Genomic DNA, 72,089 nt, shown 5'->3' with positions numbered 1-72,089 from the left:
AATATTAAACTAGTATGAAAATTTATTCTAGAAACAACCCCTACGCTGTGGCTAAGCCATGTCTCCGCAATATCCTTTCTTCCGGTAGTGCTCGTTCTGCAAGGTTCGCAGGAGGGCTTCTGTGAAGTTTGGAAGGTAGGAGACGAGGTACTGGCGAAATTAAAGCTGTGAGGACGGGGCGTGAGTCGTGCTTGGGTAACTCAGTCGGTAAAGCACTTTTCCGCGAAAGAGTTAGAGTTCGAGAGTCCTGAGTTCGAGTCTTAATCTGCCAGGAAGTTTCTTATTAAACTAGTGTTTTAATCATTTTGTAATATTACAAGGTACTATAATCAGAAAGATTTTTATCAGATTGGCACGGGTCACGAAAGCCTACGTATTTATATTTGAAGAATGTCGTTATTAACTGCCTTCTATTCCAAGAGAGTCTTCTTTATTTTCAACATTATTTTGTACCAAAAATCTTCTAACGTATGATAAATACATAGACGCAGCCGTTATTTGTGTTGCGAGTCACGTGAGCGTGTGTACGCGTTCAACAATATTTTACGGTGGTGGTGTTCGCAATTTGTGATGCTATGACGTGAACACGTGACACGACAAGTTTCCAGGTCGACAACACTGTTTTTTTATGATTTTTTCGGCTTCGAACAGCTTCCTCACAAACGTTTCCTGTAACGATAGCCTTCAAACTTTGTACAGTGAGTATTTATTTGTAGAATCTTTCGAACAACATGTAAATTTTTTAATTGAAGTTAAAATAGAGAGAATCCTTGCAGCAAGGTTTTGCTGATTAATGACGGCGTTCTTCAAACATTTTGAAGCTGTGAAACACTGCTCGAGGAAATATTTTAATTTTAAATCTACATTGTGAACGAAAAAGGTAACGTGCTTACTCGCATATGAGGGGCACAGCGGAAAATGTGTAACAGTAAAAAGTTACATATTTTCAATAAACGATGTGTTTGAAATTCGTCTAAGCAGGCATTTTACCTTTATTTCACAACAGATCACAGAATGCGGCACTATCTAATGCTCAGGAAGTTAACATCCTCAAATATGTCCCGCCAACGGCGCGGTAAAACTTTTTCTACGGCCGCTTGATTCACTTCCACAGACGCTGTCGGCGTAAAACCAATACGGCCTTATAAAACGGAACTCGCAAGCAGTTAGGAATGGCAATGAAATTCCTTTTACTAGTACTGCTGCTACCCGACGTGTCATTTAAAAATATTTATATAGTGGCGTATTTTTGATTACGTGTACCTTGGCAAATGTGATTAACAAATTGGAAATATTTTGGGTTCTTAAAAAGCGCATTGCGCAAGTGTACGTGAAATACTGCTCGTATTGAAGGCCAGTTTTATACCGTAGACATTTATTTCTCTCTTGCTATGTAGATGTAAATACTATGCAAATTATATTATACAAATATTACTGACGGACGCATCTCATTAATCGAAACATTCTACTTTGCCTCGCACATATGCCATTATGTCGAAGGCCTTTCTTAGCAAACCAGAAAATGACGTATGTACAAATGCAGTATTATTCACCTATGCACTGTAAACTAAATAGTTATATGTATAATCTCTGCTGGGCTGTTGGCTTAGGTTTATCATAATCTGACCACGTGCGAAGGTAATCCTCAGGACAGAAAAAAAAAACACTAACCAACTGGTATTGAAGGGGAAGGTCGACATTTCCGACCGTCTTCTAATGGTGAACAATGTACATCAGCTCTTTTAATTTACAATCCACTATCAAATCTGTGAAGGTACGATCTGTGGGCAATTCCCATTTTCAATTGCAGACAGTGATATAATATCAATATACACTGCACCATGCAGCTTACTACACGAATAATAATAAACCTGTAGAACTGTCGTGTCTCTCAGTTTGCCTGTTTCAACATGCTTCTCCAAAACTACTATACCAGTTTTCAGGGGGATTTCCCGGGTAAGTATGTATAGTTTAGGAGCACCGCATAGTCATTATTTCATCAAAATAGGATCACGAAAAGAAAATAGATATCATGATTTACAGCCGTATCTAAAATCAACGTAGCTGTCTTTCTGTGTTTGAAAACGTTAATCTCGAAAACTACTCGTGGAATTTTCATGTCGCTTTTATAGGTAACTTGAACGTAGCTTGGGATACCGTATAGGCGTCATTTCAGAAATGTCGGATCGCGAGGTAAAAAAGGTTTTGTTTCATCCATATTAATATTATGAATGCGAAAATAACTCTGTCTGTTGCTAATTTTTTTCATAATGCGGGGCCACAATCATAATATATTTCTTTAAAGTCAGTACCGCCATTAGACTGTTGTTTATTTACAGTGTTACATTTACACTTACGTAAGCCGAAATAATGATTGTGTTAGTGTAAATGTAACACAGTAAATAAACAAGTCTAATGGCGGTACTGACTTTAAAGTCAGTCTGTTACGTTTTCATAATTAATCCCCTGAACCGATTTGGATGAAATACGGTATCGAGAGGACTTAAAACCTGAGGACGAACATGAATTGCTTTTGATGATCGTAGAAGAAGACAATAATTTGAAGAATGTTACACGAATTAGAAAAAAATATTTAAAATTTTTATTGGCTGAGATCCAGTAACCGTACGTTATTTAATTACAGAATGTATATACAGCCACATCGGCTGGACAAATATTTTTTGTCAGTTGACCATGGTTTCGATTGCATACATGTAATCAATGTAATTTTTTATTCTGATGAAGATCGCCCTAGTGCAATGGAAACCATTGTCAATTGACAAAAAATTCTGTGCATCGACGTCGCTGTATATATATTCAGTAGTTAAAAAAATATTTAGTTTCAAAAAGCTATATTTTACATAACAGTCTGATTCGAATTGGAGAATATGGGAGAATCCTTCTAAACACTTTTTCATTTGTACGCAACTCTATCAGTCTGACGACAATTTCTCGCATTTAATCCCAAATGAAATCTTCTTCCTATTAAGACTGTACACAGATTAGCAGTTTTCAAAAAATTAAAACATTCAGCATTCGCTACTCAATAAACGTAAACACAGTATTCAAACATCCTTACCACAGTAGTAATCTAACTGGAACAGCTCTATCCCAGGACTTGTCCAACCGCCAAAGGTGACATACTTTGCTCAAAACAAGACAAACTTTTTTTGAGTCAGCAGTCTTCTGACTGGTCTGCTGCAACCCACCACGAATTCTTCTCCTGTGTCAAAATTTCAATTTAAGTTGCAATTGCAACCTACGTCCTCAATTATTTGCTGCATGTATTCCGATCTCTGTCTTTCTCAGCAGTTTTTACCCTCTAAAGGACCCTCTAGTACATTGGAAATTATCCCGTGATATCTTAACAGATGTCTGCAATCTTGTTCCTTCTTCTTGTCAGCCTTTTCCACAAATTCCTCTCCCGCTGATTCTCCAGGAAACCTCCTCATTCCTCACCTTATCAGTGCACCTGTTTCTCAACACTCTTCTGAACCACCATATCTCCAATGCGTATCGGTTTCCGACAGTCCATGTTTCACTCCCGTACTATTCTGTGCTCCAAACATACATCCTCAGAAATTTCTTCCTCAAATTAAGGTCTATGTTTGGTACTAGCAGTCTTCTCTTGGGCAGGAATGCCCATCTTGCAAGATCTGCAAGTGCTAGTCTGCTTTTTGATGTCCTCCTTGCTCCGTCTGTCATGGGTTATTTTGCTGCCTATTCTGTACTCATTAGACTGCCCATTTCATTCAGTAGATCCTGTAACCTTTCCTCACTTTCACTCAGGACGGCAACGTCATTAGCCAAAGAAACTTGTATAGGCATGCCTATTCAAATACAGAGATACTGCTGTAAACAAGCAGAATACGGTGCTGCGGTCGGCAACGCCTATATAAGACGACAAGTGTCTGGCGCAGTTGTTAGATAGGTTATTGCTGGCAGGTTAACAAGATTTAAGTGAGTTTGAACGTCGTGTTACAGTCGGCGCATGAACAATGGGACACAGCATCTCCGAGGCAGTGATGAAGTGGGGATTTTCCCGTACTTCCATTTGACGAGTGTACCGTGAATATCAGGAATCCGGTAAAACATCAAATCTCCGACATTCATGCGGCCGGAAAAAGATAAGATGCTGCAAGAACGGGACCAACGAGGGTTGAAGAGAATCGTTCAGCATGACAGAAGTGCAACCCTTCCGCAAACTGCTGCACATTTCAGTGCTGGGCCATCGACAAGTATCACCGTGCGAACCATTCAACGAAACACCATCGATATGGGCTTTCGGAGCCGAAGGCCCACTCGTGTACCCTTGATGACTATACGACACGAAGCTTTACGCATCGCCTACGCCCGTCAACACCTACCTTGGACTGTTGATGACTGGAAACATGTTACCTGGTCGGATGAGTCTCGTTTCAAATTGTATCGAGCGGATGGAGGTGTACGGATATGGAGACAGCATCCTTGAACACTGCATGGCAGTAGGGGCCCGTTCATGCTGCTGGAGGCTCTGTGTTGGTGTAAGACGTGAGCAGTTGGAGTGATATGGGACCCATGATACGTCTAGATACGACTCTGAGAGGCGACATGCACGGTAAGCATACTGTCTGATCACTTGTATCCATTCATGTCGATTTTGCATCCCGACAGACTGGGGCAGTTCCAACAGAACAATGCGACACACCACGCGTCCAGAATTGCTACAGAGTGTCTGCAGGAACACTCTCCTGAGTTTAAATACTTCCGCTCACTACCAAACTTCCCAGACATGAACATTGTGGGGCATACCTGGGACGCCTTCAGAAGAGTTCTCCATCCCCTCGTACTCCTACCGATGTATGGACAGTCCTGCAGGGTTCTTCGTGTCAGTTTCGTGCAACACTACTTCAGACGTTAGTCGGTCTGCGTGCTCGCGGGGGCCCTACTCGGTATTAGGCAGTTGCACCGGTTTCTTTGGCTCTTCAGTGTACCTTTACCTTGGATTTTAGTTCCAAGCTGAACGTTTCTTCATTTCTATCATTGCTTCTTCGATGTATAGCTTAAACAGTAGGGGCAAAAACTACATCATTGTCTTACATCCTTTTTAACCCGAGCACTTCGTTCTTGGTCTTCCACGCCTATTGTTTCCTCTTGGTTCTTGTATATATTGTATATTACGCCTCATTCTCTGCAGCTTATCCCCATTTTTCTCAGAATTTCGAATATCCTCCACTATTTTCCCAGGTCGACGTATCCAGTGAGCGCGTCTTGACGTCTTAATTTTTATTTAGTCTTGTTTCCATTATCAAACGTAACGTCAGAACTGCCAGTGTGGCGTTTCTACCTTTCCTAAAGCCAAACTGATAGTCATTTAACACATCCCATTTTTCTTTTTCGTTATTTATATATTATTCCTGTTAGCAATTTGGATGTAGGAGCCGGACTGCGCGATAATTCGCGCTGTTGTCGGCTTCTCCAATTTTCGGAATTCTGTGAACTATGTTTTTACGAAAGTCACATAGTATATCGTCAGTGTCATATATTCTACACACCAACGTGAATAGTCGTTTTGTAGCCACTTTCCAAAATTATTTTCGAAATTCTGATGAAATGTTATTTATTCCTTCTTCCTTAATCAATCTTATCTCTTCCAAAGCTCTTTTAATTTATAATTCTAGATCCTCCATCTCCTCTTTACCAACTCCTGTTACTTCCTTTATCCTGTTATCAGTCTAGTCTTCTCCCTCATGGAGACCTTCTCTTTCCAGCCGCGCGGGGTAGCCGTTCGTGTCCTCCCTCGGGCATAGGTGTCTGTGTCGGCCTTAGCGTAAGTTAGATTAAGTTAGATGAAATAGTGTGTAAGCTTAGGGACCGATGATCTCAGCAGTTTGGTCCCGTAACACCTTACCACAATTTTCCAAATTTTCTCTTTTCCCATTGCACTCTTCGATTTACACTCTTGCTTTAAATGTCACAGAAACTTGTTTTGACTTTTCTAAATGCTGAGTCAGCCCTTCCGCTATTCATTTCTTTTTAGATTTCTTCACATTTTTCAGGCAGCCGTTTCGCCTTAGCTTCCTACTCATTTACCCCTAAGTGACTTGTACTACTCTATTCCAGAGTTCCCCTGAAAATTTTTGTACTTCCTTCTTTCAATGATCAGTTGAGTATTTCTTCTGTTACCCATGGTTTCGTCGTAGTTACCTTCTTTGAAACTAGGTTTTCCTTTCCAGCATCTGTGATAAATGTAACAAATGATTTGAACAAAGTACTTGAAATGAGCAGGACACAAGCAGCATCGTAGTTCTATGACCAAATACATGTAAGGTAAAGAAGCACACTTTTTTAAAACAAACTGTTCTCACAAGCTACCCACTACAACTTAGATCAAGGTCCATTCTGGAGAACAAATTTAATCGATGTGGTTATCCTAACAGATATGTGTAAGCTTAGCTTTAATCAGATATAGTGTAAGGCTCGGTCAGTTACACACTTTTGTTACACGTGCAGTATGATTTCACCACTGCAAGAGGCCCCTGCCACACATCAAAAACTGCAGTCCAAATATATAGTCCCTAAAGAATGGTAGACGTGGAAAGCAATACACGGCTGTCGTCAAATAGTCCAGGGACACGAGCAGTCAATAAGATCCCCGTAATGATAGGCGCTGTCGCTGTGAATATGCTGACAATTACATCACGCTTTTCGTCCTGGCATAGTCTCCATATGGCTACTTCTTCATCTATGGCCGCTCCATAGGCCATCTACCCCAATGCCTACCACCTCAAGTAGTGTGTAGAAACCTCAGATAACAGCTAGCTACGAGGGCAGTTCAATAAGTAATGCAACACATTTTTTTTCTCGGCCAGTTTTGGTTGAAAAAACCGGAAATTTCTTGTGGAATATTTTCAAACATTCCCGCATCGTCTCGTATAGTTTCATTGACTTCCGACAGGTGGCAGCGCTGTACGGAGCTGTTAAAATGGCGTCTGTAACGGATGTGCGTTGCAAACAATGGGCAGTGATCGAGATTCTTTTGGCGGTAAACCAGGGCATCTCAGATATTCATAGGCGCTTGCAGAATGTCTACGGTGATCTGGCAGTGGACAAAAGCACGGTGAGTTGTTGGGCAAAGCATGTGTCATCATCGCCGCAAGGCCAAGCAAGACTGTCTGATCTCCCGCGTGCGGGCCGGCAGTGAACAGCTGTGACTCCTGTAATGGCGGAGCGTGCGAACACACTCGTTCGAGATGATCGACGGATCACCATCAAACAACTCAGTGCTCAACTTGACATCTCTGTTGGTAGTGCTGTCACAATTGTTCACCAGTTGGGATATTCAAAGGTTTGTTCCCGCTGGGTCCCTCGTTGTCTAACCGAACACCATAAAGAGCAAAGGAGAACCATCTGTGCGGAATTGCTTGCTCGTCATGTGGCTGAGGGTGACAATTTCTTGTCAAAGATTGTTACAGGCGATGAAACATGGGTTCATCACTTCGAACCTGAAACAAAACGGCAATCAAAGGAGTGGCGCCACACCCACTCCCCTACCAAGAAAATGTTTAAAGCCATACCCTCAGCCGGTAAAGTCATGGTTACAGTCTTCTGGGACGCTGAAGGGGTTATTCTGTTCGATGTCCTTCCCCATCGTCAAACGATCAACTGTGAAGTGTATTGTGCTACTCTTCAGAAATTGAAGAAACGACTTCAGCGTGTTCGTAGGCACAAAAATCTGAACGAACTTCTCCTTCTTCATGACAACGCAAGACCTCACACAAGTCTTCGCACCCGAGAGGAGCTCACAAAACTTCAGTGGACTGTTCTTCCTCATGCACCCTACAGCCCCGATCTCGCACCGTCGGATTTCCATATGTTTGGCCCAATGAAGGACGCAATCCGTGGGAGGCACTACGCGGATGATGAAGAAGTTATTGATGCAGTACGACGTTGGCTCCGACATCGACCAGTGGAATGGTACCGTGCAGGCATACAGGCCCTCATTTCAAGGTGGCGTGAGGCCGTAGCATTGAATGGAGATTACGTTGAAAAATAGTGTTGTGTAGCTAAAAGATTGGGGAATAACCTGGTGTGTTTCAATGCTGAATAAAACAACCCCTGTTTCAGAAAAAAAATGTGTTGCATTACTTATTGAACTGCCCTCGTATAGTTGGAGTCATGAATGATGGCGTTCGCTTTTAGACTTGTTCTGCGCACCTACGGCACGTATTCTCCTACAGCCAGTGAGCGTTCAGTATTTTCTGAGCTCTCTGCTGTGAATGCCGTAGCTAATGCAAGCATTACACGTGGTCTTAGCGTGTTGTTTAATGAATTTCGATTCCATTTGTTGCGAGTTGTGGTGGTAAGTGATAAATTCTGCATAAGCAAGGGAGAGACATAATTTTCAGGATATACGCTTTCTTCAAGCGGGAAGCATGCGCATGCGCGTACCGCAACTTCCAACAATGCAACAATGCAATCCCCATGCGTGTCCCGACATGCGCGAACCGCCATCATTCATTTATCGGACTATAGTGCGCACTAGCGATTGCGATAAGTGGATAGTCACAGATCATATATATCGTTTATTTTTTCACTTGTTTTTAAAATTCTCCACGTGTCGTATTGCTCCAAATACCATCCCAGCTTTTCTTTAAAGCAAAAACATTTCGTCACCGTAAAATTCAGAATATTTACTGCAACATAAACGTTTCCATTTTATCCAGTTTAATGAGAACTAGTAAGTTTCAAGTCCTTCGCTACACATTTCACTGCAAGGAAAGCAGAGAGGGAAAACATGTTGCACAATCTACAAGAATATGCTAGCGATTCCGTTACGCACAAAATTACATCTCCGCGAGGGGCATAATTTTTTATGTGCCAACATAAAGTATTTTATTACCAACGTGGCTGTAGTGGCAGCTCCACAAACGGCGTAATACAATCATCTATACGACAATTTCATTCACTCCCTCGGTTGCTCACGCGTAAAATCCGAATAGCGGCATAAAATGAAACCAGCGCGCAGTTACGCCTTCGTATGAGAATTATTCTGCCCTTATCAACGAGCTCGTAACGCTTCGACATTTTGTAACACGCGAAATAAACTCGTTTGGAGCAAAGAACAGCTTTAGAGTATCGATTTTGCACACTATGGAATGTTTAGGTTTGTAAGTAAGTGGACAAATTCTACTCATGCACTCGTGGTATGACATTATAGCACTATGATCCAGGTTGATTAGTAACAAAAATAATCGGTGGAGCATTGGCTTGATTTAGTAAGACTGTGATACAAGGCGATCAGTGAAGGAGCCTCCGATTTCAAAATTAAATATCTTGAAATCTAAGATCGATAGACGAATGCAACAAATTGTATGTTTATAAAGAAATTATACAGAAGTTTCGAAGTACACTCATTCGAAATAAACTGAAGGAGAAAATCGCAACCCATGAAAATAATTACAGTAGAATAATGAAATTTCGGGAATACATTTCTCTAGGTAACATAATAAGTAAGCGAATAGCATTGCAATATCACAGGTTAAATTTAAGCGTAAGATAAGCCATTACAAATAAGAAATGCTGTTGAATGCAAGCATACAAGCGTGCATGCACTGTGTTTTACAGGTGCCAGATGTCAGTTTGTGGGATAGAGTCTCGTGTGTATTGCATTTGATCGGTCAATACAGGGATAGTAACGCTGGATGACATCGGAAGTTCACTGAGGCTTTTTGCGGATGATGCTGTGGTATATCGAGAGGTTGTAACAATGGAAAATTGTGCTGAAATGCAGAAGGATCTGCAGCGAATTGACGCATGGTGCAGGGAATGGCAATTGAATCTCAATCTAGACAAGTGTAATGTGCTGCGAATACATAGAAAGAAAGATCCCTTATCATTTAGCTACAGTATAGTAAGTCAGCAACTGGAAGCAGTTAAGGCCATAAATTACCTGGGAGTACGCATTAGGAGTGATTTAAAATGGAATGATCATATAAAGTTGATCTTCGGTAAAGCAGACGCCAGACTGAGATTCATTGGAAGAATCCTAAGGAATGCAATCCGAAAACAAAGGAAGTAGGTTACAGTACGCTTGTTCGCCCGCTGCTTGAATACTGCTCAGCAGTGTGGGATCCGTGCCAGATAGGGTTGATAGAAGAGATAGAGAAGATCCAACGGAGAGCAGCGCGCTTCGTTACAGGATCATTTAGTAATCGCGAAAGCGTTACGGAGATGACAGATAAACTCCAGTGAAAGACTCTGCAGGAGAGACGCTCAGTAGCTCGGTACGGGCTTTTGTTAAAGTTTCGAGAACATACCTTCACCGAGGAGTCAAGCAGTATATTGCTCCCTCCTACGTATACCTCGCGAAGAGACCATGGGGATAAAATCAGAGAGATTAGAGCCCACACAGAAGCATACCGACTATTCTTCTTTCCACGAACAATACGAGACTGGAATAGAAGGGAGAACCGATAGAGGTACTCAAGGTACCCTCCGCCACACACCGTCAGGTGACTTGCGGAGTATGGATGTAGATGTAGATTTTTGTGGATGATGTTGAAGTTGTCGTTCGATTATATTTTATATGTACTCGGATGGAGACGTGTCTGGTGGTTGAGCAAACCAGGGAAACATGTCAACAGTTTGTACAGCACGTTGGGCTACAACAGCGGTAAGTGTGTCAGCGTTATCCTAATGGAAAACATCCCTTGGAATGCTGTTCTTGAATGTAGCCCAACAAAGCGAATCACCAGATTGACGTACAAATTTGCAGTCAGGGTGCGTGGGATAACGACGAGAGTGCTCCTGCTGTCATACGAAATCGCACCCCAGAGCATGACACCAGGTGTAGGTCCAGTGGGTCTAATACATAGACAGGTTGGTTGCAGGTTCTCAACTCTCCTCTGTCTGACCAACAAACGGCCATCACTGTTACCACGGCAGATTCATCATGAAACACAATATGCCCCACCTTGCCCCTCCAATGAGTTCTCGCTCGACACCACTGAAGTGACAAATGGCGGTGGTTTGGGGTCTGTGGAACGCACACTAAAGCGCATCTGACGCGGAGCTGTCCTTGAAGTTGTAAAGTGGCTATAATTTCGCACCTTACAAGCACTCACCTACATGCTCTGCCGTGATTTACAACCGAATTAGGTATGATTTGATAAGCTGTACATCCTATATATTAATATTTAAAGAAGACTGACATTGTGACGCACACCTTGTAGATAGTTGATAACGCTTATTGCAAGAAAGGTGACGGAGTGTCTTTATTGTCAAAATGGTGTAATGAATGATTGCCTATACTAGTAGAGGATGGAACACCAGTGGAAATGAAACGGCATGCGTAATTCAAGCCCTGGGTGGAAAAGCCCGCACAGGTGTGTTAGTCCTGCTTAATACACGGAGTAGCCCTAGCCGGACGGTCGGGGCACCTGAGCGCTGAAGCACAATAGAGTGACAGCTGGCCGGTGTTGTAGCTAGGCTGGAATGATAACCGGATAATACTCCGGAAACTCTGAAAATCTTGGACGCAGCAGAGAGGTCCAAAATGGTTTCAATGGCTCTGAGCACTATGGGACTTAACTGCTGAGGTCGTCAGTCCCCTCTAACTTAGAACTACTTAAACCTAGCTAACCTAAGGACATCACACACATCCATTCCCGAGGCAGGATTCGAACCTGCGACTGTAGCCGTCGCGCGGTTTCAGACTGAAGCGCCTAGAACCGCTCGGTCATCCCGGCCGGCCGCAGCAGAGAGGAACGAGGAAGCAAACAGTGCCATCTGCTAGCAGCTTTTAGAACTATTTAGAACCTTCTGTATAACTTACCTACAAAATTCTTACAGCTTCCACAACAAACATACCTTTCGTTACACTCGTCTGTCGATTATAGTTTCCAAGATATTTCATTTTGAAACAGAGCATTCCTTCTCTGGATACTATGAATGATTTTATTTAGTTCCCCTATTTTTTGTAAATAGTTGACCGACTGCAAGTGCTCGAACTATACATGACTGCTTCAGCCGGTCGGAGTGGCCGAGCGGTTCTAGGTGCTACAGTCTGGAACCTCGCGACCAACACGGTCGGAGGTTCGAATCCTACCCCGGGCATGGATGAGTGTGATGTCCTTAGGTTAGTTAGGTTTAAGTAGTTCTAAGTTCTAGAGGACTGATGACCTCAGAAGTTAAGTCCCAAAGTGCTCGGAGCCATTTGAACCAATTTTTTTTTACTGCATCAGAAGGAAGGCTCTCTATTGGCATTAACCTAAATTTTCGCGTATCAGAATCTAGTTCTGATGTATCATAATAGACACTTTCGGCTACAATATAAAATTGTTTGAAATTATTCATGACTTTCCAAATGGTTCAAATGGCTCTGAGCACTATGGGACTCAACTGCTGAGGTCATTAGTCCCCTAGAACTTAGAACTAGTTAAACCTAACTAACCTAAGGACATCACAAACATCCATGCCCGAGGCAGGATTCGAACCTGCGACCGTAGCGGTCTTGCGGTTCCAGACTGCAGCGCCTTTAATCGCACGGCCACTGCGGCCGGCCGTGACTTTCCACATGAATCTTTTTACGTACATTGGCTTTATCATCTTTCTTCGTGTGAATCAAATTTTCGTACTTGGTTTCCATTCATACAGGGTGTTACAGAATTACATCGACAAACTTCGAGGCGATGTAGAAGGTGTCTTGAGAAACAAAATGAGGATAGGAAACCGTCTCCGGAAATGTCATCAAAAATGGTTCAAATGGCTCTGAGCACTATGGGACTTAACTGCTGAGGTCAACAGTCCCCTAGACCTTAGAACTACTTAAACCTAACCTAAGAACTTCACACACATCCATGCCCGAGGCAGGATTCGAACCTACGACTGTAGCCATCGCGCGGTTTCAGACTGAAGCGCGTAGAACCGCTCGGCCACCCAGGCCGGCGAAATGTCATCCAACGATGCTACAGAACACTGAATTTATAGTGCCAGCCCCCTTTACACGTAAGTATATACAGGGTGATTAAAACGTATAGTTTCAGATAAGGGATCTGGTCGGGAAACAAGAGAGTCCAAAGTTATAAGCGAAGATCGTCCCGGTATCTCTAACTGGAATACACGTCTCGATATTGTTGTTGCTAAGATTGTGGGGTAGGTAACTTTCAGAGTTGGTAGTATGGACCAAAACAAGAAAAAGATATCCAGTATAGATGGGCTCTAAAATACAAACCTGAGGAGCTACTGTCAAACACATCTCCTCTATTGAACAAGTGCTTAGAACTCTTATGGTACGCGTTTGAGAGCTCACGTACTACAGACACTTTTTTCTTGTTTTGGGCCATACTATCACTTCTGAAAGTTACCTACCCTACAATTTCAGAAAAAAGAATACCAGTACACGTATTCTAGTCAGAGGTATCAGAACGATTTTTGCTTATAACCTTAGACTCGTTCGTTCCCGGAACAGGGCCCCTGACCTCAAAGTAATATATTTATCCTTCTCCATCTTCAGTGAAAGTTTGAAGCACCATCACAGAATAAACATTTATATAATTACAAATACAGACGCTGGAGCCTATAACTTCGACGCACTGTAGCGTCATTGGATGACAGACGTGGGTTCCTTTCCCTCATTTTGTTCCTCGGGGCACCTCCTACATCCCGTCGAAGTCTATCGGTGTAATTTTGTAACACCCTTTAAATTATCCCCAGCGTTGCGAATATTTATTGAAAGTAGGAAGCATCGCGTATTCGCAACGACGTAATATGATTAGTGACAGACACAAAGGAATTAAAGATTATAGTTGCCAGTGGGCATCGATTTATGCTATCCTAATCCCGCAAAACCTGATACGAGAGCACTGCGTAACTAACGTCTCGACCCTTTCTTTGATGCTTATTCTGAAACAACACCAAAACCGCTATACCTTAATACGTGCCGGCTAGGGTGGCCGAGCGGTTCTAGGCGTTACAGTCTGGAACGGCGCGACCGCTACGGTCGCAGGTTCGAATCCTGCCTCGGGCATCGATGTGTGTGATGTGTTTAGGTTAGCTAGATTTAAGTAGTTCTAAGTTCTAGGGGACTGATGATCTCAGAAGTTAAGTCCCATTGTGCTCAGAGCCAATTTTTTTTAACCTTAATGCGTTCAACACTGCTTTCGCCCGCATTCGCAAAGTGTGCTATGCAGGTGGACGGTGAACAAAATGAATGTAGACTGTAGACTCAAGAGAGTCAGTGGCCACGGGCTGCACAGTCTGGAAGGCCTGCCGCGTTAGAGCACAGTGCAGCGGAGGTTCGCATGCGTTCCGCTGCACGCCGTAGTCTGGGACACGCCCAACGCCGTAACGGGAAGCGAGACCCGTGCCGTGCACGGCTTACAAGCTATGCTTAGCGGGCTCGCCCGCCATGTACACAGCAATGTATTACAAGCACGCGTCGACAAACTGCAGTAAATGCTGCCTACGGGATTTACCTGACCTGCCAGTGTAGGCGGTCATCAACAAGTCCTTTTTATGACGTAATGAATCTTTATCACCAGCACTTTCTAATATGAAATTTCGTGGCAGATTACAACCGGTACCGGACCGGGTCTCGAGCCCAGAATCATGCTTTTCGCGCGCGATTTCTTACTACACACGTATCCAGGCACGACTCTCTGCGCGCTCTCACAGCCAGTAGCTCTCTCCCAATTACCAAAATTAATACTGTAGTTCTGTTGCGTATTTTGAGAGATTAGCACTTCTAGAACACAGGATATTGCGTTGTAATCCCTTAATCATAGTCCAGTCAGGTGATAATGAGGAAGTTAAATTAGACACTAAAAGTAATAGATAGTTTTTGTTATTTGGGCAGAAAAATAGCTGACGATGGCCGGAGTAGAGAGAAGCCGCGCGGGTTTAGCCGAGCGGTCTACGGCGCTGCAGTCATGGACTGTGCGGCTGGTCCGGGCGGAGGTTCGAGTCCTCACTCGGGCATGGGTGTGTGTGTTTGTCCTTAGCATGATTTAGGTTACGTAGTGTGTAAGCTTAGGGACTGATGACCTTAGCAGTTAAGTCCCATAAGATTTCACACACATTTGAACATTTGAGTAGAGAGAATACGTATCAAATGCTAATTGGCAATAGGAAGGAAACTATTTCCGAGAAAGAGAAATTCGTTGACGTCGAATATAAATTTAAATCAAGACACAAAGGAATTAAAGATTATAGTTGCCAGTGGGCATCGATTTATGTCAGTGGCACAAGTTGAATATTTGTGCTCGACTGGGATTCGAACCTAGGCCTCCTGCTTACTAGGCAGATGCGCTGACCACTACGTCATTTGGACACAGGGGACACCACAACCGCATGGACTACTTCAGCACTCCTCCCATAAGACCCAGCTACTCAATAGTAAGCAGAAGATCCGGGTTCGAATCCCAGTCTCGTACAAATTTCCGACTTGCCGCATTGACATAAGTAAGTGCCCAATGGCAGCTGATGTCTTTAACTTCTTTGTGTCTTGTTTCAGGATCAAAATGGCGTCCTTTCGAACATGTCCGAAAGATCGGAATCAGTTATACATAATTAAGGCGATGTTGGCCAGTGATCCCTTCAGTACAGATGCACGCCAAACTCGAACTCCTACGAAAATCGACGAGATGCCACGAGTAATGAGGTTAATGAGCAAGGGCACCATCAGTAGTGTATGTTACAAGTTGAGACTTTGGATCTGACGGGAGGCGCGCTCGGATAGTCCGTGAAGTTGAAACTAGTACTGTATCTGGATGGGCGTGTGGTCACCGCATCTAGTTAGTAAACAGGACTCACGGGTCTGATTTCCCGTCCAAAAGAACAGACATCACATATATACAAATTTAAATGTTAGGAAGTCTTTATTTTTTTTGTTGCGGTAACTGTCTGAAGCGTAGCCTTGTTTTTTGGAGGTATTTATCTGGAGTGTAGCCTTGCATGAAAAAACGTGGCCGATAAAGAGCTCATAGCCTGCGTCATAAGCTTCACGATATTTCGACTGGACACCTGCCGGTCATCTTCAGATGAGCCATTGAAGAGTCTTCGAATATCAAATTCGCCGGGAAAGTTTTAAATTTCACAAAGAGGTCACAATTAGATCGACTGATCAGGTAAGGAATGAGGAGGTTCTCTGCAGAATCTGTGAGGAAAGGACTATACGGAAAACACGGACAAGAAGAATGGAGAGGAGAAAAGCACATCTGTTAAGACGTCAAAGAATAAGTTCCATAGTATCAGAGGGAGCTGTAGACGATAGAAACTAGAACTGTAGAAGAAGACAGAAACTGGAATACATCCAGCAGCAATGAAGGCGCAAGTTACAAATGGTGCCCTGAGATGAAGAGGTTGGCACAGAAGAGAAATTCGTGATGGGCCGCATCAAACCAGCCAGAAGACTGATGACTCAAAAATGTTCACACAAGAAGAGAATAGAAGCTTTTGAAATGTAGTGCTGCAAAAGAATGCCGATGATTAGATGGGAAGATCGAAACGTAATGAGGAGGTACTGAAACGGGAAAAAGGGAACTTACCGGTCAACCTGACTAAAAGATGTAAGCGGTTGATAGATCTTGAAGCATCAAGGAATAGCCAGTTTGGTACTGGACGGAAGTGTGTGTTTGCTTGTGTGTGGGAGGGGGGGGGGGGGGGGGTAAAATTTTCGATGGAGACCAAGGTTTGAATACAGGAAACTAGTTCAAATTAGTGCGTTTCAGTAGTACTGCGAAGATGAAAAACCTTACACAGGATAGTGCAGCGTGGAGAGCTGCGTGAAACACTACTGAACTGACCGAAGATCGTATCAAAAATACCAAGTACAACAAGTGCTAGTTCCAGAACCAATCTTTCACTCTGCAGCAATCCCAAGAGAAGATTACTGGCACACAGTTTTAACCAGTCAGGAACCTCCAGATCATCGCACACTACGCCGCAGAGTGAAAAATACGTGCCGGCCGGAGTGGCCGAGCTGTTCTAGGCGCTACAGTCTGGAACAGCGCGATCGCTACGGTCGCAGGTTCGGATCCTGCCTCGGGCATGTGATGTCCTTAGGTTAGTTAGGTTTAAGTAGTTCTAAGTTCTAGGGGACTGGTGATCACAGCAGTTAAGTCCCATAGTGCTCAGAGCCATTTGAACCATTTTTGAAAAATACGTTCTGGAGACAATCTTCTAAGATGTGGCCGAATATATGTAATATCATTTCTTCCAGCAGCGCTAGTTCCGCAGGGTACGCAGGAGATGGTGTGCGGAGTGTAACGCTGTTAGGTCAGGGCGTGGTTCGTGCTTGGAGGTTTGTTTGCCGTTTCATACACTTCAGCGTCCTAAGGAAACTAGCTATTGTTGATTTTTATGGCACAACATAAGCTCCCCATTCTAAAAAAACTGTTACAAATCAGTGTAAACAATACTACTCGCACGGATTCTATATCGTATTCGGAAGTGTAGCTTGCTGGCAGCTTGGAGCGCTGCTGTCGTACTGTATAACAAAGATGAGCAGGAGTGTCGCGACTTAATATGTTAGACTACATTGAGCATAAATACTCTCTGCTAAACCAGCGACTGATGTTTTGTCTCTTGCGCCAGCTAACTGACGTCGCCAAACTTTCTACATCTACATGGTTACTCTGCAATTCACACTTAAGTGCCTGGCAGAGGGTTCATCGAACCATTTTAATACTTCTTCTCTACCATTCCTTCTCGTATGGCACGTGGGAAAAAGGAACACCTAAATCTTTCCGTTCGTGCTCTGATTTCTCTTATTTTATTATGATGATCATTTCTCCCGACGTAGGTGGGTGGCATGAAAATATTTACGCATTCGGAAGAGAAAGTTGGTGATTGAAATTTCGTAAATAGAGCTCGCCGCAAAGAAAACCGCTTTTGTTTCAGTGACTGCCACCCCAACTCGCGTATCATATCAGTGACACTCTCACCCCTATTGCGCGATAACATGAAACGAGCTGCTCTTCTTTGCACTTTTTCGATGTCGTCCGTCACTCCTACCTGGTACGGAACCCATACCGCGCAGCAATATTCCAGCAGAGGACGGACAAGTGCAAAGCAGGCTGTCTCTTTAGTGGGTTTGTGGCAGCATCTAAGTGTTCTGCCAACAAACCGCAGTCTTTGTTTCGCCTTCCCCACAATATTATCTATGTGGTCTTTGCAATTTAAGTTGCTCGTAATTGTAATTTCTAGGCATTTAGTCGAATTGACAGCCCTTAGATTTGTGCGATTTATCGTATACCCAAAAGTTATCGGATTTCTTTTACTACCCATGTGGATGACCTGGCAATTTTCTTTGTTTAGTGCTAATTGCCACTTTTCGCACCATACAGAAATTCTCTCTAGATCATTTTGTAATTGTAACTGATCGTCCGATGATTGTACTAGACTGTAAATTACAGCGTCATCTGCAAACAATCTAAGGGAGCTGCTCAGATTATCACCGAGATAATTTATATAAATCAGCAACAGCAGAAGGCCTATGACACTGCCTTGTGGAACGCCAGATATCACTTCTGTTCTACTCTATGATTTACCGTCTATCACTACGAATTGTGACCTCTCTGGAAGGAAATCATACTCCAAATGCACGCAATTTGATTAATAGTCGCTTGTGAGGAACGGTATCGAAAGCCTTCTGGAAATTTAGGAATATGGAATCCATCTGAGAAGCCTTGTCAACAGAACTCATTACTTCGTGGGAATAAAGAGCACTAGAACGATATTTTCTGAATCCGTGTTGGTTATGTATCAGTAAGTCATTTTCTTCAAGGTGATTCATAATGTTCGAGTACAGTATATGCTCCAAAATCCTACTGCATATTGTGGTCAGTGATATGGGTCTGTGACTCAATGGGTTACTCCTATTTTCTTTCTTGGATATTGGTGTGACCTGTGCTACTTTCCAGTCATTAGGAACAGACCTTTCGTTCAGTGAGCGGTTGTATATGACTGCTAAGAAAGGCGCTATTGTGTCTGCATACTCTGAGAGGTATCTGATTGATATACCATCTGGATCGGCAGACTTGCCTTTCTTAAGTGATTTGTCTCGCAACACCTAAGATATCTGCACTGCAGTTAAGCAGTGTAGTGCTTATGTGTGTGTGTGTGTGTGCGTGTGTGTGCGTGCGCGTGTGTGTGCGTGTGCGTGTGCGTGTGCGTGTGTGTGTGTGTGTGTGTGTGTGTGAGCGCATTATTTTTTGATCCAGTAAGTGGTGTTAAGGAGAGTCATAAGCCTCGAAGCTCTAGCTTTCGCAACGCAATAACTTCTTCGTGTGGCGCCGAGTTTAATCGTTGTGCAGCTCGGCCTTGGGAGCCAGTGGCTCACATACGCGGCCGGCAAATGAGTGGCGAGTGTGGGCGCTCTTACATCTGCGCGCTGAGAGGCGACTGTGCGGGGCCGGGGAGCTGCTGGCCCGCGTTAGGCACGGCCCGCCGCACAGAGGGGCCGCTCCGGGACGCGGCTGAGAGCCGCAGCGTCCATCCGGGTAGCGCCGGGGCCAGGACCAGGCCGTGCAGCCGAGGGAATGGGCCGACGCGAGGCGCGGCGCCGAGCTGCAGTAAAGGCGCCAGCCCGCTGACCGCCTCCAGTGCCAGGCTCACCGTAGGTCTTGTAATAGATCCGAGAACACGAAGAACGCTTTTCAGAGACATTCTGGGATCTCCTAAATTGCCACAGAGTTTTCCGTAGCTCCAGTACCAGCTCTCTGCACATTATGCTGTCGTAGAAAGAAGTATAAGGCACCAGTCCGTTGTGGACCTGTTCATCAAGTATCGGTTACGTGGTCCCCGGTTCGATTCCCGGACGGGTTGGAGATTTTCTCCGCTCGGGAATTGGGTGTTTGTGTTGTCTCACCATTTCATCATCATTCATCAAAGTGGCGAGATTGGACAGAATGAAGATTGGGAATTTGTATGGGCACTGATAACCATGCAGTTCAGCGCCTCACAGATCAGTCATCATGATCATCATCATAAAGTATCGGGTATTGAATTTTTAACATTTCATTCCATTCGTAGGTGATGTCTATCACTGAAACACCCCCTTAGAAAATTTTATGAATGACAGTGCTGAAAAACCCCTTATATAATTTGATTTTCAAACAGCTGAGTAAAAGTGAACGTACTCAGACATTCATTAAACTGACACACAATATTTTTTTTTAGCGCTACGCAATCTGACTTTCAATAATCCCTACAAAAGAATGGCCCTGACTAACAATAACCTATACCTTTCATGAATCACTTACCTCACAAAAATCTTCGTTACTCGAACTACTGCAATACAGCGAGCGCCAATAATGCCAGCTAAATAAAAGATTCTATCTGCTGAAGGCACTAATTACTGATGGGCATAGTTAGCAAATGAAAGATTTTGATACAGAACAAGAAATGTATTTACCCTTAATAATGTTCAAAAGTCATAATGATATCCAATATTACAAATTTACTCTTTCTGATGGACTCACGTCCAGATCGTCCGCTCTCAGAAGTCTGCCATCTCTCTCCCCACATCCACCACTGCTGGCGGTTCGCCTCCAACTGCGCAACGCTACGCGCTGTTCACATCCAACTATCCAACACTACAATAGCAAATATTCCAACAATACCAATCAGCCACAGACTGCACACAGCACAGCCAGTAATTTTCATACAGGGCGCTACGTGACGCTACCAACATAAAAACCTAAACAGCCTATTTACATCATGAATTCGCCGCGCGGGAAAGCCGCGTGGTCTAAGCCGTCTTGTCGCCTTACGCGCGACTCGATTCCCCCCCCCCCCCCCCCCCCTACGTCGGAGGTTCGCGTCCTGCCCAGGCCATGTATGTGTGTGCTGTCTATAGCGTAAAATTAGTTTAAGTTAGATTAAATAGCGTGTAAGCTTAGGGACCGATGACCTCAACATGAGGTGTGTGTGTGTGTGTGTGTGTGTGTGTGTGTGTTCGTGACTTCACTCCTGTGTTCACTGGAGCCGCATACAGTGTGTCTCTAATCTTTTAGATCAACTGAAATAGGTGATACCGAGTGCACAACAGATTACATTGAAATATGGAATCGATGGTCGGAAATGTACATTTATTGTGTTGTGGATGTACACAGGTACACCGCGTTACAACAACGTAGCTCATAGCAATGTTTCAAAGTGACGACCGCCGGCCTCAGTGCATGTAAGGCAACGGCCCATGAAGGTCTGGCGCACACTCTCGAAGATCCCTGATTTCAGAATTTTTAACACTGTGGAGCCCTGTCAGCAACTGTTCCAATTGAAGATGTAACTCGGCAACCTCAGTTGCAAATAGAAATCAATCTTTACCGAGGTTACAGCCAAAATAATATGGTCTTCTTCAGAACTCAGTGACACTATTTAACTATTGCATGCCAAAGTTTGACCGCGTCAAGTATAAAACTGTAGCACCGTAGTACCCAGTCATAAATCTACATTACTTGGACTGAAGAGAAACAGCAGGCCCAACTACGCGGACGAGATTGGTAGGCCGCGAGAGTTCCGGTGCAACTATTCTAACTACTTATGGCCATCCACTGAGCGAGTGGCATCACAGTGCTGGAGCATAGCCATAGTACAAGGTTTATGCTTAAGTTCATACGGTTTTTGTTTTGTCTGTTGATATTCCGGTTTCTATGGGTTTATTTATCGACTGTCATTTTTATTTGTAGTTCACTGCTGCTATTTGAGTTTACATTGTAATGTTGTTGCATTAATTTGTTCTTAAAGCAGTGCTGATATGCAAGATAATAAAAGCGGGTTAAAAGCCGTGAGCTATCTGGGGAAGTTATCCTTGCATTACTGAGCAACTGTTTCACAAGGTATCCAGTCTAGCTTACCAAATTGCCAACCAGACTAATATTAATTATAAACTTTTAATAGTCATCTTAAGACACCCGGTGATATATATACATAAAAAGACAATTTAAATAAAAAGAAATAAATCAGTTTATATTTGGACATTTATTTTAACTTTGATCATTGTTCCGTTAAAATTTCAGCATATTAAACTTGTTTCATAACTAAACTGGTACCTTGTTTTGGATTGTGAAAATGTGAGTTGGTAAACTTACGGAACACATCAAATATAGAGCCAAGATTGGGAGACTGCATAAAACACTGCATTCATAAAATAACACACGAAGAACGTCGAAACATATGAAAGAGTAAATTAACCACAACCAACCGATTCAATTTTCACCCAAAGAAGTTACGTTCATAGCACAATCCTGTCTATCATGAAATTACCACACACTGGTATACTAAATTCATACTAACTCTCTGTGAAATCTTCCCGAAAAGAATAGCTGAGGGCTACTTTGATGCTAACACCACATGCTTCACGTGGTCAACTTGGTTTACACAAAGAGTGTAACTCCACAATAATTTTGATAATTAAAATAAATTACATCGAAACGCAATTTACAAAAGAAAAACCTCGAACTGGTTACTATCGTCTTACTATTAACCTGATGGGTCAAACAATTGTATATGCACGTGGTACTGGTCTCACAAAGTACACCCCTCGTGGGTTGAACATAAAGAAAGGTTGCTATATTGAAAAATATTGTAAAGACGAGACGTTATAATCTCACGCACATTCGCATTGAAGATTGATGATGCTAGTTAGAGTTACTGATCAACACGTGGTTCCACTTTACTCACAAAGTAGTGACAAAGCAACTACCGGAATATATTCTGAACTTCACACTCGAATTACACTGCGTTGCAATTTAAGATAACATTAGATATTTTAGAGCTAAACCTGAAATAAAGGTGATTAAATTTTCAGTTAGGCTGAACTTAAGAAATCTATTATCCTACGGACTTAGCAGAGACGCGCTTAGCCGGAGATCTTACCACTTTAGACACTCGCCGCGGACAGACTGCCCTGGGCCCCTACCGAGTGTGCTTAACAGACACAAACGGAAGTGACCAGAGAGGCAGCTTCCTATACCAACATGACAAGGGACAGACAGGACCACACTAAGAATAGAAACCTCTCTGCTTTTAGAAAGCGTAGCTACCTGTTCCTCGTGCGGTAGCGTTCTCGCTTCCCACGCCCGGGTTCCCGGGTTCGATTCCCGGCGGGGTTAGGGATTTTCTCTGCCTCGTGATGGCTGGGTGTTGTGTGCTGTCCTTAGGTTAGTTAGGTTTAAGTAGTTCTAAGTTCTGGGGGACTGATGGCCATAGATGTTAAGTCCCATAGTGCTCAGAGCCATTTGAACTACCTGTTCCGACGTTGGTCCTACTGTTCTCTAGCAGACATGCTTGTCTACTACCATCAAGCATGCAACTAGAAATACATTTGCTCAATCATCCTCTCACACAGAAGGGAAGGGGTATGACAGTATCTTATCATGTACAGTATATAAAAGAAAGCGGATGTAGGTTCCGTATGAGACTGTGTGACATGAATTACATATAAACTGTGTTTTAAAGTGTAGTAGTGTGACAGATCGTTCTCGTTTATGTGTAAAGGTAACACGTTTCACTGCTCAGACTCCTCCCAGATAGTCAGAAACACCACAGTAAATTTAGAAGAGGAATTTATGCCGTAAATGACAACAGATTTAAGAAATTAACATGAAATGAATCCAACAGAGACCTTCAAACATATTGTCGTTTTGTCATTTCGAGATATTGAGTGGAGTTGCGGAAGCTAGAATATGGAGTACCAAGCGGAGAAATCGGAACATTTACGATATATTCTTTCGTTTGAGTTCAGTAGAAGAATGACAGTAACAGAGGCAGCCAGAAACATTTTCACCATTTATGGGGATAGTGCCACTGGACAGAGTACGGCAAGAAAATGGTTTTCTCATTTTAAGGAGGATCGTTTTGACATTACTGACACTTCACGTTCAGGAAGATCTTCAGGTTTTGATGAAGACTGTATAAACATGTTAAAAGGTTCAAAAACGGAGTGTTTGGATACCGGATGCTCTAAGCGAAAAATCACCAAAATCAGGTGGTGTCTCTATGTGCTTCCCTGTTACCTCGTCATCAATTGGCTCGTGAACAATACCGACGACTCCTGTACTGCATCGTTACTGGTGACGAGGAATGTGTCTTTATGCTCGGAAAAGGAAAGGAATGGTCGAGCCAAAACAAAACAGCAACTTCCCATACAAAGACCTACGCGCATCCACAAAAGAAATGAATGTTATGCATCTTCAGGAGCAGCGACGGTGCTGGTGCCACGAATTTCTTCCACGAAGCGTAACCATTACTGCTGACATTTATTGTCAGCAACTAAGACGTCTTGCAGACACAATCCGAGAACAACGACCAGAAAGACTATGAAGTTTCATATCAGCGCACACTCCGCTGAAGAGTGAAAATCTCATTCTGGACCAGAAAGACTGCTTGAGGTGGAGCTCCTCCATGATAATGTCCGCCCACGCTCTGCTGGACTCACGAAAAACACTGCGTAGGAGTTGGGTTGGGAAGCCATTCAGCACCCACCTCATTCATACGATCGTATATTCACATTTTCCGCTCTCTATGCAACAACTTTCAAGGAACTTCCCTTCCCCATTGAGACGTGACGCCCTATATCGCTCCTGTCTAGAGCTTGTGTATCAGGAGAATGACTCTTGCGTGCTCAGTTACAGATGGTCTGAAGCGGGTTCAGTCGAGTACGTAGTCCTAATTTTCATCTGTTAGAGGACAGTATTGCACAGAGACATTCAAGAAACAGGTCAAGAGAATGTTTTTGTGAATTGTTCTGTTTATTTCTTGAAGGCCTTTTTGTTCATTTATGTTTGTACAGTTTTGTATATGCTTTTAGTAGTGTGAATGATGCGTGGATGTGGTCATAAAGTAAATATGTGCAAATGAGAATAGTTGATAACGTAAATTATAAACAAAATATCAGAATCTTAAATATTTATTACGGGAGAAAGTACAATACGAAAGTGTGTTATATGTTGATTGGTTAGCAATGAAAAGCGCGGACTAACGTGAGAGAATAATGTTTTTCTATTTGCCTTATAGAAAACTGACCAATCAGAACGGAGTATTCTTCACGCGTCTTTTCTCTTGGCGATATAGAATACTTAGAGCAGTCTAAAAGGGTCGGAGCCCAGCCTTTCCATGGCACGGTCATCTGTAGTATGAGCTCCGAAGGAAGTTGTAATTTGCCGGTTGTAATTGTGCTACATGTTTCAAAAGCATTTTAAAGTGAAGGAATATTTATTCCAATGTGTTTTTTAGAAAGTATGGACTTTTTAAGTAATTTTGTCTATGATAAAAGACAGTAATTCCGCGTGGCATATTGAGGAGATCGGTGACTAAAAACTTGAGTGCATTAGACACCGATAAGCTTAATAATATGGCGAGCATTTTCATTTAAGAAGAATCCGTGCTTAGTAGATGTTCAGATTTCGGGAAATAAGTTACCATAAACTTGCTAACGTGAATGAAAGGGTTTGTGCGTGACTGTGTTAAGATCAGCACGGACTTGGCAGTGAAAATGTACAATATCAAGGTTCAGAATATACTGAAGTTTTGCCAGTACTTCCACCTTTCATTCAAAATTAAGACCTTTTCCCGACTTTTAGAACAGTTACGTTGTATGCAGCCTGGTGCGAGTTGCAGTACGGTAGGTTTCTGCTCGGCTTTCCAACTGGCAATCTGCTGCAACACGTTCACAGGTATATGAAGGTAATGGACGAAAGAAACAGTGCAGCCCCACAATGACAATGAAAATGCGTACCGAACATGGTTCAACGAGATCTTCGAGTCGAAACCTAGTGATTTCTACGGTCGTGCAAATCCCCCACGTTGACACACTGTCGTAAATAGTGAAGGAGAATATACATCTACGTCTACATAATACTTCGCAAGAATCCTAACGGTGTATGACGGAGGGTACTTTCGGTACCACTATCTGATCCCTCCAACCCTGTTCCACTCGCGAATGCGAAGAATGATTGTCGGTAAGCCTCTGTATTGTCCCTAATTTCTCTAACTTTCTCTTCGTGGTCAACCAGCGAGATGTATGTGGGGGGAAATAACATGTTGTCCGACTCCTCCTGAAAAGTGCTGTCCCGAAATTTCAATAGTAACTCTCGCCGTGATGCACAACGCCTCTCTTGTAACGGCTGCCAGTGGAGTTTGTTTAGCATCTCCGTAACGCTCTCTCGCCTGCTAAATGATCCCGTGACGAAACGCACCGCTCTTCGCTTAATCTTCTCTATCTCCTCTATCAGCCCTAACTGATAGGGATCCCAGATACAGTACTGGCCATTAAAATGGCTACACCATGAAGGTGACGTGCTACAGACGCGAAATTTAACCGACAGGAAGAAGATGCTGTGATATGCAAATGATTAGTTTCTCAGAGCATTCATAAAAGATTGGCGCCGGTGGCGACACCTACAACGTGTTGACATGAGGAAAGTTTCCAGCCGATTTCTCATACACAAACAGCAGTTGACCGGCATTGCCTGGTGAAACGTTGTTGTGATGCCTCGTGTAAGGAGGAGAAATGCGTACCATCACGTTTCCGACTTTGATAAAGGTCGGATTGTAGCCTATCGCAATTGCGGTTTATCGTATCGCGACATTGCTGCTCGCGTTGGTTGAGATCAAATGTTAGCTGAATGTGGAATCGGTGGGTTCAGGAGGGTAAAACGGAACGCCGTGCTGGATCCCAACGGCCTCTTATCACTAGCAGTCGACATGATAGGCATCTTATCCGCATGGCTGTAACGGATCGTGCAGCCACGTCTCGATCCCTGAGTCAACAGTTGGTGACGTTTGCCAGACAACAACTATTTGCACGAACAGTTCGACGACGTTTGCAGCAGCATGGACTATCAGCTCGGAGACCATGGCTGCGGTTACCCTTGACGCTGCATCACAGACAGGAGCGCCTGCGATGGTGTACTCAACGACAATCTGGGTGCACGAATGGCAAAACGTCATTTTTTCGGATGAATCCAGGTTGTTTACAGCATCATGACGGTCGCATCCGTGTTTGGCGACATCGCGGTGAACGCACATTGGAAGCGTGTATTCGTCATCGCTATACTGGCGTATCACCGGGCGTGATGGTATGGGGTGCCATTGGTTACACGTCTCGGTCAACTCTTGTTCGCACTGACGGCACTTTGAACAGCGGACGTTACATTTCAGATGTGTTACGACCCGTGGCTCTACCCTTCATTCTATCCCTGCGAAACCCTACATTTCAGCAGGGTAATGCACGACCGCATGTTGCAGGTCATGTACGGGCCTTTCTGGATACAAAAAATGTTCGTCAGCTGCCCTGGCCAGCACATCCTCCAGATCACCAATTGAAAACGTCTGGTCAATGGTGGCCGAGCAGCTGGCTCGTCACAATACGCCAATCTCTACTCTTGATGAACTGTGTTATCGTGTTGAAGTTGCATGGGCAGCTGTACCTGTACAAGCCATCCAAGCTCTGTTTGACTCAGTGCCCAGGCGTATGAAGGCCGTTATTACGGCCAGAGGTGGTTGTTCTGGGTACTGACTTCTCTGGATCTCTGCTTCCAAGTTGCTTGAAAATGTAATCACATGTCAGTTCCAGTATAATATATTTGTCCAATGAATACCCGTTTATCATCTGCATTTCTTCTTGGTGTAGCAATTTTAATGGCCAGTAGTGTAGATGAACAATACCCAAAAATCAGGGAAACAAGCGTCTTCAAATGGTTCAAATGGCTCTGAGCACTATGGGACTTACCTACTGAGGTCATCAGTCCCCTAGAACTTAGAACTACTTAAACCTAACTAACCTAAGGACATCACACACATCCATGCCCGAGGCAGGATTCGAACCTGCGACCGTAGCGGTCACGCGGTTCCAAACTGACGCGCTTAGAACCGCACGGTCACACCGGCCGGCACAAGCGTCTTATCAGCCACTTCTTTCGTGGATGAGTTACATTTTCTTAGCCGGCCGAAGTGGCCGCGCGGTTCTGGCGCTGCAGTCTGGAACGGCGAGACCGCTACGGTCGCAGGTTCGAATCCTGCCTCGGGCATGGCTGTGTGTGATGTCCTTAGGTTAGTTAGGTTTAACTAGTTCTAAGTTCTAGGGGACTAATGACCTCAGCAGTTGAGTCCCATAGTGCTCAGAGCCATTTGAACCATTTTTTGAACATTTTCTTAAGATTCTCCCGATGAATCTGAGCCTGGTGTCTGCTTTTCACATGATTTCTTTTATATGGTCATTCCACTTAAGGTCGCTCTGGATAGTTACGCCTAGATATCTTACGTCAGACGGTGTCTCCAGCTGTTTGCCATCAATAGCGTTGCTGTACAGTAGTGGATTTCTTTTCCTATGTATGCGCAGTATGTTACATTTATTTACGTTCGGGGTCAACTGCCAGAGTCTCCACCATTCTATGCGTATCTGTTGTGATTATTAAATTTACGGAAAAAACGCTACGGGCTTGTGCACTAAGCCAATATTTGACTTGTGAGTACACGTCCTTTACAACCAGTGACAGTGACTGTGAAACCGCTATCGCGAATGTCCCCGTCTCGTACGGTGCGGCACGTTGCCCCACAGCCGCAGCACTGCGCTTCCCCTGCAACACCAGCGTGCTCCGCCGCCACCCCGACAACATTCTGCTTACAAGGTCTGCCTTTACGACCCGCGGCCCCTGTCCCGCCAACCTTTTAACTGCTCGCGACGCTCCCACTGTCGCCTGCACGCCTAGTTTTATTACCGCCTTTTATTGCCACCTCGTTTCGTTATAAGCGGCCACACGCTCCCGATTTCGTCCCCATCAAATTTTACTTTATACGACCGCATTTCAGAGCCGTAACTTTTTTTGCAGGAGCCGCGTCCGATAAGCGTGAAGAACTCATCTCGTAAGAAACGAGTTTTCTACACCAACAGCTAGTGATTACGGCAAACAGGAAACGGGGGGAGCTTTATAACAGTAAATGCTTCTCACGGGTCCACATAACCTATATTGTCTGATGAAAAGTATCGGACCTCCTGTTTGTGAACAGGCGGCGTGTCCACCCTTCGCCTTTACGACGGCTTGAACTGTGCTGGAGACAATTCCAGTGAGGTGTCTGAATTTGTGAAATAATGGTAGCCTATGCTTTCGCAAGGGCCGAGACTAGAGAAGGTAGTGGTTTTGGACTCTGGGGTCTGGAGAAAAGTCAACTTCCTAACTCATCTGCAAAGTGCTCCATTGGGTTTCAATTCGGGACTCTGGAATGGACATTCCATTTGAGGAATGTTACTGCCCGCCTATCTTTTATTCACTCCTCACAGCCACTTTGCTATGTTGTGTGCAATTTCTCCGTCATTAGTGTAATCAATCGTTGAGAGTTTTGTCCGTCTAACGTCGATGCGACCCTGTGTAAGAGCTTAAAAAGGTGTACAATAAGGCTGGCCTGTAATGAACGTGAAGAAGTGTGAATACTTGGCTTTTGGAACGGAAAAGTAAATAATTTGCAGTTAGGTGGAAAAGTAATTGTAGGTTTGGAAAAAGTCTAAATATCTTGGAGGTACAATTTATTGAAGAGGGCACAAATCATCAGTAGGATTAAGGACGAAGCTTATCGAGGGCAGTGAACTCTGTGAAAGAAAAATAGTGAGGTACATCACATAAGCTTCTTAGAAGGTGCACTTAAAGTACATTGGCGTAAGGGCGCTGCAGTCGTGGACTGTGCGGCTGGTCCCGGCGGAGGTTCGAGTCCTCCCTCGGGCATGGGCGTGTGTGTTTGTCTGTAGGATAATTTAGGTTAAGTAGTGTGTAAGCTTATGGACTGATGACCTTACCAGTTAAGTCCCATAAGATTTCACACACATTTAGAATTTGGACATTTAGCCGGCCGGAGTGGCCGAGCGGTTCTAGGCGCTACAGTTTTGTTTCCAAAGTTCAAGCAGGTATTATTATTATGTCACAATACTGATTTGATTCCGTAAAAGACTGTTCAACAGAAAAAGAGTACCTCATTTCCATTCTGAGCGAAACAGCAGGTAGTCGTGAGGCAGAAACAGGTGAGGTGAGTAATTAGCAGGGATTTTTCTTTTAATGGAAAATCCGATCACTGTAATCACAATACTGGCTAGATGCCTAGCAATAAGTGTGTGATTGTGGGACAGAAAGTGTATGGGACTCATACCAAACAGGATATGGAACATGCACAAAGAACGGCAGTACGAATGGTCACAGGTTTTTTCTCACACTCATGTGTGGAATATGACATGCTATAAGCATACAACTTCTCTATTGTGAGGTATGTAGACTAACTGAAATTTTATTTTTAATATTATTCTATATTTGTTATTTTTATTTCTTGTTTCTACTTGAACATGCCATAGCTGATGTTATTTCATTATCACTAGGCAGCTTTAACGTTTACTAAATAATTCAATAAAATCTTTATTTTAAAATGAAATAACAGCCTTCGCGGCTTTTTATGTATACATTTCATTGAGTTTTAGATCCGTCCTATTAACGAGTCGAAGTCATATCATACGTACTGGTATTCGAGTTTCATAATCAGGAATAAATGGGAGGTGTTAACAAGTTTTAGCATTTTCGGTACTACCAAGGGAAACCTCCGTCAAACCTTTACTGGAACTAGAGCATTGGAACAACTGTCGAAGTGCCAACGATCTTGCCGCAGTGGTAACACGGTTACCGTCAGATCACCGAAGTTAAGCGCTGTCGGGGTTGGCTGACACTAGGATGGGTGACCACCTGGTCTGCCGAGCGCTGTAGGTAAGCGGAGTGTACTTAACCCTTGTGAGGCAAATTGTGGAGCTACTTGACTGAGAAGTAGCGACTCCGGTCACGAAAACTGACAAAGACCGGGAGAGCAGTGTGCTGATCTCACGGCCCTCCATGTCCGCATCCAGGGACGCCTATAGGCTGAGGGCAGAAGCATGAAGAGAGGGGTCCACTGTCCCGTCAAAGCCAGATTACAAAATTTCGTGAAGAAGTACATGGAGCCCCTGTAAGGACCAGAAAAATAGGACTCTACTATTACAGTGCGCGCAGAGGCATTTGAGGGGTCGTTCTTTCCGTGCCCCAAACTCGAATGGAACGGGAAGAAACACGAACATTTTGTGCAGTGGGAAGCACCCTCTCCTCCGCACTTCATAGTAGTTCGCAGAGTTTGTAGAAGTATTTGTAGATGAATAAAATGAATATGTAACTGATAAAGTATGTCAAAATATTGAAAAAAAAGAATATCCGATTTTGTGAATGTGGTGTGGATCCGATAAAATGAGCACAAAATATTGAAAAACTAAGAATATCTGATTTTGTGAATATGTGCTGCAAAAGTGGTTTTGTACCAAAGAAATAACCAAGATATTCCTAAGTTGTGCTAAAAGAAGTATAGGTATTAGTCTTCTGAATGCGTGATACAAATTGCATGTTAGAATTTTAACAAAACGATTATTGCCAATCACAGAAGCTATATTACCAGATGCCCAGCACGGCTTTCGCAAGGGAAGATCTATCCGGGCTCTTTCACTATGAAACAATTCTTAGAAAAAAACCGAGAATTCAAGTTGCCAGCATTTATTGTCATCACTGACTACGAAAAGTTATTTGATAAAGTAAATCGAAACAAATTATGGAAAATCTTAAGATCCATCTTACATACGAACAGCAAAATGTAAATGGAAATAAAATGGCAGCGGACGTAATACGGCTGAAATCAAATCGGGAGTTAGATAAGGGTGTCCCGTTGCACCAACTCTTACAAAAAATTGAAGAGCAACCAAAACCAGAGAACAGACAATGAAACATTTTAAAATTAATAATTTAGATGTTTGTACACTGCTTTTTGCTGGCGACCATGTAGGCCTAATTGTTAATCAGACCCAAAATTACCTACAAAAAACTGCTTTTAATTTAAGTACAACAGCCAGAGAATATAGTCTGAACATCCCCATTACGAAGACATCAGTGGCATTTTAGGACACCAGCCGTTGCATATTTAACATTGAAACTGACAAGCAGATCATATAATAAGTAAGTATAATTTTATATTTAGGTTGCAATTATACGTATGGGGCAAATAATGAAATACAAAGTAGCTTGAACCTATTTAATGCGGGAAAAGCAAATCCACAGAGATACTGTAATGAAGTTCTGCAAGGCTGTGGCTAACCTGCATTAATCTATGGAAGCGATAACTGGATCCTTACGAAGAAAGATGAAGAGAAAATAGGAGCATGTGAAATGAACTTCCTTAGATACGTGGCAGGATACACTTAAAGGATATAAAGAGAAATGACATTTGAGGTGCACTGAGTATGCAGAACGTAACTGACAAAATAAAAAAAATACCACTTAAGATGGAAATTATACATAAACCATACGGGGGATGCAAGACTCACTAACATAACAATACAACGCAAACCAGAGGTAAACGGTCTTCAGGAAAACCAGTAAAGAGATGGCCTCATCAGTTTTGGAAGAGACGGAACGGACAAAAAGACCGAAACCCTGACGTAGATGATGACAGTGACAATAGAGATAGTCTTCGCTCTACCACTTCCCTCCACAAGCATTCTGTGTGTTACCACATTGTGAAGTCTGTTTCCGTCCCAGGTATGCACGGAAGCAGGGGACTCGCTTGGCGTCAGGGTCGGTAAAGCAGACTGGCAGCAGTCGATAGCGCCAAAAACCCGCGGAGTAGCACATCGACTCCCAACCCCTTCCCCTCTCGCTCTGGAATTAATTTCTCAGGCTGCAATCATGATCGCGTTCAGTATCGGGGAGCGCGCCGGTACTGCACGGAATGAAATTAATCCCCGCGAGAACAGTTTGTTTACCCTGACAGGAATGTGCTGCTGGTAGAGAGCGGCGTTGAGCCGTCGGCACACGGACCGTGCTGTCGAAAGTCAACGTTGAGCGTGCCGAGTTCAACGTGCTGCTGAACGCTCAGAAATGATGCGACTTGTGTATACGGGATGTGGGCCCCAACGTGGTATACACGATCGCAACGCACTCCAGCGGCAGTTGTGAGATGTTTTTTTCGTAAATCACACTGTTTACTCAACGGGCGTGAGAAAAATTCCCACGTTAGCTCTATTAAAACGCACGTTCCATCCACTGCCCATATCCTAGTCACGTTGTTCTATATGTAATATACACAAAAACTTCAATATCGATGTACGTGTTTTAAGACAAAAAGGAAAGTACCATGTACAATCAATAAGGACACAGGCTTATAAATGTTCCATTACAAACAGTGCGACACAAATGTGCAGTAGTTCCCACATAACATAACCGTTATTTTATTTTTCCCACATTTTGGTAAAACCCTAAGGTCATTCTTACTTGATCACTGTTCCTACCCAGTAGCAGAATCTTTAAAAGACGTGAATTTTTTTTTGGTCATCAGTCTACTGGCTGGTTTGATGCGGCCCGCCACGAATTCCTTTTCTGTGCTAACCTCTTCATCTCAGAGTAGCACTTGCAACCTACGTCCTCAATTATTTGCTTGACGTATTCCAATCTCTGTCTTCCTCTACAGTTTTTGCCCCCTACAGCTCCCTCTAGTACCATGGAAGTCATTCCCTCATGTCTTAGCAGATGTCCTATCATCCTGTCCCTTCTCCTTATCAGTGTTTTCCACATATTCCTTTCCTCTCCGATTCTGCGTAGAACCTCCTCATTCCTTACCTTATCAGTCCACCTAATTTTCAACATTCGTCTATAGCACCACATCTCAAATGCTTCGATTCTCTTCTGTTCCGGTTTTCCCACAGTCCATGTTTCACTACCATACAATGCTGTACTCCAGACGTACATCCTCAGAAATTTCTTCCTCAAATTAAGGCCGGTATTTGATATTAGTAGACTTCTCTTGGCCAGAAATGCCTTTTTTGCCATAGCGAGTCTGCTTTTGATGTCCTCCTTGCTCCGTCCGTCATTGGTTATTTTACTGGCTAGGTAGCAGAATTCCTTAACTTCATTGACTTCGTGACCATCAATCCTGATGTTAAGTTTCTCGCTGTTCTCATTTCACGTGAATTACGAAACTCAAAAGAAAAAGGAACAAATTTTATACAATTAGCGCAAGCTGTACTGTAGATTAAGCCAATCGAACAAAGTCACCCCTCAAAAAAAAAAAGGTGAACTTATATTTACATAACGTCAAATATTATAGTATGTATTTATATTAAATTACTAATAAAATAGCAGAACGTAATAAAAACGCGAATGTTTGAAAAAAAAATCTGCGCGAACCACCGCCCCAATTAGCAACACCCTATTGATTTTTTTTTATCTCATTTTGTTCGCTTCTGTTCGTTGTATCTGCTCGCGGCGGATGTCGTAAAACATCCGATTAAGTTCGTTGATGATCGATTAACTTTTTTCTTTTATTAACCCTCTGACCGAACACGCTGAGCTACTGCGCCGGCGAACCCTCTGACCGAACACGCTGAGCTACCGTGCCGGCACTGATTAGTGACGCTACTCCTTACGCTACACCAAATTTATGCTACCTATGTCCAATCACAGAATTTTACCCCTTGCTGAAAACCTTAGTCGTAGGTATGTTACTGATGGAAATTTAATTGTAACAAATTGTACCAAGAATAATGCGTTTTGGGTGGATCTTCAGTATGTTGCTGGCTTCAAATAGCATACTCTCATAATACGCAAGTTATAATAATTCTTTTGCCACGTATGTGATGTTTCTCATTATTTTACTGGAACGGATCACACAGTTAACAACGGGTTTCCGAGTGATTCTCAATTTGCTGGTGCTCAGAAACGGCATCTATACATATAGGCTTGAACTGAATGCCAATATGTCGCCTCACAGCTCTATGCTGGAGGGAGATGGCGTACATGTGACGTAGGTGGCGTTGTGCCATCTGATTGGTCAACGCTCAAACGCACGCTGAGAATACCTGACATGCTAGATAGTGCTCTGCACGTTCAGAAAGACTCCCGAACATGCGTTCCACGCTGTGACGTCAGAAACTCGGCAAGCTCAACGCTCAACGTTCGGATGCACGGTCCGTGTGCCGACGGCTTTACGTTCGCTCTGCAACCAAGCTCGTGGCGCGGTGCGCGCGGTGTTATAGCAGCTAGCGCTCCCTGGCGCCTGCGTTTTGAACCGCACCGGCGGGCAGTACGCAGTTTGTGACACACAGGCTCGTCGCATCCCGCCAACGAGGCTAATAGAACGGTGCCTGCCAGCACAACTTGCGATAACGGCGCTGTTATGAAGCTCTGTGCCGAGTTCTTGGAGTTTGGCGAGCTTGTAGCGCGTTTCTCTGCAGTATTTGGGCGAAGAACCACTCTCACACGATCCTTACCTACCCCCACTCCCCACTCCCCATACACACACACACACAGTCTTTATTTTATCACAAAAGCGATTAAGAATGCGGTCACTGGTTTCCACCAGTCAGTTATGATCATCAGTTATCGGAAGATAACAAACAGGAGGCAGCAATGTAAGTAACTAAGCGCCTAAAGTAGCGCACGGTGCAAGTTTTCAGTTGCTGGTTGCATACCTAACAGCGTCCAGGCGCAACAACGATGTTTTATATAATTATGGACGAAGTTTAACAATATAAGATGCTGTCGTTATAAGCTCCTTAACAGGGATAATATTACGTTAAAAGTTTAACACAGTAAATCAAGTACTGAAGTTAGGAACTGTGTCTTGAGGCATCGCAGCTGAGGGCGCGCAAATTACCCACACTACATTGAGGTGACAACAGTCTTGGTATGCCTCCTAATATCGCGTCGGACCTCATTTCGCCCGGCTTAGTGCAGCAACTTGACGTGGCATAAGCATAACAAGTCGTTGGAAGTCCCATACCGAAATACTGAGCCATGCTACCTCTATAGCGGTTCTAATTCCGAAGGTTATCACGGTATAACTGTATATGAATGTGTGTGTGCGTGTGCCCCTTATCACGGGATAATTATATATATTTATTTTTATAATTATATATTTTATGTTTTCCGTTGGGGTGACTTTAAATATTGTGGGCTAGCATGAGACTTTTAATTAACTTACACCGCGGTAACACTTGTACGGACATCGGCTGCCCCGCAGTACGTACCATATAATATTTTTTAAACACAACACGTGACTCACCGCCTTCTAATAAATAGTTTGCGTGAGCGCTGCTATTAAGAAAATAAAATATGCGTATTCTTATGCAAACTCTAATTATTAATATGTGTCTCAGAGCCTACTGGTTATTTATGTACCAAACTACACAAAAATTAACTGAGATATTGCGGAGCTTATACAGGGCTATTACAAATGATTGAAGCGATTTCATAGATTCACTGTAGCTCCATTCATTGACATATGGTCACAACACACTACAGATACGTAGAAAAACTCATAAAGTTTTGTTCGGCTGAAGCCGCACTTCACGTTTCTGCCGCCAGAGCGCTCGAGAGCGCAGTGAGACAAAATGGCGACAGGAGCCGAGAAAGCGTATGTCGTGCTTGAAATGCACTCACATCAGTCAGTCATAACAGTGCAACGACACTTCAGGACGAAGTTCAACAACGATCCACCAACTACTAACTCCATTCGGCGATTGTATGCGCAGTTTAAAGCTTCTGGATGCCTCTGTAAGGGGAAATCAACGGGTCGGCCTGCAGTGAGCGAAGAAACGGTTGAACACGTGTATCTGGACATGCTGGAAAATTGGCTCATGCCACAACTGGAGACCGACAGCGCCGACTTCATCTTTCAACAGGATGGTGCTCCACCGCACTTCCATCATGATGTTCCGCATTTCTTAAACAGGAGATTGGAAAACCGATGGATCGGTCGTGGTGAAGATCATGATCAGCAATTCATGTCATGGCCTCCACGCTCTCCCGACTTAACCCCATGCGATTTCTTTCTGTGGGGTTATGTGAAAGATTCAGTGTTTAAACCTCCTCTACCAAGAAACGTGCCAGAACTGCGAGCTCGCATCAACGATGCTTTCGAACTCATTGATGGGGACATGCTGTGCCGAGTGTGGGAGGAACTTGATTATCGGCTTGATGTCTGCCGAATCACTAAAGGGGCACATATCGAACATTTGTGAATGCCTAAAAAAACTTTTCGAGTTTTTGTATGTGTGTGCAAAGCATTGTGAAAATATCTCAAATAATAAAGTTATTGTAGAGCTGTGAAATCGCTTCAATCATTTGTAATAACCCTGTAGAATGTAATGCCTTTCTATATTTCTTGTACAAAGGCAAAACTGAAGAGAATCTCATCTGCCGTTAGGCGACCAAAATGAAACATACTGAACTCATTCAGTACGGTGTATTTTGATAAATGAAATCTATCACTACCGTCTTTTTAACTTTAAAATTAATGAAAGATCAAAATTGAAAAACTTCTCGCATTTACATTTAACATTATGATATGAAATCTTAATTAAATAATACAGTCAGCGTAATGGCCGACTAAATCCTGCTAGGGGAGATGAGCTCCCTGCACTACGAAGTTCTGTAAAAATTTTGTTAATTATAATTAATGGTTGCGATCATGAGAGGTGACAACTAAGTCAATAATGCACACTTTCTAATAACAATTACAAGTATATTTTACTAAATTGCAACCAAACTTACATTAAATATTGTCCACCGCTACAATGGCGGCTACAATATGAGAGCTGATTCAATATAAGCATTGTCTCCGATCTTCATGGCGTATGTTACACAGGAATTATACCAACAAACTGTGTTTTGTTAATTACATCGATACTTGTGTTTTGATAATAATAACTTACGTTCTTTACTATATGTTATACATCGCGCACACGTACACAGTCTTGAAATAATTTATGTTTCACACGTCTCACAGTAAAAACTTCTTTTCCCCATCTCCAAATGTCCATTTATGTGACGTACCGTCACAAGGTGTTGCCGGTGCAGGATTTCCTGCACGAACTGACCTCTCGATTATGTCCGATAAATGTTCGATGGCATTTACGTTGGACGATCTGAGTGGTCAAATCATTCGCTCGAATTGTCCAGAATGTTCTGTGAATAATTGTGGCACTGCGACATAGCGCACTGTCATCCATAAAAATTCCATAACTGTTTGCGAACATTAAATCCCTGAATGGCTGCAAATGCTCTCCAAGTAGTCGAACGTAACTATTTCCAGTCCATCAATCCATTCCATGTAAACACAGCCCACACCATTATGGAGCCACCACCAGTGCCTTGTTGACAACTTGGGTCTATGGTTTCGTGAGGTCTGCGCCACACTCGAATCTTATCAGTTCTTACCAGCTGAAATCGGGACTCTTTTTACTGATTTTACAGTCGACTAAGGCCCAACCTACATGGTCACGAGCCCAGGACAGGCACTACAGGCGATATCGTGTTGTTAGCAAAGGCACTCCTGTCGGCTGTTTGCTGCCAAAGCCCATTAACGCCAAATTTCGCCGCTCTGTCCTAAAGCATACGTTGGTCTTATGTCCCATATTGATTTCTGCGGCTACTTCACTCAGCGTTGCTTGTCTGTTAGCACCGACAGCTCTACGCAAACGCCGCTGCTCTCGATCGTTAAGTAAAGGCCGTCGGCCACTGCGTTGTCTGTAGTGAGAGGTATGCCAACAGTTTGGTATTCTCGGCACGCACTTGACACAGTGAATCTCTGAACATTAAATTCCCAAAAATCTTCCCAATTGTTACCGTTTATGCAATTAATATCGGGTGGAATTTTGTCAACATTCGTTGGTTTCTGTGTCCTCGGAATCTTTCGCGGCCGCAGCCTGAATAATATCGTCGAGCTTTCGGCACCATTCGCTGCCATCGTCATCAGGATGAACCCTGTTGGCAGTAGTCGAGTTGAGGTATCTTGAAAACATAGAATTTTATTCTGTTGTTTAGTTTCTGAAAACGTTGAAGAATACAAAAGCTGTGTCGTAGTTTATGATGAAGTTCCTTGCTAATTATATACTGAAATACTTCATGCCTTTCCTTCTCTGCTATTGCAAGTTCTATGCCAAACGAAGTGATAAGGTGGATTACCTTATACTACAACATAAAAGGTTGTTGTTACGCTAAAATGTGAAGATCTGCGTTAACTACAAGCGAACTTCGAGCCGAAAGTAGATGTATCGTGTGCTGGATAGGCACTCGAACCATGCGTAACAATGCCACCAGTTACTTTCATTTCGTTGTCCTCGGTTTATTTAGAGACCGTGTATTGCAGTATTAAGACTGAGCATACGTATCCAAAGAAAGAATACCCCTGAAAAATGTATAGGCTTGTCAGTCAGAGGAGCTTGTAAGAAAAAGTTCAGTTGTTATGTTCCTTCTAACTTACTGAAGAAGTGTTCTGCAGAAATTATATACACTACTGCCCATTAAAATTGCTACACCACGAAGATGACGTGCTACAGACGCGAAATTTAACCGACAGGAAGAAGATGCTGTGATATGTAAATGATTAGCTTTTCAGAGCATTCACCCAAGGTTGGCGCCGGTGGCGACATCTACAACGTGCTGACATGAGGAAAGTTTCCAACCGATTTCTCATACACAAACAGCAGTTGACCGGCGTTGCCTGGTACCATCACGTTTCCGACTTTGATAAAGGTCGGATTGTAGCCTATCGCGACATTGCTGCTCGCGTAGGTCGAGATCCGATGACTGTTAGCTGAATATGGAATCGGTGGGTTCAGGAGGGTAATACGGAAAGCCGTGCTGGATCCCAACGGCCTCGTATCACTAGTAGTCGAGATGACAGGCATCTTACCCGCATGGCTGTAGCGGATCGTGCAGCCACGTCTCGATCCCTGAGTCCACACACGGGGACGTTTGCAAGACAACTACCATCTGCACGAACAGTTCGACGACGTTTGCAGCAGCATGGACTATCAGTTCGGAGACCATGGCTGCGGTTACCACTGACGCTGCATCACAGACAGGAGCGCCTGTGATGATGTACTCAACGACGAACCTGGGTGCACGAATGGCAAAACGTCATTTATTCGGATGAATCCAGGTTCTGTTTACAGCATCATGATGGTCGCATCCGTGTTTGGTGACATCACGGTGAACGCACATTGGAAGCGTGTATTCGTCATCGCCATACTGGCATATCACCCGCCGTGTGGGAATGGGGTGCCATTGGTTACACGTCTCGGTCACCTCTTGTTCGCATTGACTGCACTTTGAACAGTGGACGTTACATTTCAGATGTGTTGCGACCTGTGGCTCTACTCTTCATTCGATCCCTGCGAAACCCTACATTTCAGCAGGATAATGGACGCCCGCATGTTGCAAGTCCTCCACGGGCCTTTCTTGATAAAGAAAATGTTCGACTGCTGCCCTGGCCAGCACATTATCCAGATCTCTCACCAACTGAAAACGTCTGGTCGATGGTGAGCGAGCAACTGGCTCGTCACAATACGCCAGTCACTACTCTTGATACCGAGCGAGTTGGCGCAGTGGTTAGACACTGGACTCGCATTCGGGAGGACGACGGTTCAATCCCGCGTCCGGCCATCCTGATTTCGGTTTTCCGTGATTTCCCTAAATCACTCCAGGCAAATGCCGGGATGGTTCCTCTGAAAGTGCACGGCCGACGTCCTTCCCCATCCTTCCCTAATCCGATGAGACCGATGACCACGCTGTCTGGTCTCCTTCCCCAAACCAACCAACCAACTACTCGTGATAAACTGTGGTATCGTGTTGAAGCTGCATTGGCAGCTGTACCTGTACACGCCATCCAAGCTCTGTTTGATTCAATGCCCAGGCGTATCAAGGCCGTTATTGCGGCCAGAGGTGGTTGTTCTGGGTACTGATTTCTCAGGATCTATGAATCCAAATTGCGTGAAAATGTAAACACGTGTCAGTTCTAGTTTAATATATTTCTCGAACGAATACCCGTTTATCATCTGCATTTTTTTCTTGGTGTAGCAATTTTAATGGCCAGTAGTGTATATTCATATTTTACAAACAGGCTGCGCAACAAAATTAAAGGGAAACTTTTTCGAAATCCCGTAATTGTCTCACATCCGACACGTCATCTTCGACGAAATCTTGACCTGTTCCTAAGCGGCATTGGGTCCATATGCTTCTTCACCCCTCCTTTCTCGCTCCGTACTATGGCAGTGATCTGGGGGAAGAGGTGAATAAAATGGCAGAGGATTCGCCTGAGACCTCCCCCCCCCCCCCCCCCACACACACACACACATACCACCAGTTTGGCAACAAGCTCAGTGCCACTCCCGCAGCGTAGTTGCGCACGTTACCTGTCAGAAACTGCAAGACACATTCAGCCTCTTGGCTGCTCTACACCTAAGGGTTGGGCAACCTCTTCGACACCCCTCAGGTGGTAGTACCTGTGCTGAGGCACTAGAGCAGCCGCAAGGTAGAATGTGTGTCTAAGTTTCTGACAGGTACAACTGGAACCTGCTCGACTAAGGTGTGTCGGCGGCAACAGGGTGTTGCCGAACCGGGGGTCTTTGCCGTTTCATTCCGCACATCTTTATGTTGCACGCCTCCCGCGATCACGTCATAGTAGGGCGCGAAGGAGGAGGAATGGAAAACCATAAAAATGTTTTTCTGCTTCAGGTCACGTTCAGATGTCTTGGAATGGTTTTCAGCGGCCTCTAGTTGTTCCACCCTGTACACTGCAGCAAAAATTTCAGTCGCAGAACACGCTGAATGAGGTTACAGACCCACGATGTCCGTATAATAGGTTTGAAACACCCAGGGAGGGACAGCAGTTGTGAAAAACGTCGTCCTGTTGCTTATAGCACTTTGAATTGTCGTTTTCGACCCCGAAATGTGTGGGAATCAACGCTGCAACCAAAGTGGTGGTTTTCATTGACTCCATTTATACCACCGCTGAGGCACTGTCGTATCGATTCTGACAGGCAAATGTCTGAAATGTGTTCCTCGGCTACTCCTAAGAAAATTGCGTGATTTCAGTGCTGGGTATTGTGGTTCTGACCTCCACACTGAAGCGTCAAAAGAAGGGCTGAAATCTGGGTAAGAGTGGGTGACGACCTTCCTATCGTGTGACACGTAAGTGATAGGCGTTTTTTTCCTTCTTCTAAATGACGTAGCAGGGCGCGACGCTTTTACACCATTATGGAGGAACTTAAGCGTTGGTTTGGGAGGCAATACGTGTTTTCGAAAAAGTTGCGCATTGTAATATTGTGCTACAGGGCGTATAAACTGCCTTGTTATTGTCTTAATTCTCTCTCGCTCTCACTTTTCTTTCCTCCCGCTTTTGAGCCCTCTTTTCACTTGCCTTTTAGAAGGGTTTCTCAAGATATTTGTTTCAAGGGCTCTATTGTGAATTTTATACTTTTAACTTCTGTTTGTTTTAATGTTTCTAGTTTATTTTTTTGTGGTATACGTTTTTTGGCTCGATTTTGTTCAAAGGATCTAATTCATGAGATGGTTTGTTCAAGATGGAGTAACTGTTTAATTCTTTTCTTTATTTTTTTGCTACTGGTTTAACACTGGCCTCATTTTCAACACAGTGCTGCAGCGAGAACAGAGGTTCGGAAATTTACAAATGAGCCAATCATCATTATCAGAACGAAAATACCTTGTTGTCGATACTATCATTTCAGACACCCCATGTACTGATCTCTAATTGCTATTTTTCTTCTTTTTTTCAGGTGAGTTTCAAACTAACGACTATCCTGTCCACCAATCAGCAATTGTAAACGGCAGCAGGCGGTGAGTCGCGAGCAGAAGCGAAAAGAGCATTTCCTATTTCGTAAGCTTAAAGCTGCTAACGCTATAAAAAACCTAACGCTACTTTAACGGAGGAAACGTTTATTTAGCAGAATCCCAAACAAAAATTTGGAGGTTGATTAGCTTTCAAGCTAATATAATCAAAAATTTCATGCAATTCTAAGGAATAGGCATTCAGATTATTCAGTTTTAAGAAAATAGCGAGACAGAAACCATTGTGCTTAAATAATTTTAATAACATTGCCTATTTTTGCAATGGCAAGAGTTCGGCTTTAGTCACGACATTTTACACTCATGAGCGATTGAATTACAGACACCAACTTAATAACGTCTAATACACCCTTTCGTCCTCAGAGTGACAGCAACGGTCGTGATCTTGCCTCCACGAGGCACCCAAATTCGCGGAGGCATTGAACTTTTTATTTCCCACCGTTTTAAGGGCTTTTAAGAAGCTTCTCGATGTGAGGGAGCCTCTCAGCCTTCCACGTGTATGCTCAGACGCAGCCATTCTCAGCCCACATACAGGTAGTTTGGTCCAATGAGCGCTTATCATTTTCGATGTGCTCTACACGATTGAAGTCGTGTGTCCCGTCCTGTCCTGTCGTGCCAACCCCGTCTGTGGAATGTTCCTCGAACAACTGTGTCACAATTTGAGAGCGATGGGCTTATGCAAATCAAAATATATTATGTCCATTTTTATCTTTGACATACTACTGTCAGTTAACTTTATTGTACAGCATATTTCATGGACAGGTTTTTGCAGCTACGTTTCATAATTCAATATTTCTCTTTGGACCCACGTTAAAATGTAACTCTTTCTTGGAGTGCATTTCAGTATATCCGCTTTAGTTTTATGTTGAATGTCTAAGATCATAATTCTGGCTCAGTATCACGCCGTTCAAACTGCCTTCGGCCAGCGACATCTCTGAACAGTCAACGTCTATCTTCAGGGGTTCTGGGAACCGGGGTATGAAAAACCTTTTTGATGTGTGTATAGTCACCCTGTGCATTATGATACTGCTTGTAATAGTTGTTAGCCTACTCTTACGTACACGTTTTTTCATAAATAACACAATTTTCTGTTCTAACATCTATCTAAAGATGGTCATAATAATTGAAACTGGTAACTGAATAAACAATTATTTGCGATCTGAGATTGTTCTGGTGTTTGCAAAATTTGATAACATTGGATAACTGTCATCTTCATAGTGATTCTGTGACTCTTCATCACTAGGAAAGATTGCAGAAAAGTGTTTATTTGTAAGATAACTGACGATGGTCGAACTAGAGAGAATGAGAAAAAAGCTTTTCTGAAAAATAGAAGTTTGTTAGCAACGAATGTAAATATTAGTGTCAGTAAATCTTTTCTGAAGGTATTTGGAGTGTACCCTTGTACATAATTAAAACTTGGACGATACGCAGTACTAGAGAAAAGTGCTAGGTGGCGTAAGTAAGGAAAGGGTTGGAGAAGAAAGACTAAAAGAAAGATACGAGACATCCTGAAGCCTTCATAGACTAGTTGATTTGGTAGTTGCGGGGAAACTGAGAGGTTCGGAGGAGGAAGCAGATTGAATTAAATGTATGATGCAAGAGCTAAACCGAGATGATGAAGTTTGCGCAGGGTTTTGTGGAGCTGCATTGCACCAGTCTTCATACTGAAGATCACCACAACTTCAACATATAATACTGCGCTTTTCTTCCACCTTCACAAGTGATCTTCTCGTATTGCGTAACGCGAGACAAGCTGGCGAGTCACACCCGGTTCGAAACTGCGTCGTGGAATGATGACCGAGGCTGGTGCACTGACCAGCTTGAGTGCGAGTTTTTGGGGATTTCCCAGGCTCTTCTTAGGCACATGCAGGTCTAGTCCCCAAATTCGACTTCGGATGGTAAGACATACTTTTAAAATTAAAATTCGATAAGACAACACTCAGCTGGGTAGCGGAGGCTGTGTGGGGTGGACTGGGCGGTTTTTTAGGTTAGAAGGCCTCGGGAAAGTACGGGGTGGGCTGCAATCTCAAAGGGTGCATGGCAAATACAGGACGTGCTTGGATCAAGGAACAGTCGGGATTGTAGTTGTAAGTTGTTGTAGTTGTGCTTGGAAAGTCCCTGAGCTTCAAGCGCTAATAGAAAGCACAGAAGCTGAAATCGTTATAGGTACAGAAAGTTGGCTAAAGCCTGCAACAAGTTCTGCAGAAATTTTTACGAAGTCTCAGACGGTGTTCAGGAAAAATAGGTTAGGCAGAATTGGTGGTGGAGTGTTTGTGTCCGTCAGTAGTGGTTTATCTTTTAGTGAAGTTGAAGTAGATACTCCGTGCGAATTGGTATGGGTGGAGGTTATACTTAACAGCCGAACGAATTTAATAATTGGCTCCTTCTACCGACCCCCAGACTCCGATGATATAGTTGCTGAACAGTTCAGAGAAAATTTGAGCCTCGTAACAAATAAATACCCCACTCATACGGTTATAGTTGGTGGGGACTTCAAACTTCCCTCGATATGTTGGCAAAAATACTTTTTCAAAACCGGTGGTAGGCAGAAAACATCTTCCGAGATTGTCCTAAATGCTTTCTCCGAAAATTATTTCGAGCAGTTAGTCCACGAACCCACGCGAATTGTAAATGGTTGCGAAAACACACTTGACCTCTTAGCCACAAACAATCCAGAGCTAATAGAGAGCATCATGACTGATACAGGGATTAGTGATCACAAGGTCATTGTAGCTAGGCTCAATGCCGTTTCTTCCAAATCCACCAGAAACAAACGCGAAATAATTTTATTTAAAAAAGCGGGTAAAGTGTCACTAGAAGCCTTCCTAAGAGAATCTCCATTCCTTCCGAACTGACTATGCAAATGTAGACGAGATGTGGATCAAATTCAAAGATATAGTAGAAACAGCATTTGAGAGATTCATACCTTATAAATTGGTAAGAGATGGAACTGATTCCCCATGGTACACAAAACAGGTCCGAACGCTATTGCAGAGGCAACGGAAAAAGCATGCGAAGTTCAGAAGCACGCGAAATCCCGAAGATTGGCTAAAATTTACAGACGCGCGAAATTTGGCACGGACTTCAATGCGAGATGCCTTTAATAGGTTCCACAACGAAACATTGTCTTGAAATTTGGTAGAAAATCAGAAGAAATTCTGGTCGTATGTAAAGTACACAAGCGGCAAGACGCAGTCAATACCTTCGCTGCGCAGTGCCGATGGTACTGTTACCGACGACTGTGCCGCTAACGCGGAGTTAATGAACGCAGTTTTCAGCAATTCCTTCACCAGGGAAGACGAATGGAATATTCCAGAATTTGAAACACGAACAGCTCCTAGCATGAGTTTCTTAGAAGTAGATACCTTAGGGGTTGCGAAGTAACTCAAATCGCTTGATACGGGCAAGTCTTTAGGTCCAGATTGTATACCGATTAGGTTCCTTTCAGATTACGCTGATAAAATAGCTCCCTACTTAGCAATCATATACAGGGTGTTACAAAAAGGTACGGCCAAACTTTCAGGAAACATTCCTCACACACAAATAAAGAAAAGATGTTATGTGGACATGTGTCCGGAAACGCTTAATTTCCATGTTAGAGCTCATTTTAGTTTCGTATGTACTGTACTTCCTCGATTCATCGCCATGATTTCCTATGAGATACTCTACCTGTGCTGCTAGAACATGTGCCTTTACAAGTACGACAACATGTGGCTCATGCACGATGGAGCTCCTGCACATTTCATTCGAAGTGTTCGTACGCTTCTCAACAACATATTCGATGACCGATGGATTGGTAGAGGCGGACCAATTCCATGGCGTCCACGCTCTCCTGACCTCAACCCTCTTGACTTTCATTTATGGGGGCATTTGAAAACTCTTGTCTACGCAACCCCGGTACCAAATGTAGAAACTCTTCGTGCTCGTATTGTGGACGGCTGTGATACAATACGCCATTCTCTAGGGCTGCATCAGTGCATCAGGGATTCCATGCGACGGAGGGTGGATGCATGTATCCTCGCTAACGGAGGACATTTTGTACATTTCCTGTAACAAAGTGTTTGAAGTCACGCTGGTACGTTCTGTTGCTGTGTGTTTCCATTCCATGATTAATGTGATTTGAAGAGAAGTAATAAAATGAGCTCTAACATGGAAAGTAAGCGTTTCCGGACACATGTCCACATAACATATTTTCTTTCTTTGTGTGTGAGGAATGTTTCCTGAAAGTTTCGCCGTACCTTTTTGTAACACCCTGTACAAATGCTTGCGCACCGATAGATCTGTACCTGCAGACTGGAAAATTGCGCAGGTCACACCAGTGTTTAAGAAGGGTAGTAGGAGTAATCCATCGAACTACAGACCTATATCATTGACGTCGGTTTGCAGTAGGGTTTTGGAGCATATACTGTATTCAAACATTATGAATCACCTCGAAGGGAACGATCTATTGATACGTAATCAGCAGGTTTCAGAAAACGTCGTTCTTGTGCAACGCAGCTAGCTCTTTATTCGCACGAAGCAATGGCCGCTATCGACAGGGGATCTCAAGTTGATTCTGTATTTCTAGATTTCCGGAAAGCTTTTGACACCGTTCCTCACAAGCGACTTCTAATCAAGCTGCGGGCCTATGGGTATCGTCTCAGTTGTGCGACTGGATTCGTGATTTCCTGTCAGAAAGGTCGCAGTTCGTAGTAATAGACGGCAAATCATCGAATAAAACTGAAGTGATATCAGGTGTTCCCCAGGGAAGCGTCCTGGGACCTCTGCTGTTCCTGATCTATATAAATGACCTGGGTGACAATCTGAGCAGTTCTCTTAGGTCGTTCGCAGATGATGCTGTAATTTACCGTCTAGTAAGGTTATCCGAAGACCAGTATCAGTTGCAAAGCGATTTAGAAAAGATTGCTGTATGGTGTGGCAGGTGGCAGTTGACGCTAAATAACGAAAAGTGTGAGGTGATCCACATGAGTTCCAAAAGAAATCCGTTGGAATTCGATTACTCGATAAATAGTACAATTCTCAAGGCTGTCCATTCAACTAAGTGCCTGGGTGTAAAAATTACGAACAACTTCAGTTGGAGAGACCACATAGATAATACTGTGGGGAAGGCGAGCCAAAGGTTGCGTTTCATTGGCAGGACACTTAGAAGATGCAACAAGTCCACTAAAGAGACAGCTTACACTACACTCGTTCGTCCTATGTTAGAATATTGCTGCGCGGTGTGGGATCCTTACCAGGTGGGATTGACGGAGGACATCGAAAGGGTGCAAAAAAAGGGCAGCTCTTTTTGTATTATCACGTAATAGGGGAGAGAGTGTGGCAAATATGATACGCGAGTTGGGATGGAAGTCATTAAAGCAAAGACGTTTTTCGTCGCGGCGAGATCTATTTACGAAATTTCAGTCCCCAACTTTCTCTTCCGAATGCGAAAATATTTTGTTGAGCCCAACCTACATAGGTAGGAATGATCATCAAAATAAAATAAGAGAAATCAGAGCTCGAACAGAAAGGTTTAGGCGTTTTTCTCGCGCGCTGTTCGGGAGTGGAATGGTAGAGAGATAGTATGATTGTGGTTCGATGCCAAGCACTTAAATGTGAATTGCAGAGTAATCATGTAGATGTACATGTAGATGTAGAATACAGAGAACAAAGTTTACACGATTCACAGACACGTCGCAAGCGACTTCACTCCCTCATGTTACCTAGACGATTGTGACGTCAGGAAGTGCATTCTGCCACCAATTTAAACAATAAATTAATTATGAAAGCTTTCCCAACCGGACGACGTAGTTGCTGATGAGCCTTCCGTTCTGTTATGGTCGTGGTCAAAGAAACCTTGCGGTTCCCGATGTTCCGTCCAGGGCTTCGCTGGACATCTTCGCAGGTTCTCCTGGCGACGTTGAGCCTTGCCGACTAAAGAGTCGGACGTCGGAGAGCGACTTAAAAGTTAATCGTCGGTTATTGCCTGTGAAGGATAAAAACGTATCTATCGGTTCTCCTGATATCCTGTCCATATATCATTGAGTTTCATGCCTTCTTTTTTCTGTCAAAATTATCACTAGTCTTATATATTTCGATTGCTTCTCTGTACCGTCATGGATTATAGTTTGTCATAATAGTTAAAATTTTGGTTCTCAAAAATTTAACTTCAAAAATGGTTCAAATGACTACGAGAATTATGGGACCTAACTGCTGAGTCATTAGTCCCCTAGAACTTAAAACTATTTAAACCTAACTAACCTAAGGACATCACACACATACATGCCCGAGGCAGGATTCTAACCTGCGACCGTAGCGGTCGCGCGGTTCCATACTGTAGCGCCTAGAACCGCTCGACCACATCGGCCGGGAATTTAACTTCATGATTTGCTGACTGAAGAGCATGCCCTGCTACAACTGACGTTTCTGTTTTCCCTAGTAGGCACAGATTTTTATCACTGAAGCCTGACATGATCGGGGAACGGGGAAAGAGGTGGCTGGTTTATCCCACAATTTTCCTATCACAGTTAAAGTTCAATAACTAGTTTCGGTTGCTATCTGCAACCATCTTCAGATCGTTCAAAATATGAAAAGGCGACGATTAAGCATTGGAAATAATCGTTAGCTGTAGTCAAACAACACGCACTCTTAAGTACCAAAATATTAACATCACGTAGTTGAAAACGTCACCTTGAGCAACCCAGCTTGTAGGCGATAATTTCGCAGGTTGACGATCATATAAGGAATTGTCCAGTTCCATGAGTAGAAGTTGGATCAAAAGCTCATTACTTATAATAGTGAAACGAGTACTATCGTGAGAGCAGTATATCCAACGGTTACAAAAACTGTCAGCTGTTCTGTAGACTGGATTACACAAGAATGATCCTGCCTGGCATGGCATGGCATGGCAATTTTTACATATTTTATAAAGATGACTGCGTTCTTGTGTAACACAGCCTACAGAAAAGCTGACAGTTTTTGGAACAGTTGCATGTAGTGCTCTCACGATAATACCTGTTATACTGTTGCAAGTAAAGAGCTTTTGATCCAACTTCTACTAATGCAACTGGACAATTTACTATATGACCGTCGACTTGCGAATTACCATCTACAAGCTGGCTTGCCTACAGTGACGTTTTCAAGTACGTTCTCTTAATGTTTTGGTACTTACTAATGCATGTTGTTGCATGACTACAGCTAACTATGCTTTCCAGTGCTTACTCATCGCCTTTTAATATTTTGAGCGATCTGAAGATGGTTGCAGATATCAACCGAAACTAGTTATCGATCTTTAATAGTGATTGGAGAATTGCGGTCTAGGCACTAACAGTTTTTACTTTTGAAAATTTTTTATGTAATAAAGTACATGATCTACATTGTAATTACCAAAAGAAGCGTGAACATCGAAGAATTGTAGCTTTGCCCTTGCGAACACCGTGGTGTCTTTGCCCTCTCGGGTGACCTCCATCATGTAAGACGCGCCCTTCCACGCCGCCAGATAGCTCGCCCAGTTCCGGCGACCCCGTACCCCATCCGCTGTCCGCAGGCGGCCTACTCTAATTGCAACTGGCGGAGCCGTGCTGGAGGTGGCGGCGGTCCCTAATTGAGGCGGCGAGTCTCCGGGGCCGGAGGCGGATATGCATAATTCATTAGCCGCCCCCACCGCCCCCGCCAAGCCTCCAGCCGCCTTCACACTTGCCGGCAATCCCGAGCGCCTCCCTGCCCAATTTCGGAACAGGTGCAAAAAGGCCGGCCGCTGCCTCGCTCTCGTTTCGCTTCCTACCCCGTGAGGCCAAAGTAGGCGCCACGCAGCCTAGCAGAGGTCCGTGTAGAGCCGCCCTGGATAGTGTTACCTCTCAACTGTGGTGTGTTCTACTTGCAGCTCGGTTATGTGGCGGCGTCATACCTGCTAGGCCGTGGTGTCCATGCGCTACTGGTACCTCTGTCGCTTAAATAATATCTTTAAGAGTGATGGTAGATATGGCAGGCCACTGCAAATATAGGGCAGTTGAAATCAATTACAGCGATTACCAACTGCTCTAGTCATTTAATGCATATCGATACACCTAGAAGAGTTACAGAGAAAGTCGAAAACTTTGGCAGTTGTTCAAGCGCAGTGAATCTGAGGCCATTGCGGAGGTCAACACGATTGAAACTACATAGTTCCAGAGATCTTTTCACGTTTCAAACATTTATGATGTAGTGGATTTGGTACGTAGGACATCAGCAACTGACGGGCATGATAATTTAGAGACATACGCTTCAGGTGTTCTAATATTTATTTCAACCAGAACCGCTTTTGAGATTTTAAAATCCCATCTTTAGGTGTAAGAAATTGTAGCATTTGGTAATATATGACACGTGGTTGGACCAGTCAGTGCAAGAGTTTCAATCATGGCATTTTGGTTGAAAGGCGTTCCTACAGTGCACCTGCCCAGCGCGGGACAGTTTTCGCCAATATGGAGTGACCTCGTGTTATGTGCTACCAAATAATACAATTTCATAACCTGAAGATGGGATTTTAAAATCCCGAAACCGCGCTTGGTTTAGATAAATATTAGTATAACTGAAGTAGATCTCTCTCAAATGTTCAAATGTCTGTGAATTCCTAATGAACTTATTAGGTCATCGGTCCCTACACTCACACACACTACTTAAACTAACTTATGCTAAGAACAACACACACACACGTCTGTTCCCGAGGGAGGACTGGAACCTCTAGTGGGAGGGTCCGCGCGGTCGGTGAAATGACGCCTCAAACCGCGCGGCCACTCCGCGCAGCCCAGATCACACTAAATTAATAGTATGTTATGTATATATGCAACTGAAGCGACGAATTAAAAATTTGTACCAAGGCCGGGATTCGAATCCGGGACTCCTGCTCAATACGCAGCAGGCGGCTAGGCACTATTGAGCAAGAGAATGAGTTTGTAATCCTGACTTGGGTACAAATTTTCATTCGTCGCTTGAGCCTGCGTATATTCATCATGGGCGTTTGAGACTTATAAATGTCTCTGGAAGCAGAAAGATTCACTTTATTAAGGAACATAAGCCTGGGTTTCGGGCAGTATCCCTCGTTTCGTTCGATGCTGAGATACTGTTCCAATGCAATTCGCGAGACTGTGCAGTGCTGGTCGACTTTCGGGGGAATACTACGTGGGCTGAGGCCTGAATAGGAAGGGAGGCGTGCTAGGCCAGTTCAAATGGTTCAAATGGCTCTGAGCACTATGGGACTTAACATCTGAGGTCATCAGTCTCCTAGAACTTAGAACTACTTAAACCTAACTAACCTAAGGACATCACACATATCCATACCAGAGGCAGGATTCGAATCTGCGACCGCAGCAGCAGCGCGGTTCCGGACTGAAATGCCTAGAACCGCTCGGCCACAGTGGCCGGCGCTACGCTAGTCCGTGCTGTTGTGCAAAGCCACGTGCCGGCGTGGCACATCTGCATAGTGTGCAGGAGACCAGGGTTCAAATCTCAGACTCGATATAAATTTTCTTTCGTCGTTTCAGTTTGCAGACAACATATTCGTAACTATTGGATCGCCCCGTGTTCTGGCCCTAGAAGGGCCAGTTGAGGACGACCGACTGCCGTGTAATACTCTGCCAGAGACGTTATGGGATACGGTATGGAGAGACATGAGGTTAGCACACCGCTCTCCCCGTCGTTGTCGGGGTTCGTGGAGTTAGAACTTCGGTCGAGTAGCTCCTCAGTTGGCCTTACGAAACTGAGTGCACACCGTTCCAGTCCTCCCGCCAAGGAAAAATCCCTGGAAGTACTGCGAATGGAACGCAGTTGCTCCCGCAAGGCAGCAAGCCGCGCTAACCAAGAAGCTACGGAGGCGGACTTTCCGCTAAGTAGTGGCGAATAATGTAGCAATTTTTTTTATGTGCACGTCTGGTCAAGGGAGTAGAGTGCAAATACGAGTAAGCGTGCGTATTTCACATTGTTTCACTGGTAGCTGAGTGACGTTCATTGAGGTCAGATTCAGCCCAGAACGTGCTTGTGAGCTCCAGATTCTCCCGCCGCTAGAGGCGGCTTCGTATGCTTGTGCAAGTTGGCTTATTGCGATGGAAAAGAGATCACTGGTTCTTTTGAAGTTAGATAATAGGCCTCTTGGCCGTCACCATGGTAACAGTATTCTCACAAGGACGCCAGGCAACGTGCAGAAGAAAGATATCTCGGAATTTCTAGAAAGCAGTTGTATTGCTGTCGGAAGAGGAAACATTGATCTGAGAGAAGCAATTAGTGCCATTTGGTACTTAAGTCGCGCCTATAGACCGAATTATGATACTGACCGTGTGTGTGTGTGTGTGTGTGTGTGTGTGTGTGTGAGAGAGAGAGAGAGAGAGAGAGAGAGAGAGAGAGAGAGAGAGAACATTCGAAGATGATTCTGAAGACTCTGCTTACGTTTAACTTGATAACATAGCAACGACAGCGTCAAAGTGGAGCTCTCGAGGCCAGCCTCCATTGTTACAGTTGTTATATGCAACAAGAAGATATGCATAAGATAATAATTTATTTTAAAATTTTGTACATGGCTGAAGCAGCAACCGTAGGATGAAATCTTCTTCTAGAAACAGTACACAGCCAATCAGTTATAAAATGGTAAGTTTATTAAAACCCCTTTACCATGGTTTCAACGTCCATAAAAACGTAGTCTTCAGAAGGAAATACTGACAACTGGATTATATGTTGTGGCAGAGGTACGTTAAAACACAGCCGAAAGAAGTCAGTCAGACGTAAAATTTCACCTCCATAATAGTTAAAACAGGCACTTGGTGGTTGGCATTTCCTTACCAACGTTCAGGCGGTGCTGTGCACTAGCTCGTTTTGTATTATATCAAGATAGGGAAGAGAGTGTTGGGTGTGATAAGAGGGTTCGTGTGGCAATCATTAAAGCTGTTACAGCGTAAAGTCAAGCGCCGGCAAGCCAGTCGGGAACGTTAGAGCAGAGAGGACTGCGAGTGCCAATTGCACGCTGACAGACCGCTCTCCAGGACGACAACGCGACAGCAACGGCCTCTGTACGAAGAGGACATAAGCGCCTCGCCGACTGGGCGCGCCCAGTTCTACGGGAAGCTTCAAGACCAGCCACCTGAATAGAAGTGTCAAAGCTCATTACTTTGGTCGTACATTCTATGTAGCTCAAAGTTGGAATTGTTATACTGTCTTGTTTGAATGTTGTCTAGCGGTGCGAGAAGTAGATTTCCTAGACACCACATATCTGACGTAAAGGAAAGAGTCAACAAAAGCAAAGGCATTTTTCGTTGTAGTGAGATCTTCCCATGACATTTCGATCACCAACTTTCGCCTCCGAAAGCAAAACATTTTGTTACGTACGGATAAATGACCGTCCCGTATTCTAGAGCGGAACAGCCGAGTAGTAATCTGAAAGTGAATTTATGAATCTTCCGGTATAAATTTAAAAGTGAATTACATAGTAGTTATAGATCAACGCACCGATACTTTGTATCATGATATACAGGACATAAAATCCCGTCTGAGGCCTGCGATCATTTTTATGTTTATAATTGGCAACCAATGCTATACAATCGCAATAAAGTCATGAGATGTTCAATTGACTCTTTTATTAGAACGTGTTACGCATTTCGGGATTACACCCATCTTCAGACATCTGTTACAAAAAAGCACAAAACATAAGTGAACAGCACACTCAGAACGTCTCAAGTCTGTTTGTGTCGCAGTTATAGTCACATGTTGTTGGACACTTTCTTTGAGTTGTCAAGGCTGTACGCCTGGTTGGTTAGGAAGGAGTTGAAGTTTGTGGTATGTAACTCATATGATCCGATCTCATTTTCTGTAAAGTTGAGACGTGTTGAGTGTACTGTTCACTTATGTTTTGTACTTTCTTGTAATAGATGTCTGAAGATGGGTGTAATCCCGAAACGCGTAACATGTTCTAATAAAAGAGTCAATTGAACATCTCATGACTTTATTGTGATTCTACAGCACTGGTTGCCAAATATTTACTTTGTATCACGCTTATTTCTGGTATTCTGCTGATGTACAATGCCCGATACGCATCAACAACGTTTATTATAATAAGCGGATTCTTGTTCTTTAACGACCTAACACAGTCTTAATGGCATACTCAGTTAAAAATTACGTTTAACTAAAACCTCGTTTAGACGTCTCGAACATTTCAGGAAATGCAAGAGATGTTGAGTCCATCACTGCCAGATATGTTTATCACATAGAAGCGTCAGCATCTGTGATAGCCAGTCTGCTATATCGTGTATGTCTGCTGTGGAGGCAACACTGCACTCACATACGAGATAGCTTGTTTCAAAGAATAGAATGTTAATGGAGATAAATGTGTGTGTGTGTGTGTGTGTGTGTCAGTCAGAGGAAGAATATCATTGTTCCTATTCTTTCTAGCCGGGGTGGCCGAACGGTTCTAGGCCCTACAGTCTGGAACCACGTGACCGCTACAGTCGCAGGTTCGAATCCTGCCTCGGGCATGGATATGTGTGATGTCCTTAGGTTAGTTAGGTTTAAGTAGTTCTAAATTCTATGGGACTGATGACCTCAGCAGTTAAGTCCCATAGTGCTCAGAGCCATTTGAACCATTTTGAACCTATTCTTTCTATGTCATACAATGGACGAATTTATCCTTGAACTGAAAAGAAGGAACTATATGCAAAGGGAAAGTGTTTCGTACTCACATTCACAAACTAAATCAGCGAGCTGTGTGGAAAGAGGGAGCGCACTAACTCAGGTTCGTTAACAGACTCGGTCAGCGACCACCAACAATTAGCTGTACAAATCCGCCGTTCTCTCGCGTACGGCGCTCTCGCTGGGACAGCTGCCTGAATAACGATTCATTTGCAACAGGCGGCAATTACTCCATCACCGGCGGCGCAATTAGTTGCTCCGACTAATGAAATACATCCGGCCGCGACAGAAGCACAGCAATATCCGGCTTTTGTCTCCGCGGAGCGCGGGGGAGGGGCTGTCTGTCCAGAGCAGGAAATTACTGAACAGGATTCGCGAACAGTCCGCCTAATAGATTCTCTGTCTGGCGTACATTATTAGTGTTGAAGACACATTTAATTCAGGAGATATTATTCGATTTTTTGCCTTGCCAAGGTGTTTCGACAATGCAAGCTTGCACCTCACAAAACGAAATAAAATGTTTTTGTGCCCAATATAACTTTTACGGGTGGGCTAGTCGCCCAAGACGACGCTGCAGTTAAGAAAAAACAACAGTCCGGCGCGTTCTTAGGTTACTGCTGTGTTTTATTTTTTATTTTTTTATTTCTTAGATTGAAACCACGTAATACTTTCATTTATATTGTCATTTATTACAACACTGTGGCTGCTATCATCGTCAGGTAATTAAGAATAAGAGTTGGTAAGTATCCTCACTAGTGCACCCTCTCGAATAGCACTTAAATATCTATATACTTTCGAGCCAAGTTGGCAACCGACCCAAGGTGGCGTAGGTTTTATTGCACCTGAAATTCAACTTTGTTGTAAGAGTTCTAAAGTTTTATGGGTGAACGTCAATTTTTTTCGTTTTGATGTTATACTTCTTTACTGACATCGACTGGCACTGTATACTTAACACCTCCCGTTCTCACGTTACTATAATGTACATCAAAAATATGAAAATGGCAGCAGCCGAAACGTCTTAGTAAATGAAGGGATATTGATCGATGTAGATGGCTTTATTCCCAAAGTCCGTAATGATCATAGGCTTATATTATTGTCATTGTCGTTGTTGTTGCTGTTTTTGTTGTTGCGATCTTTAGTCCAAGGATTGGTTTCTGTACAGCTCGTACGCTAGTGTATGCTGTGCAAGCCTCTCCATTTGTACTTAACTACTGTAGCCTACTTTCAAAAAAAAGAGAAAAAGAAAAGAAAAAACACCCCCAGCTGTTTCCCGTCACTGGTCGGTTGGTCTCAACTCCGTTCTTTTTTTACGAAAGACCTAAATTTTCCTAGAAATCGTGTTTATTCGAGATGAATTCCGTTAGATGGTTCAAATGGCTCTGAGCACTATGGGACTTAACATCTATGGTCATCAGTCCCTAGAACTTAGAACTACTTAAACTTAACTAACCTAAGGACATCACACAACACCCAGCCATCACGAGGCAGAGAAAATCCCTAACCCCGCCGGGAATCGAACCCGGGAACCCGGGCGTGGGAAGCGAGAACGCTACCGCACGACCTCGAGATGCGGGCGAATTCCGTTAGAAATTCCGTAAAAAAATCAAAAATTAACTACATCATTCAGCATATAAAAACAACTTTCCTAATCTGGGTAAGTTCAGACACTAACACGTAACTCAGTACTGTTATGCACACTTACCATTGCTCATTGCTTTACACTTTACTGTCAGACAAAGTTCAACTGACGCTGATGTGTTAGCAAGATCAAATCTCGACAATGGGTCTTATCTTGTATTAGACCCGTTGGTATTCCAAATTTTGAACAACAGCTCATCACCTCTGGTCACTGGGTTTAAGATCATCTTAATATTTCACAAACTGACATAAAAAGTCCCACACCAACGCGATGTGAACCAAGTTTCAATTATACACCCGATTGTTCCACAATATAACCAACCTCTTAAACTACAATTTAGTAGTTACGTTATTCATCAAAAATTTCAAATCTCAGCACTCATTTATACGAGTAAGTTTACACGAGACACATTTTCACATTTACAATACTGACAAATTAATACAAAGTGTAGCCCGCTGGGTCAAGCTCCAGCTTCACTTATTACTTGAATAACAACCCACTTCATACCATCAGCAATCGGCACTTCACGCCACTATCGGTTACTCCCGCATTCAGAGAACAAACAGCACATGGTTAAGCGCGCCTGAATGGCGTAAAAATAAAGTACACAATACAGCTACAACCGCACCACAATAAATCACAAATTTGTTCATTCTTACTTTACTTTTTTATTTTACAACTCTCCGTAGGACCAAACTGAGGAGGAGATCTCCGTCGTCATGGAACGTGTCAGTACACGAAATTACACCACAAAAGTAAAAATCATGTTTATGAATCCTGAAAAGACGACAAGATATAATTTTATATAAACGCAAGCAAAAATGTAACACAGAAATCAGTTACGTTTTTCACGGAACCCCTTGACAGAATAGGAGGGACCTATGAGCAAACTCTTCAGTTTAAATTTGAAAGCGCGTGGATTACTGCTAAGATTTTTGAATTCTTGTGGTAGCGTACTGAAAACGGATGCAGCAGAATACTGCACACCTTTCTGCACAAGAGTCAAGGACGTGCGATCCAAACGCAGGTAGGATTTCTGCCTAATGTTAGTACAAATTTCTAATTCTTGGGAATAAGCTGATACTATTATCAAGAAACGACATTCAAGAATATATGTATACTGAGAGGCCAATGTCAGAATACCCAGACTAATGAACAGGGGCTGACAAGAAGTTTGCGAACTTACACCAATTAATGCCAAAACCGTCTGTTTCTGAGCCAAAAATACCCTTTGATAATGGTAGTAGTTGCCTTAAAATATAATACGATACTTCATAAGCGAATAAAAACAAGCAGAGTACTTTTCGTGTCGCACTATCATTTACTTCAGGTATTGCTCTAACAGTAAAAAAGGCAGCACTAACTCGCTGAACTTGATCCTGAATATGGGCTTTCCACGACGATTTATTGTCTATCTGAACACCTAGAAATTTGAAATCTTCGGTCTCACTAATCATATGGCCTTTCTGTGTAATTAAAACGCCTGGTTTTGTTGAGTTATACGTTAGAAACTTTAAACTCTGAGTCTTACTGTGATTTTCTGCAGTCATGAACTTATATATTGAACTGAGCTATTTGAAACAGTGCCAGTGTTGCACACAACGTCCTTTACTACCAAGCTAGTGTCATCAACAAAGAGAAATATTTTAGAAATACTTGTAATAGTAGAAGGCATATCATTTATATAAACAAGGAACACGAGTGGCCCCAGCACCGATAGCTACGCACCCTCCATTTAAACGTGCTCCATAATGGAATGTAGTCGAATTAAGTCGGGTGATGCTGAGGGAATTAGATTAGGAAATGAGACACTTAAAGTAGTAAAGGAGTTTTGCTATTTGGGGAGCAAAATAACTGATGATGGTCGAAGTAGAGAGGATATAAAATGTAGACTGGCAATGGCAAGGAAAGCGTTTCTGAAGAAGAGAAATTTGTTAACATCGAGTATAGATTTAAGTGTCAGGAAGTCGTTTCTGAAAGTATTCGTATGGAGTGTAGCCATGTATGGAAGTGAAACATGGACGATAAATAGTTTGGACAAGAAGAGAATAGAAGCTTTCGAAATGTGGTGCTACAGAAGAATACTGAAGATTAGATGGGTAGATCACATAACTAATGAGGAGGTACTGAATAGAATTGGGGAGGAGTTTGTGGCACAACTTGACAAGAAGAAGGGACCAGTTGTTAGGACATGTTCTGAGGCATCAAGGGATCACAAATTTAGCATTGGAGGGCAGCGTGGAGGGTAAAAATCGTAGAGGAAGACCAAGAGATGAATACACTAAGCAGATTCAGAAGGATGTAGGTTGCAGTAAGTACTGGGAGATGAAGAAGCTAGCACAGGACAGAGTAGCATGGAGAGCTGTATCAAACCTGTCTCAGGACTGAAGACAACAACAACAACAACAACAACAACAACCATTCGGACCCCATATGACAGCCATTCTCAGTGCTGTTCTTGAAGTAAGAGGTGAACCAATTGTGAGCTACTCCCCGTATTTCGTAATGGTCCAACTTCTGAAGCAATATTTTGTGATCAACACAATCAAAGGCATTAGTTAAATAGAAGAAAGTCCAGCGTTCGGATCCTTTTGCGACATCTATCCAGTCCTCACAGAGGAAAAAGAATATAGCATTTTCAATTGTTAAACCACTTCTAAAACCAAACTGTACACTTGGCAGGAAATTATGTGAAATGAAATGATAAGTTATCCTTACATACACAGCCTTTCCAATAACTTTAGCAAACACTGATGGCATAGAAATAGGTCTAAAATTGTCCACGTTATGCCTTTCTCTCTTTTTATAAAGCGGCTGTACTACAGAGAACTTCAATCTCCCAGGGAACTGGCTATCCACAAAGTAAAAATTACAAATATGGGGAAGTACAGGACTAACATGTGCAGCATATTACTTCAGTATTCTGCTAGATACTCCACGATACCCATGAGAGTCCCTAATGTTCAGTGGTTTCATTATTGACTCAATCATCATCCCCTTTTCAGTATCGGGGAGGAGTATTTCAGATACTAGTCTCGGAAATACTATCAAGGAATAAGGGGATTGGGGGTGGGGTGTGGAGGGGCGAGCAAGGTGTGCCATGCGGATACAAGATATCTTAGCTTTCAAATACACCAACGATTGTTTTGATGATCAACTCTGAAGTGTATCGTGCTATCCTCAGGAAATTGAAGTGACACCTTCAGCATGTTCGTCGCAATAAAAATGCACGAGCTTCTTCTCCGTGACAAGACAAGGCCTCACATGAGTCTGTTCACCCGAGAAGAGCTCATGAAACAAACATCATTCGACTGTTCTTCCTCATCCAACCCGCAGACCGGATCTCGCACCTTCCGACTTCCACCCTGCTGGTCCGCGGGAAGCAGTACGCGGATGATGGAGAGTTTATGGATGCATCAAGACGTTGGCTCCGATGTTGACCAGTAAGTGGTACCATGCGCGCATACAGGTCTCCCAGTCAGGTGGTGTAAGTCCGTCGCACTAAACGGAGAGTATGTTGAAAAATAGAGTTTTGGAGCCAAAAGAGCTAGAATCTGGTTTCGCAGGACAGAGCGGATCAGGTTGTGGAAAGGGTCCCAAATCAGTTGCTGTTAGCTGTACAAACATACAAACTTTATTTTGCTAAAAATCACACATGCGCTTAAAAGAATTCAGATACGGCTGAAGGCCAGAACACAAGTATTGCCTTAAGGAATACACACGGCTGAAGGCTTTAGTTACAAAATAGAAGAACTGAGGGCTTAAGGCCTGGATAACAAGAATTTCAGTAAGAAAATTTTAAAAGGTTTTAAACAAATGACCATTCAAATTTTAATTTAAGGCGGCTGAAGGCCTTACCTTAAAATATTTCACATAAAGTTCGGCTGATGGCCATATACTGAACATAGAACAACTCAAGGCTTAAGGCTTGGATAACAAAATTAAGATAGAGATGAAAATTTTCAAATTTTAATTTATGATGGCTGAAGGTTTTATCTTCAAACATTTCACCTAGAAGTTCGGCAGAAGGCCACATACTGAACATTAAAACAAACTAAATTAATACACGGCTGAAGGCCTCGCACAGTACTTGAGACTAAAACAAAAACACAATCCAAAACAATGGAACAGTGGTGCTCTGGAGTGGTCCAAGGGTCGGCCTAGGGAGGAAACTAACATAAGTTTAGTTGAGACAGGCAGCCAAGCGTAATACTAAATAATCGGATGGCAACACGACCGACGGACGGCTGAAGAACCAACCAATAACCTAATCAATTCCCTTCCACCCGACCAACGGCACGGCAACCGAAAATATCAGCGAGGACGAAGATACTAGCAGCACTACGTCTTGACAATTGGCATCTAAATACAGTCAAGGCACAATAACCACTCAAAAAAATATGAACAACACCAAGGCTGTCGAACTACACGCTGTGCCGGACCTCATCAACACGGCGAGGAAAACACACTGCCGGAAAACTACGCTAACGACCAGGGCAGGTGACTGGAATGTTAATTGCCACAAGGCAGACGATACCGCTGGTGCACTTCACTAATAAGTTACGATCAATTCAAATGTTAAACACCATACAGGAAGATGGCTGCAAAATTTTCCCGACTCCAGCGCACCATACGTTGCTGCTTGCAGAAACGGCGCAGGAAGCAACAAACGGGAATGAACGAAGAGATGTCCCAGCAGTTGAGGTTTCATAACAGGTTGACTGATTACTCAACTCCATTATCCAAATTCGGTGGGCGACGAATTTGCAGCTCTCGCAGTTAGTGACTCACAAATCCGACCGCGCGTGCACGCACACCGCCAGCGGTCCCAGCCTGACCGCACACTGCGGGGAGTTCCTCGCTGCTCTGTCCCAACCGCCCGACTGCCTCACACACACCACCACACGGGAAAATATAGCGATCACACCAAAGATGGTACAGCAGTGCTAGTACCGATAAGCGCTGCTGCCATAGAGTAAATATCTCTGAAGTGAGCATTGCGTTCTGCGCATGTTGTCAACATTAAACCAGGATTGTCACATGTTCTCGGGACTTCGCTGTACATGTGTGCTTTCCGTAGCGTTTGAAGTTTATAATATCAAGAGTTTTTGTTGTGTTTCACCGTTTGTTGATAGTGTAATAGCGATGGTGAATTACTGTTGTTGCTACGGATGCAAAGAAAAATATGTGAAAGGAGAGATAGTAACGTTTCATGGATACATACCATTTAGCTCTAATTAGAGTTATCATATTAGTAAGAGACACTGTATATGTTAAAAATTTCGAGACGCATTGTAATTGAGGCTTGATTCTGTAGACCTATTTTTCTACGATTTTATGACTATATGATACGGCTCGTACAAAAGGTTACAAACATTCGCTTCCTCTCGTAAATTTGCTAGTGGAAGAGGAAAGGAAATGGTTAGTTGTTTTAGCAAATACTATCCTCCATTCGTTTATCAGTGACTTGTCGAATATGTATATAGATTACTCAGTCTACTATTTATTTATGAACTGGGAGCAAGTACGTAAAATGCGTTAAATAAATACTTCAAAGTGTCACCAGTAAGAAAAATTGTGCTTTAAATCGCAAAAACGAGAAAATAAATACGCAGAAAAAGCAGGAAAAAAAGGATGAATTATCAAGGATATAATCACTAATGTGTGGAAAATTCGGTGTCTTTCGGACACTTGCAAAAGTACTAGTGTACTGTCAAGTCGTTTTGCAAGACTATCAGTGCAAAAATGTACGTCAGGCTCTGTATTACTATAAAGTGCCGTATCGTACCGAAAACTACCAAAAATCGAGTCCATCTGAACTGTGACACCTATCGCAAAGAAGCAGAATGCAATATCACTTGCCCTTAAAAGTTACGTAGCTGGTTTATTCCCGATATCAGATGGATACTGTTAAAATGTCTGCGCAACATGTATAAATAATCCACGAAACGTACGAAAAGAGTCCGTCTGTACTAGGGATGTAGTGACATTCTAAATACACAGGGCGCTATACGGACAAACACACGACGTCCCGAGAACACGTGACCAGGCCGGCAATGTATGTTGACAACACACAATCTGTTCTGCGCATGTGAATGCTCACTCCAGAGATATTTACTCTATGTGCGCTGCCACTGATGTAGGCAAGCCAGCAACTCGTTATGGTAGTAACTCAGGGAGCTATAAGACGCCACTCGATTGTGAGAAAATGTCAAAGAAGAAATGGCATCAACGCCAGCCGGCCACGGGTCACAACCTGGTTTCTGAAAAATTTTCTTGCGCGACTTACTGAAAGCCCCTCGTGCTACGTAAAGCTTTTGTGTAGACAGAATGAAAAACATACGATTTCCAGCATACGTGAGAGATAAGTATCGTTAATTCTGCTCAAAAAACCTAAACTTGTCGTACTGCGCGGAAAATTCCAGTTTGGAATACGTCACAGCTTCGCTGCTCGAATGAACACCCAAAGAAATTCTGCCGATTCGTATTGGCATCGCAACGAGGATGGTCAGCAAATAGGTCAAACGTCCGAATCAGAGTAGCGCCCATAACGTCAATGTCGGCACGAATAGATGGCAATATCGGCAGACGTGGAAACGTAGCGAGCCATCAGCTGCCCCCGGTAGCAGATACGAGCGCGAGGCAGCGCCCGGGCCTTTGGGATCTGCCCGCACTTTTCGCGGCTGACGGCCGCGTACCGACCGCAGAACGCAGAGCCGGCGGGCATTCGTTCCTCTTTCATGTGCGGATGCCGGCGAGCGGGCTGACGCCGGCAAACCGCAGGGCTCGGATGGGCGGGTCCGCGTGGCACGCAACGCCACGCACTGCGTCCGCAGGCCAGGCGCGCCTCTGCCGCTGATTCACCATTAATTACACCTCACTGGCGTGCGCAGCGCACGTCTCTACATACCGGGTGATCAAAAAGTCGGTATAAATTTGAAAACTGAGTAAATCACGGAATAATGTAGATAAAGAGGTACAAATTGACACAAATGGTTGGAATGACACGGAGTTTTATTAGAACCAAAAAAAAAAATACAAAAGTTCAAAAACTGTCCGACAGATGGCGCTTCATCTGATCAGAATAGCAATAATTAGCATAACAAAGTAAGACAAAGCAAAGATGATGTTCTTTACAGGAAATGCTCAATATGTCCACCATCATTCCTCAACAATAGCTGTAGTCGAGGAATAATGTTGTGGACAGCACTGTAAAGCATGTCCGTAGTTATGGTGAGGCATTAGCGTCGGATGTTGTCTTTCAGCATCCCTAGAGATATCGGTCGATCACGATACACTTGCGACTTCAGGTAACCCCAAAGCCAATAATCGCACGGATTGAGGTCTGGGGATCTGGGAGGCCAAGCATGACGAAAGTGGCGGTTGAGCACACGACCATCACCAAACGATGCGCGCAAGAGATCTCCCACGCGTCTAGCAATATGGGATGGAGCGCCATCCTGCATAAACATCGTACCTTCCAGCAGGTGTTTGTCAGACAGGATGGGGATGATGCGATTCTGTAACATATTGGCGTACCTCTCACCCGTCACGGTAGCAGTTACAAAACCAGAATCACGCATTTCCTCGAAGAAAAAAAGGCCCGATAACGATAGATGTGGTAAATCCAACCCATACCGTGACTTTCTCGTCGTGCAATGGAGTTTCCACGACAGTTCTAGGATTTTCGGTAGCCCAAATTCTGCCGTTGTGGGCGCTGACAGACCCTCGGAGCGTGAAATGAGCTCCGTCGATCCACAACACGTTACTCAACCAACCGTCATCTTCCACCATCTTTTGTAACGCCCACATCGCAAATGCCCTCCGCCTCACTAAAGCGCCAGGTAACAGTTCATGATGCCGATGGATTTTGTACGGATAGCATCGGAGGGTACGCCTCAGTGCAAACCAAACAGTAGTGTATGGAATGCCGGTGCGACGTGCGACTGCACGAGCGCTGACTTCCCCGTGCGTAGACGAACCCGCTACAGTCTCCATTTCTTCCTGAACTGTCTCAGCAGCATTACGCCTTGTGCTCGGTCGGCCACTACGACGTCTATCGTCTAAACAACCCGTGGCTTCGAACTTAGAAATCATTCTCACCACAGCTGCAATTGTCAACGGACCTTTACCGGTTCGAATCCCCTTCCTATGGCGATAAGATCGTAACGCTCAAGTAGCACATTCCCCATTCTGATAATACAGCTTCACTAAAAGCGCCTTTTCAGGTAACGTCAACATGCTGCAACAGCTGGCGCATCTGGTTCTCTCTCTTATAACAGCTCGATTTATACACGCTTGTCATGCGCAGTCACTGACGTTTTGCTGGCCAGCGCCATCTGTCGGAAATTTTGTGAACTTTATTTTTTTTTTGTTCTAATAAAAACCCATGTCATTCTAAGCACGTGTGTCAATTTTTACCTCTCTATCTACATTATTCCGTGGTTTATTAAGTTTTCAAATTTATACTGACTTTTTGATCACCCGGTATAAGTGTACTAGAAGTAATTGTCAACTGAAATACATGATCTGTTTGCAGTATATCCTTTAATTCACAATTGTCCAAATTTGAGAGATAAAGTATAGTTAATCGACTAAGACTATAGGCAGTCGTCGCCAAGAAATAAAAATCCACAGTTACACTTACAGAGTGCCTCTCTGGTGGGCAGCCATGTGGGTACCTCCAATCAACCACAGCCTTTCAGTAACTCGAAGACAGAGAGCCACGCTAACATATAAAGCCCAATTACGCAAATATGCCTCGAAACTGAAGAGCCGTAATAACCTTCTTCAGCGTCTAGCTGGTACATCATGGGGAGCTGACGCCAACACATTGAGAACATCTGCTCTAGCACTCGTCTATTCCTCAGCAGATTACTGCTCTGCAGTATGGTTTAATTGCTGCAATACTCACCTTGTGGACACTCAACTTCGTCACACTATGCGTATCATATCTGGAACATTACTTGCTACTCCAGTCCAATGGCTGCCGGTGTTGTGTAAAATACCACCTCCTCACATCAGAATACAAAAACATCTTGGTCATCTGTGGTCAAGAATACTGAATAACTCGTCACTCACAATTCACGAAGATGTGAGACAGCTAGAATCATTCAGGTTGAAGTCCCGTAAACCGGCTTGTAAAACGGCCATGGAATTGTTAAACAACCGAAAACAGCTGGCGGAAAGAATGGACATCTACTCCACAGGGCATCTTGAAAGTTGAACATCCAACAGTAAGGCTCCATGGTTTCAACTTGCCAAGATACTCTTGGAGCAGGCTTAACCGTTTCAGATGTTGTTTGGGAAGAAGTGCTTCGATTCTTCATAAATGGGGTTGGGTGGACACCCCATATTGTGACTGTGCTGACGTTCCACAAACAATGAAGCATATAGCAGTGGACAGCCCCCTCCGTGCCTTACCTCGAAATCTAGTGGATCCGAACCTGGTTACTTCCGAAGTGGTGGATTGGATCAATGGCTTAGATATAAAGATCTAAACTGTATTTTAATGTGTCTGTAGTACGGTATTTTATGTGTCATTGTCATTGTTATGTATCATAAGCTAAATAAATAACTAGGAAAACTATGCACAAGAATATAAACGCAAGACTGCTCCTATTATCTCCCACATAACTAAATAAAATTATCAGAGGTGGTCAAGGCATCTTATGAACTTAAACGAAAGGAAGAAGCAAATATCACGACGTATTTATTAATAAAAACATGAAAAATTGGGATGTGGGTCAAGATAACATTCATTAAGTAGAATGAACTGATTGGCAGATGACAAAGTTGAGCCAAGGGTGATGATTTGACCATAATTGCGACTTTAGAGGGATAACGCTAGCTGATTTTGGCCAATACGACTGACTCGGAAACAAACTACTGTAAAACACTCGAGTCGGACAACAACTGCTGCTTCCCCGTGCGAGCAGGTGACTGACAGCATAGGGGAGTTACGTAGAAGTTTTACGAAGGAGGATCAGGTAGTGACAGTGGGTGGAGCAGGGAACAGCCTCGAGAGGGACAGGGAATATGATGTAGGTAGTGACCTGGTAAAGATGGCTACTCAAACTGGTGACACTAATGTGCATTTCGTGGAACTGTTCCAGCATCATGATCGGCCTCATCTTAATGCGGCTCTTAGGGGCGTTAACATGGGGCTGGAGAGGGCACTGATGGCAGAGGGCATGGGTCACATTTCAGTGGTGCCAGTTGGGTCTATCAGTAGATCGGGTTTCATTAAGCATGGCCTGCACCTCAATAGGTATGGGATGGGAAGGCTGGCAAAGCTTATAGGTGACAGTGGAGTGGTGGGGGATCACTCATGGAAAAATTCGTGTAGTAGTTGTTGTTAGAGCCGCAGCTTTTTTAGATTGAAGTCGGCTGATACCTTCTTAAAGGAAGTCCCTCTAACTAAGGGCTCACTTTTAGATCTATTTCTATGTCGTCAGTGTTTGCTAAAGTTATTGAAAAGGCCGTGTATGTAAGGATAATAACCGATCAATTTATATGACACGATTTACTATCAAATGTACAATTCGGCTTTAGAAGTCGTTTAATAACTGAAAATGCTATATTCTCTTTTCTGTGTGGGGTACTGGATGGATTAAACAAAATGTTTCGAACGCTAGGCATATTTTTTGATTCAACTAAGGGGTTTGATTGTGTCGATCACAAAATATTGCTCCAGAAGTTGGACCATTACGGAATACGGGAATTGGTTCACCTCTTACTTTAGCAACAGACAGCAGAAAGTCACTATTTACAACGTTGAGAATGGCGGTGATGTGGTGCCTGAGTGGGGTACAGTCAAGTGGAGGATGCCCCAGGGATCGGTGTTGGGGCCACTCCTCTTCCTTATTTACATAAATAATATGCCTTCTAGAATTACGGATAACTCTAAAATATTCCTGTTTGCTGGTGACACTAGCTTGGTAGTAGTGGCTTGTAGAAAATAAACTAACGCTAAATCACAGTAAAACACAGTTTTTACAGTTCCTAATACACAGTTCAACAAAACCTGATGTTTTAATTTCACAGAATGGGCATATGATAAGTGAAACAGAACAGTTCATAATTCTAGGTGCTCAGATGGATAGTAAACTGCAGTGGAAAGCTCAAGTTCAGGATCTTGTCCAGAGACTTAATGCTGCCATTTTTACTGTTCGGACGATATCTGAAGTGAGTGATCGTTCGACACGAAAATTAATCTACTTTGCTTATTTTCATTCGCTTATGTCGTATGTTATTATATTCTGAGGTAACCCTTCCCATTCTAAAAGGATATTTTTGGCTCAGAAACGGGCGGTTCGGGCACCAAGTGGTGTAACTTCACGAACCTCTTGTCGACCCCTGTTCACGAGTCTGGGTATTTTGACATTGGTCTCTCAATATATATATTCCGTACTGTCATTTCTCGGCAGAAATCAAACCTCCATTTGGATCGGACTTCCTTAACTCTTCTGGAGAAAGGTGTGGCGTATACTGCTGCATCTATTTTCAATAAGCTACCGCTCGAATTCCAAAATCTTAGCAGTGATCCACGCGATTTCAGATCGAAACTGAAGAGTTTCCTCATGGGTCACTCCCTCTATTCTGTCGAGGAGTTCCGTGAAAGATGCTGATGCTTGTTGTATTGTTGATTGCTTAAACTTATGCATTTACTTTTTCGGGTTCATAAACATTTTATTTTTATCTGTTATTACTTTTATGTTGTAGTTTCATGTACTGACATGTTTCATGACCTTGGAGATTCGCTCCTCAATTTCGTTCTACGGAACTTGACGTGTAAATGAAACAAATAGCGAGAAAGTAACAGAATGTAATCTCAATATCGCTACTCCCGGTACTGCGCAATGCTGACCATACATCTAGAAAACTCTAGATGGGATGTGTAGTGTGCCTCGGAGATGGATCTTTCGTCCACACTCTTCCTCGAAACAAGGCTGAATCTTGTACGCACCTGGATCCTGAACGAATATCCTGTCTCCTTACTCTTGCGCGGACTACGACCACACACTCCCCCAGGTCAACGGATTAAAACCGCCAATCGAAAGCTCGGAAAACACTCGTGCCCCAGTTGCGAATCACTTCGCATACTAGCCAGCGTTCCTCCATAACACGGGAAAAAACTGGTACTCCAGTCCTAGTACAACGACAGACGACAGTGGTCAAGATTTCTTATGCCACGGACTACGGTCCAATCAACACACTGTTATTTTTCGCACGCGGGAAATCCCACAGACCAGAGCAAGTACGTGGCCTGGAAAAACTCCGCAGCCTTTTCTGGAATCCAGTCTCCGGCCACCAGCAGTGTTTCCGAGAAATGTTTTCTCCAACCAGCAGATACAGATTTTAGCGGAAACTGGAGACAATACGAGGCCCCCTCCTGAAACGTGAACCGCACTTCGCTTCGCCTTGGAACAACTACCACTCACATTCTACAAAAGAAGTTGTGCATTTCTCCTCTTGCTGCAAGGGCAATACAGCTCTGCCCCTGCTGCTGCATTTCCACTTCTGTGTGTCCAGTGGGTCCTTGTGGTTCGGGCTGCATCCTCTTGTGAAGGCCACCGTCGTGTCAAAGTCCTCGCCGACTGCCCTTTGCATACCTACGGCATGTTCCTCTCGGAACTAGCGATATTTAGCCTCACCTACTACCGCGGTGGCTGCCCGATCGAAAACAGGTGTTCATCTCCTCCAACTCAAATGACCGCATGCATTTAGCTACGATTGAATGCAGCGATACAACCACTGACAAGCCTCTCTAGTAATCTCGATGATAGTAGAACACGAGCAACCAAAATGGAAGAAAGGCGGGTCGAAAGGACCTGCCATCTTCCACGCTGCACAACAGAACTAAAGGACCATTTTTGAAACTACGTTATTGTCTCCCATTGCGACATGTAAGTTTGAAATATGGATCAAACGTACCTACAACCCAACACTGTAATGGTGTAAAGTGTGGCGGCCTGCAATGTCACCCCGGGGCTTAGCGACGCTTCAAACAGCAAGTCATAAACAAATGCCAAAAAATTCCACAGCTCGAAAGCTGTACGAGGGGTTAATGAAGTCAAATTGGCTCCAAATTCCAGCATAGTTCTGCCCGACGCAACCGTGGACGTGTCACACAGTAAATAAGTCGTCACAGCCCCTCTTGTCGACATTTCACCCCTTCTTTTCACATCTCTGCGATGGAGGTCAGGACCGCAACACCCGTCTTTGAAATCACACAGTTTTCTTATTGATGGCCATGAAAAACATCTCGGACATACCGCCGTTCAGAATATCCACAAAAAGGCCTCGGAGGATGGTACAAAGGGGCTCAAGAAACCACCCTTCCCTTGGAGCATTGATCCCCTACACACTGCGCTGTCGAAAAAACAGGTCACCCTGCGATGAGCAACAGGAAGATGTTCTTACCATCTTTGACACTGATGACAACCCCTCTCTAAAGACACAGTGGGTTGCATCCCAACTGAATGTAATCACACCTCTTAGAAGCGCAGCGCGACCGTAGTTTTTGGTCACGTGTACAGCTTGAGAGCACTAGAGATCGTTCAAAACCATTCGACAAAATTTGAACGTGATCCGAAGCATCAAAGGGTACTTATACCTTTCTTCAGTCTTCCTTGGTTGGTTGGTTGGTTTGGGGGATTAAGGGGACCAGACTTCAGCCTTCCTGTTTCCCGCTCTTTTGTGGCATGATCACATGTGAGTGCAACATTAACATGTGCTTGAGTAAAACTGCAATTGGTTCATGTGAGACCTCCGAGTTCGGCAGCATCCTCGGTGCCACCCAGTTAAATTGTTTGAACACGTTATCATTTACCGGTCAGGAACTTCGTCACCAATTCAGTGTGGCGGCTGTTCTAGCGCCTGAAGATAGGCAAACCGCACCAAAGGAGTGTCGAAGATGTTGCCTAACGCTCAGTCGTTAGACTGATTTGGTGTTGACATTTCTGAAGGTATATTCCGACGTGCTCAACGAGGCTGCATGAGCGCCACGGTTTTGCAGCATTACAGACAAACGTTGTAGGCACTTTTGAGCTAAATTTCAAACTTATGCATCGCAGTGGGAAATAATTACAGGGTTTCGAAAAAGTTACCCTTTAATGTTGTTGCGTAGTATACTTGTGCTGTGCAGGCACGTTTTGATATCGATAGCCCCGGCTCGTTATTAGCCTCTCTGGCCACAACAGCTTCTCGAGCTGCTTGTAGCCCCCCACCCCTGCAGAGAGCAGGTCTGTCGGCTAGAATTTAAGCTCTGTCGTGGCCCGGAGGCGCTCTCGAAGTGATGGGCCCTTGAGCGTGCGTTGACAACGGCTGGAGTAAACGCCGTGACATGGTGGCCGACAGTACCTTTGGCCCGCAGCTGAAAGTTGCGTTTTTGGTCACTGTGGGTTCGGTGGAATTGTGTGTCAGCTGGGCCCATGAAGACTGCTCGTTGACAATGCATTCTCTGCGGGATTCTCGGAACCCGACTTGTCCTCGGCATTTGAATTTGCAAGACGTCTGTGTCCACTGTGGTGCCGGATTGGGTTCATGTCTGCCAATTTCAAGAACCGGGTGCAGGGACATATGGTGAATAACATCCATTGGTTCCTGATTCTTAGCTAACTCCTCTTAACAACTATTTGATGGCGGCTCTTGCCAGAGCAGTTGTCAACTTCCTCATCGATCTCTAAGAAATTATGGTGAGCGTCTGATTATCATGATTATGTTGTGTCGCACACTGGCTATTCTGACTTTACATGATCCTACCTTTCTGTGAACATGAGTGAGTAAACTAATGATGCTCGAGCTGTTTGACTAAATTTGGCTTCACTTATAATTAATTTTTTTTTAAATTTTGGAGTCAGGTGCTTCATGCGCAACGTTCGCATTTATAGTGTCTATTTCTGTTGTAAATGCAAATAGTTAATTAGTGGTTCGTATGTTACACGGTTGCTTGATGTCTCTGTTGTTTATATTGTAAATGCAGCTAAAGAGTCCTGGGTGCGATAAATGCCGTAACTGAGGGTATCTATTTCTCTAGTGGCGATCGCCTCCACACTTACGTGAAGAAAGAGAAATTTATTGGCTCTGCAACTTCCATTTCTATCATACTACTTCTAATTATCTGCGAACAGGCACTTGATAGCGGATAG

The sequence above is a fragment of the Schistocerca americana genome, chromosome 2 (genome assembly GCF_021461395.2).
Source record: "Schistocerca americana isolate TAMUIC-IGC-003095 chromosome 2, iqSchAmer2.1, whole genome shotgun sequence".
In the NCBI taxonomy this organism is placed as follows: Eukaryota; Metazoa; Arthropoda; class Insecta; order Orthoptera; family Acrididae; genus Schistocerca; species Schistocerca americana.
Note: the sequence above shows the minus strand (reverse complement) of the source record.